The 72,089-nt window shown below is 37.1% G+C and overlaps 1 protein-coding gene across 4 annotated transcripts; it reads right to left on the bottom strand.

Annotated features, from left to right (window-relative positions):
* Positions 1 to 5,781: 5,781 nt before the first annotated feature.
* On the bottom strand, positions 5,782 to 58,205 carry WDR11 (WD repeat domain 11). 4 transcript variants are annotated; one of them, XM_030030639.1, is made up of 29 exons: positions 57,970 to 58,205; positions 55,933 to 56,044; positions 46,966 to 47,119; positions 43,158 to 43,331; positions 41,826 to 42,009; positions 39,701 to 39,866; positions 38,882 to 38,996; positions 37,730 to 37,925; positions 35,719 to 35,822; positions 34,365 to 34,544; positions 32,417 to 32,501; positions 27,027 to 27,133; positions 24,780 to 24,855; positions 23,193 to 23,301; positions 22,742 to 22,866; positions 22,235 to 22,382; positions 21,275 to 21,381; positions 20,717 to 20,831; positions 18,802 to 18,973; positions 17,112 to 17,220; positions 16,222 to 16,284; positions 14,918 to 14,983; positions 14,010 to 14,181; positions 13,646 to 13,741; positions 12,143 to 12,308; positions 11,119 to 11,216; positions 9,955 to 10,100; positions 9,023 to 9,102; positions 5,782 to 7,996 (listed from the first exon to the last, which is right to left on the bottom strand). In XM_030030639.1, exons 1-29 carry the CDS (start codon positions 58,188 to 58,190, stop codon positions 7,839 to 7,841), a joined length of 3,804 nt encoding a protein of 1,267 aa, XP_029886499.1. In that variant the 5' UTR covers positions 58,191 to 58,205; the 3' UTR covers positions 5,782 to 7,838. The 4 variants fall into 4 exon arrangements, with proteins under 4 accessions (XP_029886499.1, XP_029886504.1, XP_029886503.1 ...); XM_030030644.2 differs by lacking the exon at positions 57,970 to 58,205 and adding an exon at positions 57,105 to 57,295 and having other exon boundaries at positions 34,365 to 34,541; positions 35,719 to 35,819; XM_030030643.2 differs by lacking the exon at positions 57,970 to 58,205 and adding an exon at positions 57,105 to 57,295 and having other exon boundaries at positions 34,365 to 34,541.
* Positions 58,206 to 72,089: the final 13,884 nt, after the last annotated feature.

The raw sequence follows: 72,089 nt of genomic DNA on the forward strand, positions 1-72,089 counted from the left end.
AAAAAGAGAACACGGATACTTGACAATCACTGTTCTCTGGCACATTAAAAAAAATAATCTGTCTCACTAGCAGAATAGCCTGAGCATTTGGAAATGTGCTGAAAGGAGTTAATATTTTATTTATATTTAAGTATTATGCCTCCAAACTTGCATGTGTTGTACGCAGTGAAAATACGTTTGAAAACTTGTTCTGACTCCCAGATAACACAGTGACCACATTTCACAGATTCTCCAAGAGAACCAATCTACCCGCCAGAGAGACATCTCACACCTTCTGTACAGACCGCAATTTGAGATGCCACACCAGAATGAAGAAGAGAACCTGAAAGTCTTCAGAGCCCAGCGTACTGGAACAACCTTGAAGACAGTAACTGAAAAACATACTCAGAAAAGACAGGTACGTAGAAATGCAGTAACCTTTGCCTTTATATCAGCGAGCCTCTAGATCCTGCAATCGTCAGTGACGGCAGAGCATCGCTGTGAAACGGCTAGCAGTTTCACCGAGAGGGGATTATGAATATTAGGTATTACACTACCAAGGAACTGTGATCTGTGAAGACATACGCTGTGCACATTTTTCCGAGTCAAGATCTGTGACTGCTTGTTACAGGTTACTGTAAAATTTCATTCACAAACAATGGTGGAAGAAATATTTTCAAAGGGTCAAAAATAAACTATTATTCATGAGCCTATGACTGGATTAAAAAAAAACGGGCCTCACAGCAATGAAAGATTGACTCGCTAGGGTCATAACTATGGAACAAGTGTTTGAAAAAAATGACCACTTGCCAAAAAAAAGCACAAAGACAACCTTCTTTTTGCAACTGACATTTGCTGCCTATAGCTTTTTATTAGTTACAGCACGTGAAATAGGAGCCAGGCAAGTCTAATATAACTCTATTATCTCCTGCTACACTAGGGTGAAAAGTAATGACAAAACACAGCTTTTTTTTTTTTTTTTTTTTTAAAGCACCTGTTGGCATCTAGTTTGAACAATATATAATACTCTCACTCAATAACCCTCTGGAGAGCACTCACTGAAATGGAGTTTGTCAGTGGGAACCGCACTGAACTACAGTCAGTATTTGCTAAATGAAATAGTGGTGACAATGACATGGGAAAAAAAGTATTTTCAACTTACGGATCTGATTCCCAGAAAGGAAACCATTCGGTTGGGCCAATAAAGTCACTCTGAAGAAGCATTTAAATGTCCTTGCCTTTACCACCTGCTGAGTTTGGAGTCTAACAGACCACCCTTGTTTTACCTGTAGCATCGGGTGCCCTGCTCATGAGCTGTCCCATAACGCGGGTGATTACGGTCCCCTCCTATCACCCACCGCTCCTCCTGCTGCTGCTGCAATAACAGGTCAGGAGGAGAAAAGAGGAAGGTGGAAGGGGAAACTTCCCCTACGAAAGGGGACCAACAATTTCAATGAATATCATGGAAATAAACCTAGTATCACGTAAGCGCTTATGGAAGATTTTCAAGCCTGAAATCAAATTTAAACTTCCCTTCCTCCAGCAGGCATAGGGGGGCACCACTTACCCTCTGTAATTGCATTTCGAACATGGTTGTTGGTTCCCTTCCCTGCGTATACGAGTTCTTCCTTTCCTTCCACAGTTGTTATGTCCAAGCTAGAAAGCCATTTAAATCTTAAACCAAACAAACAAGTTAACAGCAAGTCAAACGCAAAGAAATTCTAGAATTTTAAAAAATTTTTAAAAATCTAGGCGCTTTAATTCAGGTATATATATTTGCATATTTTCTATTATTATTCTGCCAGAGCAGATGGAATCAGACGGATGAGGTACCAGCCATAAACCCTCCTAAGGTCTACCTATGACCTACACCAAGATGTTAACGTTACCCTTTTCAGTCTTTCACAGTTTAGTCGTCTGGTCATTCCATACGCAACGCATTACAACTTGATTTGTTCGGATGGACTGAGGAGACAGCAAAATAAGAGAGAGCTCTGAAAAGGTCAGTGTTCTCTATGACAGGAGGTTGGAAGCCTTCTGGTAGTTGATTCTTTAGAACAGACTGCATCCCTGCAACTTCAATTTCTCTTCATTGTCTGTTACTGTTAAAATTTGCAGGAAGTAAATTAGGGTCTTCCATTTAAGTTGTCAGCATGTACTTTCATAGGATCTCTTAATTCACTACACATAATAAATACTTGTCAGAAGTCTGGCATTTTTAAAAAGGTAGACCTTGTATTTTTCTCTTTTGATCAAAGGAGAAAAATACAATAGGGAAGGACAGTACTTTGCACGTGGACAGCAAAGTTTAATTGTATGTACTGCCAATATCTGCCCATCCTTTAGGGAAGCCAGGTTTTGGATCTGCAAAGTTTGTACACGGGTTCCACAGAAAATAACTTCAGTGTGTCCAAATCCACCAGTCTGCTTCAAAAAAAAAATTCAATTTCAGATTTTATCAAGGTCCTCCTTCTCCCTTTGAATCAACAGGTGTGGACAAAATACATTTTGCCTGTGGGGTAACTTACTATTTCTATGAGATTCCACCTACACAAAGCAACATACGATATACCAGCAACTCGTGCAAGTAGGTAGCAAGTTGGAAAAGAATCTGAATTATCTTGGGAAATGAACATATACCGACTTTGCTATTGAATTTTTTAGCACTACAGCCTTTGAAGAGGTAAGAACACAGTTCTGCTGAATCTCTTTATGAATAATCCTGTACTAAAGCTGACACCTTTAAGCAAAATGTTTATGCCTTGAGTATCTGCAAACACATCGTCAGCATCCATCCCGATTTTGTTTTGCCATTCTCCCATTCCTACATTTTAACAGAAGCCTTTTAAACACTCTTTCTGCCCGACACTAAGAAAAAGGACTTTCAAAGACTTTTCCTCTCTAGTTCAATTTAAGAATTGGCAAGTTCTGCTCCCTTCCCAATTTCTGTTAGTTTTTCTCATTCTTCTTGGAAATTTATGCTGAGCTTTGATATCTTTCCGCACCTGCCTTACTGAACAGGGAGGCAGAGATTGTTCTTCCCACAGGATTGTCTCCGTGCAGTAAATTGCTGATATTCTCTCACTTATAAATACAGCTCAACCTGTGAAAAATTGTGCAGGATAAGGCCTTCGCACAGCCAATTCGAGCCTATTCGATTTTCCATTCTCTGATTTTTCTGACTTAATACAGAAAGTTTAGGTGCCAGTTTTCACTAGTCCTCATACAGTGGAATCGTGAAACAGTAAGACATGCCACGTTAAGCAAACTAAGTTACATGCCAGCACTTCCTAATCTTAGCTCTTTCCTTCTTAATTCTGCTTAACATTGCTGCCTTCCAGCAGAACCAGATGAGACACTTAGAAACTATCACAGCTGTGGCTTCTATCTTCAGTGTTTAAGTAGAAACTGAACAACTTACTATCAAGAAGTCCCAATTCAAAAATACTAATGGGTCAGCATCAGCCTCATTAAAGAATTCTATGCCACTACTTAGATCTATGGATACAAAATTTTTACCCTCAACTCATTAATGAAGTCTCTTACCAGGTTCACATTAATATCAAAGCTGTGCTGAATTCTGCCGAGAAAGTAATAAATAAAATAATTATTAAAAAAAAAAAAAAAAGCCCTTACTCTTTTCCAAGCTGTTGTTATTCTACTGCTCGCCATCAATTAAATTTTTAATTGAGCTTTTAGAATACAATTTTGGGCAGCTAGCGATCACCCCAATGAAACCCATTTCTCATTAAAGAATCTGTGATTGTCCTTGTTTTCTGTCTCTAGGGTCAACTGCTGCAAAACATCATCCCTTAGATTATTTACTCGGACACTGAACACATCAACATTCTGGACCAGGTTTCCTTGATGTATAATATATGCCTCTATCTGGCTGCAAAGCCTCTGAACTGGCAGACTGTTTGCATTTTAATGAAAGTAAATTATAAATAATTTGCAATACAGTACTAATCATTTTTACATTGCAATAAAATAATTCATTTTGTCATTTTCCATAGATTATTCCCCCTGAATCAAATATCTGTGTGAGAGTGTGTGTGTGTGTATATACACACACACACATACACAAACACAATATATAACTAAATTTTTGGAGAAGTACTTCAGAAGCTGATCCAAGTTAGGCAATTTTAGACACTGTTAATCAATATGATTCATTTGCAGAGACTGGTTTTATTGTGAGGCACACCATGCTCCAATTAAAACTCTAATTAGGGCTTGCTTATACTGAAACTAAGCTGCTAGACTATTTTCTAGATTTTTTATTTACAGCTAGAACAAGTAAATCCATTACCATAAAACTGAAATAATTTGGACTTTAAGAATCACATCAGGAACTGAAAAAAATAACCCTGTTTTTAAAATGAAGTACTATCACAAGAGTCCCATGATAATATTTACCATAAGCTTCTCTCAAGGTTGGAAAACCACTAGTTGAACGTGAGCACACAGATCTAGAAAGAAAATGTCTGCAGGACTGAATGAGCTTCACACAGATGTACAAATTTCAGAATGTTTCACTGTAATGAAGACAACTTATGCATCCTTGTAGACTCAAATAATTTGCATGTGTTTGTGTTGGTCATACAAGACCAAAATGACTCGTATAATATTACGACAGGGTAATCATCCTAGTGATGCTATAAAATGTTCTCCATCTAGACAACCCAAACATCAAAAAAACCTCCTTATTTATGGACAAAGGCCCTGGCCTTTTGCAAATGAATCTCAAAATAGCTACCAAATAATCTGCTCTGATAATCAAACATCATGCTTAATTAATGTAAGACCCATGTTGAAAGACAAATGAATAAAGAATCTTTAATACATTGGCTTGCAAACTCAATTCCTCTACAATTTCTTCATTGCCAGGAATGGTCAAACACAGGTTCCAGAATTATGGCTGCGTTACAGACTTCACTGCTGACAAAAACTTCAAAATGCAAAACCTGGAAAATACAGACTATAAACTTCAGCTGCTACTTGAACTATTCACAGTGGTTTGAGGAAGGAATTCTCAAAGGGATCTAAAGGAGTTAAAATCATATTTATTGGAAACTTTTAAAAATTCACTCCATTCAGTTTCTTTATATGTTCCAAACTCTCAGGCTTGTCCTTCAAACATACAACTGAGAAGCTTCACACATTTCATACTGTACAAGCCAATTATACATCAGACAGTTATCTGTATTTTTTTAAACAACTTCTAAGCCAAAGTGACAAAAGAATCCTAAGAGGCAAGAGGAAAGTTATGTGAACTAGGAAGGAGAAAAACAAGACTGCACTGACGCGGATCTCAGCATTGCTGAATGCATTTCCAATTTTTGAGAAGTTGATTACCTACATTGATGTAAGCGTACCTGCCTCCTAGACAAAACCAAGATGTGCAATCTCGCTGGCATCAGCTGAGAAGCAAGGAAAAGTCTTGTATTACTGCCTGCAGGGTAGCATGAAGACAGAAAGGAAGCTTTTTTTCTTTCATCACTTATTTCTGTGCTTTTAAAAAAAAAATCAGAAAGTGCAGACAATGTCCTGCTCTAATTTAACCTGTACAAATTTTATGGTTGCTAGTAAAGCTTGAGACTTAATACTACTCAAACCCAACGTTTCATTAGTACTAATATGGAAAAGGTGACTAATATGTACAAAGGATAATCACTTCCTCTACTAATACCAGCCCTGAGCGTTGTGCCAGCCCAGAAGGCAAAATGACAACAATTACACAATCAGCATTCAATCCCAGTGCGACAGATGACGTTTTTGTATTAAATAAGGACACAGAAATTTTAAAAGTTTGTTTTTATTATTGTAGTGTCACTGCATTATTATCTAAATAAACTTTTCAATCACTTTTACACTCTATTTTCATCATAAAGGTTTCACTTGGGAATGCCACACAGTATTCTGCAACTTTCACACTTAAAAAGTTTATAGAAACACACAGTATTAAAAGGCCTTTGCAATGTGTTTCTTTTAAAAACATTAGATTTATAAATCCAAGTGTATATTAAAGCAGATTTTTTTCCAGAGACCCATTGACAAACAATTCTAAGAACAAGTTTGCATGTGCTGACATTAACTCTATAGTAACCTTGTGCATGAGTACTGCTACTAAACACAAGAGTAGGAATTGAGGAATGTTGTAGTAGTCAGTGTGACCCAGAATTTAGGCCATTGTTAACGACAAGTTAATTTTGCTCAACTCTGCTGCTCACCAATTAATACTTACGGCAAATTTCATTGTATACTTGTCTTCCCAAGCTAAAGTAACTATATAAGCACTCTTCATAATACATTGAACAGAAAGTATTTTGTGGTGTATGTACAATGTGGCGAGAAGAATTAAGATACACTGCAGTTAAAACACTTTTTCTATTTAGGACGATGAAACTCACATTTTCAGTTTGTATAAAAAACATCATTATTGAAAAGCCTAACCTTTCAAATTCTATCAGAAATGGTATTTTAGATTTGAACCAAAAGTTTTATGGAGTTAGAGATGTCCCGAAGCTGGTGCTCCTCTAGGAAGGAGTGCAGAATACGTATCCACAAATACTCGAACATAAGGAGAATGTAGACAAGCCACAAATTAGATTCAAATGAGAGACCTTTTACATGATATGACTGTTTTCACTACTGCGTACTAAACTTCAGTAGCTCCAAAAACTTTGTAAAAAGAATATTTTTTTTTTTTTTTTTTTTAGCCAAGACTGATCTTCACATGCCACAGTCATCAATTTGCAATGGCAATTTAACATCAGCATCCACTCCTTGGCTGTAAAATTGCTCAGTCAATCAGTAATAAATAGAAAAGATATATCTGACATAAGAAACAATAATGAAAACAAGTACTTAAATACTGAAATACTGGCACAAAAATGAGAAAAGATGTGACTGGTGGCATCCTTAAGTATCTAGACCATAAGATGTGTTAGCATAAAAAGTATCTAATTAAAAAGCCAGCATTTTGGCTTTGCACAATGTTGGGGGGTTTTTTACCTATTGTTAATCACACATTCAAATAACAAACAAGACAATAACTGTGGAGATAGCGTTAGCAGTCTCCTGAATATTCTTCCAGGAGCCTACCTTGCTGCTTTTGAGGTAGGATCTTCTCTCATCCTTTGATCCCATGAACCAGTCAACACAAGGCAGAATTTAGTCCCTAAGGTGTGCAGGGAGTGCACGCTTAAGAATAACATGGAATATAACAATACCTTAATTGAAAAAAAGGACGTTTCATGGATTTTTTGGAATGTTAGGAGACTTTCGTAAGTAAACCTGTTAAAGATTCCATTCCAGACAGTTATGAAAATGACAATACAGTGAACTGATTTAAAATAACAGTAATTTTAAACAGAGAAATTGGATTGAGAAAACACAATGTTCCAGGAAAGAACTGTGTGTTTTGTGATCTCTATTTATTCTTTAAATATATTTATATTTTTATAGTACAGATTGAATCGTTTATACATATAAATACAACAGTAGTGAAGAACTATAAAGATTTCATTTTTAAAAGTAAATGGAGTAGACTTTTACACAGGTATAGAACTCTTTCAGCACATTTTTAAATTTGATTTCTTCTGTAGTTGAAAAAGTTGGAAACATTCTTGTGTAATATTGTCATAGGCTTCTTTCCCCCTCTCATGAAAGTGAAGACAATTTTAACATAAAAATAAACATAAACCAGTTCTTAATCTTGCCTCCACACACATTTAACAATATTTGCTCAAATCACACATACCAGCTATTACAGCGATTCAAAACAAAAACGTATTTTCACACAGTGGAATCTCAGTCTGATAGACAACCTAAATCTCCTCATAATCATAAAATTCTTACTCTTGTATCACTTCCTCTTTAGGCTGTTTGAGCTCAGTCAGTAACTCTTTACCAGTTTCTCCTGCTTTTGAGGCAAAAAGAATAGCTCCCTGTTTAAAGCCCAGGAGCTTCAAGCTTCTGGCATAATCTGCGTATACAGCATGGATCAACTTATGTAAAGGAAGCATTAAGGAAAACACAAATTAATAGCAAAATGAAAAAAACTTGGAATCTTTTTTTTTTCTTCTTCTCACTCCTTAGCTCTCCCAAGCTGAAAATGCTGAATGTTGCTGCCAATTGTGCTAATTCAATATTTTTCAGCACAAATAAAGACAAAAAAGGTGCTTTAAATTCTACTATTGAATGCATACTAGCATTTATTAGGTAATATGCAGAGTGCTATAAACTAGAACAGATACATTTCAGACATGCATAAGTACCTACCATAACACCATGTCATAACTTGCAAAAGAACTTAAGAAATTGTAAGGTCATACTACAAGATTTGTTCATTAATTAGATCTGGAGTTACCTACATGACTTATTAGTGGCTTCATCAAGCTGACATCAGTGATGACTCCATAAAACACAATCAGGTATTCTTTACATATGCATTTGTATTATATGCAATAAATAATAAATTAGAGTAACTGTTCAGAGTTTCCAGAACATGAGGATAGATGTGCAGACTGTATTGCGCAATCAGCTCACCTGATCTTGACCTTTCATTTTCTTTGTTTTCACTGTCTCAGAACTGACTCCTTCATAAAAGACTTCAATCACTAAAACAGTACGTTGGTGTATAGAGAGGTTCAATGAAGGGATTTTTTTTCCTGAGATACAGTGTTTAAAAGATAACTGAACCACTGATTTCACTATACAGGCTGCAGTAATAATTTGCAAGTTCTGCAAAGAACATTTTATCATCCGTTCTTTTCTCTGCTATGATTATTTTTTTCACTTTTACTTTGTATTCCAGTGCCACAGGCCTCAGAGAGCACCAGGAGGAGGTAGTGTTATGGATTTATGCAAATGACTCGTTTTCACTTGTTTCCTCACACTACCTTCAAACTACACAACCTGGAAAATAAAAATAGGAACTTCTATTCCCGTGCAGGCTAGCTCATCTAACATTGGCTCACACGTACTCACTGTGTATGAGTACACAGATGCGAAAAACAGGATTTCAGAAAAAGGATATTTGTATCGTCGTTAACTTCAAATGCCCCATAATTCAGACAAGCTTCGACAAATAAAGCCGCTCGATCAAAGTACCTCATACTGTTAAATGGGAAAAAAAAAAAAAAAAGAGAGTAAGTTGTTAGGACACAAAACGGAAGAGTATTCCAAGACATCGCATCAAAACACTTGCACACAGGCTTTCTAAAACTTTGCACCTAGGTCTGGAGCGGCAAATCTCTTCTGCACTGAGGGCTGAACAAGGCTTCCGATCATCACCAAGGTCAAACAGTATCACCATTTAGCTGTCACTACGGCACATACCCACACTCCCACAACACACGCTGCTCTCAGTTTCCAGTGCTGCTCTACCTTGCTCTCTGCGCCTTCACGCTTCCCAGTCCTTGAGCGTTCACTACATCACAAGAGTGCTGAGTGCTTTCGTCACGGCAGTGAATGCTGCTACCCTGGTCCCGGGCAGCAAGTAGCGACAGGTCATACTGTTCCCACGTCCTGCCTCGTGCTCCCCTCGCACCCGTCAGTCTGGCGCTGCCCTCTCCCCAAGCTTCTTGCACCCCCTCTTCCTCCTTGCACGCAAGTAACTAACATTCGATGCAAAATTTTTGAAAGATCAAGGCTCAACTTACTCAGAAATAATCATAGCTACTATAAATTGTTCCTGCTTGGTCAATGGGTGCTAGCAATCTTAAAGTCTGCAGTAAACTAAATGCCAGGATATTTACTGAAATTGCAACAAAAAGATCAGTTCAAGCAGACAGAAATGATGTACTACTGAGGCTAAAGTTAATTAAAGAAAAACACGCCAAAATAGAAACAAATGTCAGAAATCAAACTGCAGACCCCCTCCTCCCTCTCCCTTGACTTCTGAATCACAAATGCTTAAATAACAATCTTGGACAAGACAAAATACAGATTGTGGTGTTTCATCTTTACCTATGCAACATCTCTGCAACTTTTGTAAAGCATCCAAGTGACAAGAGGACAAGAATGGCTTTGGACTTCTGGTTGACTTGTGGAGAGCAAAGGTGGTCTACCCAACGCTTTAACACATCAGCACACTCCTCTGAGTTCAAACGAACCTTTAAGAGATGGGAAAGCCAGTTATAAATTCTCAGCTGCTAACTAAAGAGAGCATTCTGCTCCTGCTTCATTTTTTTTTTTTTTTCAGTGAAACACTTTGGGCAGAAGTAAAAGGATCTGAATTTACAAGTTTTTTTTATAAAAAGTACACTTATCCCTTGGATTAATACAATATAAAGGAAAATTAGAAATATATAGGTATAAAAATACTCCACTCAGTATGGAGTGGAGTATGGACTCATATGGCCACTTCATATTTACATGATTAACATTATTTTTACCACAAGGCTTTTCTAAAACCTCAAGTATCAAGTTAGAAATCTTTATCCTTTACTGAAGAGTTAATGAGAAAACATCTTTATTTTTCTTAAGAGTGGGATTCACTCATTTAGAAAATCTGAGTATGACTTTTTCCATACTTTCTGCAGGAAACATAACAGAAATTTTACTCAGAGACACTGAAAGATCATCCATACTGCTTCCTGTCCATTATAGTTTGGAGAATTAATGCTGTGTCTAAGTACTTTTACTGTAATGACATCTGCATACCAAAACAGAAGTTGATGCAAATTTACGTGGTTGGTGCTAACTTTAAAATCAGTACACATGCTACACGGAACTCAGCACAAAGTCACTGCCTAATTACTTATCCACTTCCAGGAGTCATTTTTTTGTAGTTGTTTATGAACTCTGTACTGCTGCAGCTATATGCAACTTCACAAATCACCGCTCAAAAATTAGCAAACTGAGTATTCCAACAATTTTTAAGCTCAAATCCTGTCATTTGGATGATGAAGGCAGACCCCCGTAGTCAAAAGGCTGAAGAAGAATCTGTCAACACTGATTGAATGGACTGGCTTGTTATAGCTGAACACGTGGAAAGAACTGGTGATGATATTTCAAATTGATGTTTCAGTTTTTTAACTTTGGAGAACTTTAGCACCCATATCAGCCTTCAAACCTACATAATAAGTAGGTCATTTATGTTAGCAAACTGAAAATCGAGAAATTACATACCTTTGCAAGCCATGCTGCACGATTCCATTCACCATAAGTTTGCAAGTAGCGACAAGCATCAGCAGCCTTATCGATCAGACACAGTAACTGTACACCTTCTGGAAAATAAAAAGCACACTATATAATAAGTTAAGGGAAAAAAGAGTTGCTATGTAAGTGTGAGCAGATCATTCATCCCCAGAAAAAGGACCTTTCTTATATCCTTCTTGGCATAGGAAGATGTTGAAAAACCCTAATTTCTACCACCTGGCTCTCCATATAGCCTGGTTGTCAGTTATCATATCTTTTTCCTGGGCTACAGAGCTTAGGACATCACAAAGCTCTCATTTATCTTTGTCCTAAATACAAATGACAAGGAGTTCACTGGACTTCTCATCATAAAGAGATAACGATCTTTGTCAGTCAAATAAACAGATTTCATAAATCATCTTTTATTTTAATGTAATGTTGCCCATAGTGTAAATATTAAGAGTGAAGTGTTAATTGTCCACAGAGTGGAAAGTATTTTTCCAGGCAAGTACAGACATTTGTACCTTCTCTGCATGTCTTTGAATATTTCAGTCAATCATCATGTTGTGAACATCTCTTGCATTAAGCAAAACTAACCTGCATATGGAAGCAAAGTTTACCCGTACATGTAAGTAAACACACTTTTTGAAGCACGTTCTGAACTGGAAACTAAGTCTGTATTTCAATTTCAGCAATAAGAAACTTTTTTAATTAATTCTTTAATTAGGAAGTGGAAAATAAGCAGCTTTATGTGCTCAACCTCTTTTAGTGCAAACAGTTGCTAAGAGAAGTATTCCAGAAATACATTTTTCCAATGAAAATTAATCAATACAGGTTGAACTTTATAACTTGAGTTACTGCTCATTTTTGTGGTAAGTACTCTAGATAGTGCATACTATAACATATGCAACATATGAGATGTTACAACTTTCTTCTCTCCCATCTCCATCAGCAGCCTTAATAAGATCAGAATTACTCATTTATAAGCAAACATAAAATTAAAGTCACATTTTACCTGCAAGCTTTCCATTGGCTATCATGTTGGTTGCTACCAGTTTAATGGTACTTTGAGATGGACCCGATGAGGTGACAGTTGTGACCAAGCAAGCTTTGAGTGAATCGCAGTAATAATGTGCATTCTCTGAACTTGTTTCTAACAGTAGTTGTACTGCTCTGTCAGTCTGGCAAGAGAAAAAAAAATACAACTTTGACCACAACATATTCACTTTTAAACAAGTCTTTCTATTTTTACCCTTTTAAAGACAGGGAACAAATAACAATAATTCTAAATATTAACTAAACATTATTATTCAAAATACATTCTATATATTATTATTATTATTATTCTAAATATTATATTGTTATTCTAAATATGTTAATAATTCTAAAACAGACTACAAAAATATCTACCAGCACAGTAATAATTAAGATCCTATTTCAATAAAGCATCCTTAGTAAGGATAGCATTTAAACACCTATCATGAATACAATATTTAATCACAGGCTAACATTTCTAGAAGACACCAAAGAAAAATTTAATTCAGAATATTTATTTCCTTTTTTACATAATTTTTTGCAGAGTTACAAAAGGAAGAGAAGCATTTAAAATAAGCAGAGAAGAAATAAAATTGTAAAGATGCAGAAACTGGCCAGGATCTCAAGGACTGATTCAATACTTGGTATTTTAAAACAAAGGTAGAATTCATGCATTTAAAATGTTTAGCTACAGCTGAGCACCTAACCAGTGGGGCTCATTACACTGGCTGCAGACACCTGTCTCCAAATCAAATGAATCACTGCAGGCATGTCATCTCTGCCTCTTATTAAAATGAGGTGCCTGACTTTTAGAGAGGTCAATTTGGTGAGGTCAGTCAACTGATGGCTTAGGTAATTACAGAAATAATGAAAAACCACATTAAATACAGATTAAAATACAGTGATTCAATAAACTGGCATTTTTTAACTTCCGTAAACTGGCATTTTAAACAGACTATCTACAGACTAAATATTTCTGGCATCTTCTACTGGTAACATTTGTTGACATGCTCAAATGTTCAGTGGCATAGAAATCATTTACGTTCGAGCTAGTAACACCAAAGCTATTTTTGGAAATAGATGCAGCACAACTGCATTAGTAGGGAACAGCTCATGATATATACTGTACAAATGCAACAATATTCTTATCAGGGTCTCAGTGAGCAGCTCTGTGTGAAAGTTTTTCTGGGAAACTCAAAATGTAATTTTTGCTTTTCTAGTCACAAGATGGAAAGGAAGATTTTTACAGGGTTCCCATGAAAATGAAATAGTCTTACGCAGGTAACACCAAACATTACCATATACCATTTCATTACACAGAGTCTGCAGTGTAATAACATATTAAGACAGCACAAGGTCTATGCACAAGGTGAATAAAAGTATGAAACACCACATATGAGTTAGACAAAACTTTACTTGAACAGCGTAAGTACACAAAATGGACAGGGAAGAAGAATAAAAAATTCAAATATTACCCACAAACCTGGCCCAAAAGAAGAAGTTGATCAGCACATTTCCTGGTATGATCATACGTTGATCTCTTCACTTCCTGGAGATTTACCCTTTCAAGTTGGAATTTCTGCACAAAGAAGGAAAGACATTTTAAATGTAAGACTACCATAAGAAATAAAAACAAGCATTTAAAAGATATGGAAGTATTTTGAGAGTTTTTGGAACACCCCCTATTTTTAAATAATAGGGAGTGATTTAATTCAGAGTGGTATATTACTAATAAAAGTGAAATATGTATAGTGAAAAGCTGTAAGATAATACGATGGTTACAATGCTGAGTGTTTATTGTGCTGATGACATTCTTATTAAATATATTTTTGGACTCCTTGAAATACCTGGAAGTAGTAATTTTCACACAGTATGTCATAGCATATATCCAAGGGATTAACCAACTGCTCTTGAAGGATAGCTGCGTCTGTTGGTTTTGCAGGCTTTTCCTGGGATAAGCTGTGCAAATAGTGGGCAGCAATTGTCCAGAAATGCAGCTCAGATTCATCCCCATACAGTCTGAGAAGATACAAATCAGGATGTGAAATATGTTCGTATTTTTTCAAATGCCACATAGAAATATTATATATTTAAAATCTCTTTTACGAAGACCGTGCATTCTTGTTGGCACCACAAGTACTTTGCATTATCAATGGGACAAACTACAAGAGAAGATTAAGGAATGACATTCAGCAAGCTAGATAAGTAAGATGACTGTTAAAATAGTAATTAAATTCAGTGAATGTTCAGCATATAAATATGTGGAAATTGATATTTTATTATTATTTTACACTTAATCACCAATACCCTCTTTCAACTACAAGAAAGTTACTAAGTTTGAAAAACACCTCTGAATATAGACAGACTAAAATTAGCTACAGTTTAGGCAGAACAACAACACAGAACAAATACATTTGAAATAAAAAACCAGGCCTTTCCCTGTTTGTATATAATTTATTGTGTGTTGTGAAGTTCTGAATTACATTTTTGGACATTGTACAACTAAATGTAATGTAGTTAGCAGAACTGCATTTATGAAAATACCACCAAGACTGAAGGAAGTTCTCTGCATCCACCAAGCAAATAAAACTGTTTCAGTAAGGTAACATGTCCAGTCTCAGTCCTGAAAACACTAATCCATGGGTAACAAAGTAGTTTAGGAATTGCACTGAGTTAAAGGAGAATTAGTTGAATACTTAATAGGATCAAGATTTTATTAGGAAATATTTGATATAGTTATCTGAATCTCTACTACCTGGCAACTAGGAGACATCTTTGCAAGAAAGTAAAATCCGGATCAAGAAAAAGTTTCTTTATGTCACTGCAAAAAGAGAAGACCATAAATAATTTGTAAAATGCTGTGAAAGCTTTTTTGGTTGGTTGGTTTTGAACACAAATAGGATATTTCACCTACAAATTGAAAAAAAATCAAACCCCAAAATACACAATTTTTTTTCTGAAATGAAAAAATGCATCTATCAAAACAATTACCACAGGAAGTATACACAGTTCGAAACATAATTGATCTCAAGAAGCAAGTCACCCTACCAGTTTAAATACAAACACTGAGTCCATCAGGAACACCTTATTCTTGTAATAAAGGGAACAACCACAAGGGTGTATACAAAGCTATAAATTAGTCTGCAGTGATTCTACAAATTACAAGATTAATTTAATTACAAATAATTTTGCGACTATGTAGTGCCATAGCATAAGAGATCCACATGCATGAATTTAGGTTTTCTACAGATGTTTTAACTGGATAAAAAATAGCTAAGTTATCTTTTCCATCCTACTAAACGAAAGGACAAAAGGAAAATGGAAAAACTTCTGTTTACTAGCTTCAAATATAATTTTCATAGATTAAATGGAATGTCAAAATCTGTTTTCTGTGTAAGCAGAGCAATGTGCGTGAACATTACTCTGAAAGTATATCTTCAATAAAAGGGTTTTAGAATTGTTCATCTTGTCTTCCTCAAAGCTTAAAGATCTTAACAAACCTTGGAGCATTTAAGTAGCAGTGTCCAATTCAGTCTGGACCAACATCAAAGAAGCATACATCACTGAGAAGTGTTGCCCAAAATATTACGAATGCTCACCGGTCAATTACAAATTATATACTAACCCTAATCAGTATCTTTAAATCTCTAGTTGTCAGCCACTACTATGATAAGTCCATGTTAAGAATTCAATGCTGACTTCCATCACACTTTACATACTCAGAACAGTACATTTTGACTGTTGAGTCAATATTTACCAAACTACTTTGAGATAATTTGCTTATTTAAAAAAAAAATAATTTGAGATTGTATTATGGTTTTTAATTAGAAAAAATAGAAATAAAAATTTAAAATCTTCAATAAAATGAATAAAGCACCACCCTCAGTAATTACATAAAAGTTAACTGTGTTTAAAATAAAAGTTGTCATTACTCAAGCTTATCTTTAGACAAGCAAAAAGCATTCTTTCTTCATTAAGTTGTGAATTGCCACAAATTTCAGATTTTTTGCCTTCTCTGAATTCACTAACTTACTCAAATATTAATAGGAAAAGTCTTACTTGGACAATGAATTCAACTGCTCTTGAAGAAGGTTTTTAATATTTTCATTCTCCGGATAATCACTGGATTACAAAAAAAAAAAAAAAAAAAAAAAAAAGAAGAAAAGGTTTCCTGTATTACCAAAATGACAGAATTATCTAAAATGAAAGAGTATTACTGATACTAGAACAACATAAGAACACAAGAACATATATGGAAACATATCTAACAATCTTTAATATTCTTATGGCAAGCCATTCATGCAAGATTCTTCGTCTAGTTACTAGTTCCAAAACAGTAACGAAAGATTGTTTTTGTTTTCTCTCAACCTCAGAGTCGGTGCCACCAATCTTTCTTTTCCCACTTTTCTTTTATTCATTAACTTTGAAATTAATGAAAATGACAATGCCTAGCCCATTATTACGTGACCACCAACAGCACACGAACACAATAAAGGATAGAGAAAGGTGATCCTACTATGATGTGAAGCATGGTGCACTAAAAGTAAAGACAGGCCTATTAGACTATCAGTTAGACTATCACTTTCAAGTATACTTTAGGAACCAACTCTGACTATAATTACATTAACTTCTTGAACAAAGAGAACACACAGTTGTTCTCTGAAGTAATATAACCTGTAAATGACATTAAAATATTGCCAGTACCTTAAAGACAGCAGTTTTCAATAGCCAAGTGCTACTGAAAGTCAAAAGAAATAAAACACTTGACCTTAAAGACTTTTCTATTTATTACTTTTAGTAATAAATTGTGAAGCTATTATCTTTTTGACTGTCCCAAAGAGTGAGGAAACTTATATGTCTAACAGTTATTTGCACAGAAAGACTAACAAAAAAATGTAGGATTTTAAAAAAGAGTAATATTTTATATAGAGATATGTATTTCTTCTTACATGTTCATAATATCTAAAGAATATTTCTCGTTCCATGGCTGATGCAACAAGAATGCTTTCAAAGCTAATGAAGCCCTTGGAACAAGCAGATAGGGACACCATGCAGGCTCTGAAACAAAAGAAAAACATTCACTGTTGAGTGGCTAATGTGCAATAACACCGTGTTCAGTAACCATAAAATGTACCACCTTGTTTGCAAGCACCAGAAGAAAATCATAAATCACAGTCTTTTCATATACACAGCATTTTACTAGACGCAAAAGCTTATCTTTACATTCAAGCAAAAACATTTCATAGAAGGTACAGGGTTGTCAACCATGCTCAAGTGGGAATTTCAGGACACTCCATATTGAATTTAGCCACAGATTTCTGGAATACATTATACTGGCATTAAGTAGAGCTGTATATGATGATTATTGCTACTACGAGGACACGCTGGAAAGTAAGTACAGCTATACCAAAATGTACCATAATGCATGTTTTAGTTTTACTTTGCAATCGTAGTTTCTACAGTGTAATACAAGGATTAATACCCATCATCCAAAAAGGATGTTGTGAAGTTTAATACATGCCTATATTAGCGAAGAAATTAGATGGAAATTATAGTACTAACTGCTGTCATACAAATTTAGAAGTCAGTAAGTGTATTCAGGACAAGGTTTGGATGATATGCAGTAAAAGCTACCCAGTGACTTAGAAGTGAAGCAAGTACCAACCAGCTACATTATTAAATATTCAGCAATTCCCTGTACTTCATATGCACTGAATGATGTAGGAATCTTGTAAATGTGATTTTGTAATTAAAAGATTATCACAGTGTAGAGGCAGAAGGACAGCTAAATCACAGACAACCTTAACCCTGGCATATCCTAATTTCAGCGTGCTTGGTTTTAGAACATTAATTTTTATAGCTTAATATTACACAACATTCATTTGATAGTAAAAATAGCTGATAGTGACAAAGTATGTGTTTCCTCAATTCCCACACCACAGCTCCCCACATCACAATTTGTTTATTACACGTCTTAGTCAGAATCTACATGTTTTAAGGAAATTGTATGAGTAAAGGCAGGATTGACCAAAAAGACCAAAACAAGAGGAGTCATTTGGAACACCAGTAATAAAAAAATTAGAAAAATATAGCTTAGTTAACTATTTAAATAGTTAAATATTTAAATTCCCTTCTTAAACATATGGCAAAAAAAGTCAAACAGCACTGATATTGCTATTTTAGAGTTCAGTGGGAAAATCTACTCTGAAAAGCAATGAATCAGTCTATAAACTGTCTCTGATATCTGGAAATATTAGAAAAGTCATTTTCACACATTAACAAATGTTTCAAAATCATGTAACGAATATCAGTGATGTAGGTACTGATACCTAATTGATGTACAGATGCTTTTTAGGTCAACTTGCTAGACATCTGTACAAAAAGCTCTTATGTTGTTAATTTATATTTCAATTAAGATATTAAAAAGTATAGTTTATTTAGGAGATTAAACTTGTACAAAAAGCCCATGCATATGACCTAAGCCTAAAAAATTTATCTGCATCTATGAAAACCAGTATAGGGACACCTAACCCTCTGCATGTGACAATTCTCTGTTCTAACAGAAGTGCTCAACATTTTTATGGTCCACTTTCAAAATGAAGTATCTAGCAGTTAATAGCAAAAAAGAAATCAACATACCTATTAAGTCCTGTTCATCCATTCTAAAACATGACGGTTTCATGGACAAGTCTAAAACTCTAATGCACCCATCATCTGATGCCAAGACCACTTTGTCTGAAGTGCACCAGTCCACATCCAGGATTCGGAAATTGACGTTTCTTCCACTTCTTAAACTGCTCACCATTTGTACCTTGAAAAGTTGAGTTATTTTTCATTTTTAGTAGGCTCTCCATCACACAGTGTAAGACTCTGTCACACGCCCACAAGGCACACCACAAAATTTGCAATAAAAGGTGTAGTTAGTCATAAATCATTTTAACGATGGTCTCTTCTGGAGAGTAGGGAATTTAGAAACCTTGGAGTAGGGCACATGGTTGCCCTGAAACAATACTTTTTCCCAATTGAGAGCTGAGAAAAGATCCTTTTGAGCACAGCTGTACAGCTGCCTTTTTTGTTATCTTTTCTGACATAAAACTTCCATGGTAAACTGGTGGAAATTTGCACTCCTTCTTTAATTCCAGTCCCTGATCTAGCATATACATCAAGACAGAAGTGAGGTTCTCATTAATTAACTCATCCTCTTCATAAACCTTAATATACCTTCTTGATAAATACTGACCTTGTCTAGAAATACATTTAGACATACTATTAACATAACATGAGACTAGGATGATTTATTGTCCACAAACAAAACAGAGATAAACAAAAAGTTCTAAACTGCACTTCTAACCACAGGTCAGTAGTTAGACCTTTTGTAACCCTTCTGTAGCACCACAGAACATTACAATTGTTAATATAAGGAAATATTAACAGAGCCTCCACTGCAATCAACGTTCTTTTCACTTGTTCTAGAGCAAAGCATGGAGTTAGAGAGATGTAAGGGACAACAGCTCTAGAGCATGATTACTCTTAGCAGTGAGAGAATTAGAGAAAAATGTGAAAATATCAGATAACTGGTTGTAGGCAGAGCTGAAATTCTAAAGAGAGGATTATAGGGACAGATAATAAGACTGAGACTATAAAATATTTCTACAGATATTCTGGGAGATTTTCAGCTGAAAATGTGAATTTATTTTAAATGCTTTCCTGTAGGAAACTCCCTTGTCCCAGAAAAAGAGTGGGAACAGCTACAGGAGGAATACCCTATGGCATCAAAACTATTCAAACGTACTTCAAGGAGAGACTCATGGGATAATATTCTGCTCTGCCAACATAATTCACAGTTGTTGGTCATATCTGCTGTCCAACTCTTATCATCAACAGAGAGTTTCACATTGCTCAAATTAAGTGTCTGAGTTCGGAGCTGGTGCTCATTACAAAGCGAACAGAAAAAAATTAACCCTCATACCCTGAATTTACTCCAGGGAGCTAAGTTAAAACAGTACAATTATCTTTCCTTCCCCATGGTACTATAATCCCCTGAAAGACCTATGAAGCAAACCCCAGAAGATTTGTGAACTTTACTACAGAATTGCTGAGTAAGATGAGAAGCTATACAATGTTAATTAACAAGTGTCTAGCTTTCTGGTATTTCCTAACAAATTAAATCCATGCACTGAAGAATACATACTCTTGACTACGCACAGAAGTTAAGAAACCTGTAGTAAAAATATTCTCTAGTCCACAGATTAAATTCTAAGATTGACAACTCCCCCTTAAATTTTCAATGTCTGCTTCAAAAACATTACAAGAGAATGACAGAGTATCTCAGAGACATTGTCAGCTCTATGACTGAAAGGTACTTTTCACTGACGACAGCTTAAAAATGCTTTATAGGAACTAAACATCTTCTGAGAAAAGCCATACAGCTTTATCATACAACTGTCAGCAAGAAATCATGACTAAGTAAAACTTAATCCCTGACTCGTTCTGATTTTCAGAAGTAACATGTATATTTTGCAAAGAAGTGCGTAACAAGAAAACAGACACTTACCTCTTTTGAATCCCAAATTTCTGCTCCATCGTTGTACATTGCAAGAAGTTTTTGATTTCCTTTCCCTGGGGCAAAACGTATCTTTTTCACCCAGCTTCGGTGTGTAGGAATCCCCCTAAGAAAAGAAAAGCACAAGATTAGTATCAATCATCCTATACCTAATATAGTGGGTAGTTAAATCCTTTCCATGAATGCTGCAGAACCTGATATTGTACAGATTGAGGAGAACAATCTATCTATGTATACATACACACACAAATGGCTACCCAAATTATGAAAACTAAAAAGATTAAATGATTGAAATGAATACTACAATACCTAACACATTATCAGAAGCCACTGCAGATTTAACGTAAGAAACAAGTTTAAAAACTTTGATAAAAAGTTACTCCATCTGAAAACACAAAAGATGAATGTCGAGAATTTTAACACAGTAGGCATTTTTCCCCTCAAACACCACAGATGACCTCCTACAGTGAAGAACAAAAATGAGGGGGGAAAAAAACCCATTCTAACACCCATTATCTCATGTTTGTCAAACTTAATTTGCATTCATACCTGGATACTCTAGCTTTCAAATCCCAGAAGTTTAAGTTTCCATCAACATCTCCAAGAACCAGGATATCCCCTTTCCAGGCAATACATGTAATGCTACCCATACTTCCCTGGAAATATTTAAGCAGAAGAACAATATCTTGTGATTAATAGAGCCGAACATAGGAACAAATATTTCAACATTAGTATTTCATTTTTTTAAAATATCATATGACATGATAGACCAAATTCTGCTCAGTTAAAACAGACACAATTCTATTGAATACAAGCATTTATCAAGTCAGTCATATTCGCTTCAATATGCTTCAAAAGACGTTTCCTTGTAAGAAATTTCGGGTTTAAAGCAATGGAAATCATCCTCTGTCTCTTGTTGCAAGGAAGCACCAACATGACAGACCTCATTAATCACAATACTAGCATATACTAAAGCAGGAAACAAAAATAAAAGAATTCCTAATTGTAAGTTCAATTTATCAAAGCCTTCAAGAACAACTAAAAAAAGAAAGACTGTTCTTCAGAGTAACTGGGAAAAAAAACAAACTTAAAACTCACAGTGCTCTGGCCCACTCAAGCCCTCCTTATGACGCAAGAAAAAAAATCCATTAACAGAACATAGTCATGTTTCAATAACATCCTCTTTGTTATTCAAGACTTTTGTATATGCTTTATGAAAATTCTTGAAAATATGTCATGTAATTTATTCAGAAAGCAAGTCAGGGTCTCTGAAGATTTCTAACTTGTAAAAAAAAAATCATTTCTTTCAACAGCGTTTTCAATAGAAAAACTGTTATGATTGTGAAAACAGAATTGCTGCAGTTTTTGAAATTGGAATTTTTTTTTCATATTTCAAGCAACCGCATTAATGACTACTTGCCACTACAATGCATATCCCTGATATTTTTTCTGGCAATCATAGCTAAGAGAAAAATTAAAGCATCAATGATATAGAAAATTGGAACTCACATCAGGAGGAATTCTTGCACTGTCCTTTACTGAGTTTCCTTCTACTGTGAGATGATAAACCTGCCCATCAGCACCTGTAAACACAAAGTGCTCTCTGGCAGAAATGTTCTGGCTCAGCTCTGATTTACTTTCAGCTTCCTGTAACAAGCTTTAAAGAGAACACAATGAGACACAAGTATTTCTTTCTTGAAATTATAATTGCAAGGCAAATTCTCCCTAACTAATGCGCAGAGGCAGCTCAGAAATGCATATATCAGGGGCAAGTAAGTTTTACTTCAAGAACCAGGTAACTAATGGACTGCTACAGACACACCTGAGAGAAACAGGTACACTTTCATTCAGCAGTAAACCAAAGTTCCACATCTAAAAGCTAAAGGGAGGCCCATAACTTTGCTTTGCCCGGTATGTACTCAAGAATCAGTTCCGAAATATTCTGTTCTATAGAACAACAGCACATGGTGGAAAAACAACTGATGCAGAACAGCATTACGTTAGAATGAGAAATACCTGATCACAGAAGATTCTACGCTGCTAACTTCAGTATCTGATGCAACCGTCTGCCGTGCCATGGCCTCTCGGGCTGCTAGCTGCTTCTTCCTCAGGCTTTTTAAGTTATGAGAAGGTGACCACTCCTGTGAAAAATTGTCCAGGAAAAATGGAAAAGACAAATGTTTACTCCCTGAATTTACTGGGGATTCTTCTGTTAATTACAACTATTTCGATGAAGATTGCTTTCTATGACACCTCCCTCCATCACCCAAGGAGCAGACCAGATTCTTCCACCAGTACCTCCTTTTTTCTTGCCTCTATTTGATGACAAATGAAAACGGAAGGGTGAAAGCACTTACCTGTACGCTACCGATACAGTAACATTTTGCTGCAAAATTATTCATCGATTTTTATACTATCTCAACATATTACATTTAATAAACAGCAAGTAACAGATTTTATTCCTTACCAAAGCAGTTGCTGTAGGGAAGTTTTTAGACATTTCTCTGAGCAGAGTGCATGTTCTGACATCCCAGATCTCCAGTGGTTTGTCTTTAAATACTACAGCTAGATACTGCCTAAAACAAATAAGAATTTACTACAGCAAAAGTAATCACTCCATGTTAATTTGAGCATTTTACTTCACACTTGTTGTTCATATCAGCACTCTGGAAACCCTCAAAAACTAAAATGAAGCAGAGTAAATTAATCTGGCTCAAATCCCACTCTGAAGCTTGTGATTTCCTTGAGTTACTGAGGTGCAACAGAGTGTCTGAAAAAGAGTCCTCCTTCAAGGCTAAAAGAATTAGAAATTTCTGTCAGGTGGTACTGCTCAAGTAGTAAAGACAACAAGCAAAGTAATTCAGAGAAAGCAGCAGCACCTCTAATTTAGCCATATTCAGCCTGAGTCGATGACTGCACAAGATATCAGAAAGACATACCAAGACTGTAGGTTGAACAGATATTTTTTTTTCTACTCCAGACGCATGCCACTTCCCTAATCCAGTGATAAATGAACATAAAATCCTCTTACACTAAACCACTTGTCAGTCATGTCTTCAGACCTTTCATCTGTGGAGCTAGATGAGTAAAACACCTTCAATCCACAACTTTCCACATTTAACTTGAAAATACAGCTATATGTACTCTTCGCAACTGCATTAGTCTCTACTCAAATGAACTATCCTTTCTTGTTCTCACTTAACATTCTAGTCTCTTCATCTCAGCCAGAGCTGTTCTTAATTTTTAATGTATTAATAAGACCATTATATGGTTGAACTCTCCCAAATTCTCTGGAACACATACATACTTCTGAATATATTCATATGCAAGCTAGAGAACATTAATTTTTTTCATCCACTGTAAAGAAAAAAACGTTTAAAATTTAGAGACAATGCCTTATTAAATTCAACACTAATTTCATTTACACAGGAAAGTAAAGTAATCTCACAGAGTACTACTGTTATTATTTTGATACTATAAAGACCAGGGCCTCCTGTCCAAGCCTGATCTCAAAATAAGCAGGATTTGATGGTAAACAATTTGGTCATTTATCAGCTGACTTCTCAAACAACTATACCTCACATCTGGCTCTCCAGTAGACAATTATTATAAAGGTGTGAAACACATACTTAGAAAAATTAATAAATACATGAAAAATCATCCCACCTCTCATGCCATTCTAGTGTTAAGAAAGGCTTATGTTATAGAAAAGGGAACTAACTCATAACACAATCAAAGTTGACAAAAATTGTTCAGCACTTTTATTCTCCCTAATACTATCAAAATGTCCATTCAGTGAACACAATTCTTAAAATAACTAAAATATTAACAAATTATCTTCCAATGTGATTGGATCCTGAAGTGACAAAGTCAACCACAGAAACATTCACAGCTTTTGCACTTTGAACTAATATTGTAAAGTATTTTTCTCTTGATGCTGTCGCACATCTTTCTATACTCTCTGGAGTGTTTTTTCCTGGAATTTCTATTAAGGCATGAGGATCTTCATGCAGTACAGTAAGATTTATAAACTTCACAAGGCTAATCTACTTACTTCAAATGAGACACCTTTATCATTTCAATAGCTGGCTCATCATTGCCTCGCTCCCCACGAAATGCAATGCTCCTGCCTGGAACACAATAACGACATGGGGGAAAACAGAAATAGTTTATAAACTAAATATTAATATAGAAATAGTTTACAGACTAAACTTGAACATCTCCAAGTAATCTGCTGTATCTTACATTACTCTTGTCATTGCTGAAGTTTTATTGCATTTCAGAGGACTAAATATAATGTAAAACCTACTGTCTAACACAATATTTGACCCGCTTCCAGAGCACAACTACTGAAATCGATGCATCATCAACATGACATAAATAAAGAGAGAGTTCAAAGAGTTATTATTTTCCACTCAAAGCCAGTGAGATATACTCTCAATTCCCCAAGGAGAAAATTCACGAGTACATTTCAAGTTTTGTAAGAGAAATTATCTCTGCCATAAACTAAGTCTGAAAGTATTTCCACGGTGAAGTACTAACTCATTCTACATTTAGCAGAACCATTCTCCCTTTCTTTCCATCTAAAAGAAGAAACCCCAAGAACTCAAAATCTTATCCCCAACAAAACTTTCACCTGTACAAAGTGTTGCAGAATTAAAGGTGTTATACATATCACTAAAATAGTGATCTACAAACAGCAGGGTATCACAGCATCTCCTATGCAAGTTTCATTCTCCTTTGCTTTCAAGGAAAATTCAAGTTTCCAAACTTTAGCTACTTTTGTGGCTGCTCATAGCTAAATTACTTATCTTATGCCAATTATGTGAATAAATCTAGTTATCAACAATGCTAGTTAGAGCTCTCATGTCAGAGGCCAGGCTACAGGAAATCTTCCAGCTCTATTTTCTTCATTAGTGATGAAACACCTTAGGAATTTTCTTCCTTATTTTTGTTCAGAAATGTAAATGAGAATTTTGTCAAAGTGTTCATGAAGTAAATACAAATCAGCGCAGTTTTCCTAGGCCTAAAATAGAAAGTTGGGCTAATTAGTGATGGAAGAACCAACAATCAAACAGTTAAGTAGTTACGCCTTGTAAGCTTTAAAAGAGGAAATGTAACATTTTTTAAGCAAACTATATGCTAAGGTCTCAGGTATTCACGTTTACTTGAAACTTGGTTGCCTGCGGAAATACCGAACCTTTTATCACTTATATTTATAAATGTTTCAATACTGATTTACAAGCTGAGTGAAAAAACAAAATCACATTTTACATGAGATTAATTTTGCACAGTATGTATCTTTTTTGTTTTGACTTTAAACATATGAACAAAAGACATTATATGAAAAAAATTAAAATACTGACATGTTAAAAGAACAGTCTCTTTGTGCAGCACCCTAGAAATACAAAAATTGAGTCTTCTCCATAAGCTTAAAAAAAACAATTAAAGAAAAAATCACTTTATGCTACATAAAGCAATTCAGAATTAGCCATGTGTTACAAGATTCAGGCTCTTCAATTAGAAATTAAATGATTCAAGGTTTTCCCATTCAAAAATAATTTAAAATTATTGAAGTGCTTCCTATTTTGGGCTGTCTAATCTCCCAAATTATACCTCCTAGTATTGTGCAAATATTGACTTAAATCACAAATATATTTGTCATCCACTACAAGGCCAGGATAGTTGAAAACCCCACATAACCTGTTAATTTTGCTATCAACAATATATTTTAAAGTCATTTATTTTTTAACCCTTCCAATTCTTTATAGAAGTAGCAGATTTTATTACTAAAATACCCATTTTACATTCATACACACACTCAAATTCTGGCCACGCGCCTGGCCTACCTTGAAAAATTATCTGTTGCTGATACAAACCACATTAAATGGTTCAACACTATTTCAGGTGCACATGAAACAATGGGTGTAGCCTGTTACAAAACCCGTTTGGAAAATATGCATTTTGGGAACAAAATACACCACTAATACCCAAGCTGTGTGAATGCTTCTAAACCTCCTGCTGACTCATATTCATTCTTTTAATAACAAGTCCAAGCCACAGACATCTTTGCAAAGGTGTTGTTTCAAGTCTGTCTGTAGAACACCAGATGGAACACATTACGTGGCTTCACAAGGACAGAAGAGCAGAACCAGTTAAAATTCCTCTTTATTATTTTATTTTGTCATGACAACAGAAGGAAAAAAAAAAAAAAAAAGAAAAAAAAGTAGTAAGAACTTACGTTTGTCATTCCCCAGCAAATCTGTCAGCCTCTCGTACAGATTTCTCAGGAAATACTAACCTGTTGGTAGGTCCACCAGCTGCAGCTCATTCCTTACTAGCCCCAGATTGTTAGGTGTTGATGTGGCAAAGGAAATAAACCCAGTCAAGCTTATCCACTCAATTCCCCTGTCATCAGAAGAGAGTACACGGAGCATATTAGCCAAAATATCTGAATGGCTAGAAAACAGCCTGGACTGAAGCACAATGATTTTTTCTTATGCATATTCTTCAATTTGAAAACAACACAGAAGTAATTTTCTACACTTTATGGAAACACTTTATTTAAGCATAAAAAGAAGCTACACATTTACAACTATGATGTAAATATAAAGTTACCAAATTAAATTACAGAGTTACCAATTTATGTAATATATCATTTATATAATATATAAATTGTAACCAATTGTTACCAAATTAAATTAAAGTTTTCTTTTCAGACTACACTAGTTCTTGTTTGGTTAAAACTAATATTTCAGTTAGAAACACTGGTAACTTTTGCAAAAATCCCTCACAGATACTCAGCGCTAGAGTGGACTGAAAGCACTGCTCTCACTAAATCAGTGGTTTACCAGATGGGAAGAACTATCAAATAACTCAAATTTGCCAGCATACAGAAAGAGAAAAATATTCATATGGATAGCAGGGTGGGGAGACTTGATTCTTTCAGTCCAGAGAGAGCAGAAACAAAGATGATAAAAAAAAAGAGAGGCCCTGAACAGATTTCGAAGGCTATCACAAAAGAACTGAAAACCTAGTAATTTTTTTTGTTCTTTTAGGTCATGCCAAGGCAGCCGCAAACCATATTACCTCAAAGTGTTGCAAGGATGTAAAGTTACACTGTATACAACATATTTCCAGCACATATGGATTCTAAGCACATTCTTGAAATATACCACAGGCCTCAAAAGGATAGAAAGTGGCACTAGGTGGTACTGTTCCAAAACAAGATAGTCTTCCGTCTCCATATCTCACACACATTTTGTGCCAGCATAAATTGCTGAGTGCTTTACCTGTGAAACAGATCAAGGAACTAACCTAAAAGAAAATTGAGACTGTTCTAATACATACATATGGCCAAGTTCATTTTAACATGGATAAAAGGATTTAGGTTCTCCCCAAATCCTTCAAACACAGATTACTTAAGAACCATTTCCAGGATAACTAAGTCTTCCGTTACATCAATTGTAAAATCATGGTCTGTTTGGCAACAATGTGTGTGAAATATGAGGAAAATAAATAAGAGTATTTATGATTTACTGTCAGTAAATCCAACTCACATTGTATTAAGTAGAAGTTTCCTAAATGCAATGTAGATGAGTAAAAGCAAAAAGCACTCCCATAATATTTTCCACATGTAAGTTACAGCCATATTTCTCTTTATTTTTTTAGTTCAAGGTTTCAAAAAATGGGAAGCTTTATTCCTAAGTCCTCAAGTAAATTTAAAAATTTAGGACCCAGTTCTTTTCCCACCAGGACCTATGAAAGTTCAACCAATAATTTTGATCAAAATGAGAAGTATTCAATTATTAATTGAAACATTACAGGAATGATTGAATAGAAATCTACAATTGCAATAATGTGTGACATTGCAAGTCTCCGAAGGGTCATAAACACAGGGAGCTTTCAGAAATGGAAGAAATATGAATTCTGACACCTTTCTAATTTTTATCTATTATTCTACTATGTTTTTTGGAAAAAGCACAGAATACTCATAGTGCATTGTTATTGCCGGTAGTTATTCACCATTCTTGTTCAAAGACCTGAGGCTTCTTCTATACCTCTTTCAGCAGCTCAGATTTAACACGACAAGTCCTTTTTCTTTGCTGCTGCCTGGCCATCTGTCAACACCAATAAAAATCTACAGAAACCCAAGACACTTATAATCAAAAGGAAACCGTACCTTAGCTAACTACTTGCACCTGAAACAATAGTCATACATGTAAATTGCGAATCTGAAGACAGTGGTTCAAATTTTAGTGAAGGAAACAAGTAATGCCTTCCCTACTGAAACATCTCCACTTGCAAAACTTCCTAATAAAAGACATCTTTGTCTACTAGAAATAAGGGTTACATTCAGCTGTAAACTATTTCTCAGACTGGGTGCACTCTTTCAAATTATGAAATTCAGGAATTCTAGACATTTAACTTGTCTCAGTTACTTCAGGGGTAAGATTCAGCCATTTTGATTAATGTTTCCAATGCAAACAAATTACACAGTGTACTGAAGTGGATAAAAACACAAATTACTTTTCTAGTCAGGAATGGATTGTGGTGACTTTATGACAAGGCAGCTGCTACTCAAATTAATTATAAGAATTATAAGAAAAGGAGAAAGGTAAAACTGGAAATCAAACCATATCTTAAAGAATACTGTATTAAAATCTCAATCATATTATCAGAAAATACTCTCAGCGTCAATTTTTATTATTCAAAAAGAACTTTCCTTGTAATTCAAAACTATTTGCATGGCCTACATGTCCAAAAGTGAACAACAGCAATGGAACAAGTTTTTCATTTTTAAGAACAGGAAGGTTAAGAAAAAGAAATTACAATTAAGTACTGAACATGGTACATCTGAGATAACGGTACATCCTGTAATAGCAACTTCAGAATTCAATTCCGAATACACAGGATTTCATTGCAACTCTGCTTACGCTTGTCAGGCAATGCATATTTACTAATGCACAGAAATAAATCTAGCACACCAACCTGCTGACAGAAGTGGTAAGTATTTTTCATTCATCTCTCTCTACGTGAGGAAAGTTTTTTTAACGAGGTGATGAACGTTTGCAAAGCAGTTTCCCAAAGGGGAGTCTGCTTAACTTCGACTGCTAAAACTCAGAGGTAATGCATACACATTCTTGTTACAGTCAGTGAGATTTTAATTTAAAAAATTGAAGCTGTTGCAACCTGAACTTGCTGAGCTTCAGCAAAAAAGAATGAGAAGCACTGCTGTAGTCATAGTTATCTATCAGAATAAGCAAAAGTAGCAGTGAGAAGCATTGCAAATGCACCACTTTCACTGCACTAGAAGCTACATCGCAGGCATTTTATTTACGTGTCTCAAATATATTCTCCTCTGCACTGAAGATGTATTATCATCTCTGATCTTAGCACAATAGCTTAGATTGCTCCACTTAGAACAGGTATCAGACTTAAGTTATTTCATGGTTCTTCTAATTCCTCATAGTAACAACAATTATTTGCATTTCTCTCTATCCTGAAGGAAGAAAGACTGACTTGCTCACAGTTTCTTTCAGCCAGCATACATGCTAGAGTCCCCCTCTGTTTTTTCCCCTCACTTATGCTCCTAGCAGTAGCCTGATTAACTTATCCTCTTTGTGTGTTCTGAAGCGTTTCTGTTGTTTCTTGCCTCAGTCTCCTAGTAAAAAACAAATTAAACTCAAAGGTAAAGTATTTACTCACATAATTCTAAACAATAGCTAAGTAATAATCATTGACAAAATGAATATTCAAGGCTACTCATGAGTATGAACTATCCTAAATGAAGGACAGAACAATTCGCCCTACTCCTAATCACAATATAGAACTGCGAAGTTTAAAAATAATTAAAAAAAAATAATCAGCATGTGACTACATATGTAGCTTCTAAAAAAGAACACTTTAATCTCAAAAAAAATGTCAATTGCTAGCACCTAGACAACTCGGTGGCTGTTATTGTAGCACAGTTGTAAAGCACAGTTGCCATTCCAAAGACCTTAGTGTTATTACATTCTTTTCTTAAACTACAGGGCACTGAAAAATGCTGGCCTTGAGTTACAATTTCAGGGTATTCTCAATTACATACTAAAATAATGGTGTTCCCTGAAGGTGTATTTTCACTTAAAATTTAAATAGAGGCATTATCCATTCTATCTGCATTTTAGAGGTATAAGTAAGAATTCAATTCCCACTGAAAGAAAAAATGTCCATGAATGTTAATTAAAAAAAAAAAAATATCCATGTGCCTTATTCTACATTGCTTAAAGCATTCCCTTGAACTTGTAAAGATTATGTAGACAGTCACTCAGACCATTAAGAGTGGGACTGAGGCAATTAAAACAAATATTTAAAAGTTACCCAGATAACACCTTATGACTAAACAAAATTCACAATCGCTTGAATTTTTTTCTAAAAATACCATTTGTGCAAGGACAGCTGCTAGAAAGACAATGTATTCTTAAAGTTTTTCTAAAGTTGCAAAACGTTTGCAAAGTGAAAAGCCCAAACTAACCATACTTCCAATGAAGTCTAAACAAAAGACAAAGAAGGATTTTTTCAAAAGCATATTTCCTCCTGTCTCCCCATCTTAATTTTTATTATTTTTTTTAATCTGTGAACGTTAGCAGCGATTTTAATTTTGAATTCTGTAATCACCTTAATGAGAAAAAAGCAGTATCCTCTTGTGCTGCATAACAGAACATAAAATTAAAATAATTTTGTAAGTAGTTAATGGTATGAAACAAAAAAACTCAAATGGTTTAGAACAGAAAGGGAAATTCTATTCTTACAGCGCCTACTAATCACACCAGAAAAGTAAACATACTTACATGATTTTGGTGGTAGATTCAAAGCAAGTTTCCATAATGAAGTCTTAGAGCTATCTATTCTCAGAGACCTATACTTTTCTTATCTTTTTGTAGAACGAACAATAAAATGAAGACCCTACCCTGATGAATGCTTCATGCCACAACTCTAGTACAAATTTTTACTAATATTACTACTAAAAATAAATATTTTATTTTCCATGCTTAAATCTGTCTAGAAATATGTATCCAGCAAGCACCATCTTGAATATCTTTGGCATTAGTTACCCAAAAAGTTATGCCATTGTGTACACACAAACACACAGTACAATAGCCTTAAAACTTACCCTGTTCCTTACTTAGGATGGATAAATACCGAGTCCTGTATTCAGTCTTTAAAATCTTTTAACAATAAAATTATTTTTACTTCGGTTAAGACTAGAACTGTTTCAATAGCAACTTCAGCCCCAAGGGGGCAAAGTAAATAAACCTTTGCATACAAAACAGAATTATTTCAAGGACACAATCTGTGAGTCACAACAGTTATATAACCAAGACACTGTAATAAAGTTTCTTGTCCTAGAAAGACTTCTTTGTACTACAAAGCGCTAAAGAAACTGAAGTAGTAGACATGCATCCTAGATCAGCATGCGCAGATACAATATAAATATTTTGTTCAACGTAATTTTCACTCTAATTTTGTCAGTGTGTTACTGCTTATACATAGCAAAGATACTGTTAGGGCAGACTACTCAACAGGCAATTTTCCTGAGCATCATTAACAATTAAACAAGACACCCACACTGCTAGTACAACGTTAGTTAGATGTTCTAGTATTTGTCTCCCAGAAGGATTATAGTAGGAATTAAAATTAAAATCTTACTTGACTTCACAGGAATGGATGCTTAACTCCTTGTGTAAGAGTCCACTTGTAAGATGAAACACCAGGACAGAGCCATTACTTGTACCTATAAAGAGGGATTTAAAAAAATAAAATAAAATAAAATAAAATAAAATGAGAGACTCGTTTCATTCTTGTCTTCCATACTTTAGTGAAAATGCAGGATTTACAGCTATTTCTCTCTTTTGTCTTCTCTTTTTTTCTTTTTTTAACATCTGTAACTTGTATTTTACAATTTTAGAAAAGGTGTTTTGATTTCTAGTGCTTAAACCCCAAACATTAAAACCTCCAAGGTTCTCTGCAGCCAGTAAAATCCATTGGGTCAAGACGTTTTCCTGAACCTACTTCTAGAGCCTGTAGAAAAATCTGTTCCTTCTTGCATTTTCACAACATACCCAGTTGCAGAAGAAAGGAATGTTTCTTTTTGTTTTGGTTACTCAAGATGAGTAAATGCCTCAAGGAACAGTATTAACTGTTATGCACCAATAATCCCAGGGGAGAATCATGGGTAGATTTTTCCAAATCATTAAAGTGATTTGCTTTCTCATCCCTGAAATAATGACCTCTTTCAAATTACAAATCAGTACCTTAGTAAGCATTAGCTTCAATTAGATCAAATACCTTCTGAAACACTGAAAGTTACAATTTTCTATTAGACACTGGGAAGACTTACTTGTTCTTCTCTTTTTTCTTTATACTCCTATCAACGTTATTAAATACAACTATGGATACCTAAAGAGCCATTTAGGTACCTTAAGTCTAGAATGCTGCAGACCTTGCTGTAAATGCACTTTATACCTACCTATTAGTTTCCTAATCTTTATATTTCACCTGTTTTAACACCTACGGCTTATATAAAATCAAAAGTTACATTTTAGTAGCATCACATCGTGTAATGACAGCTTGCCTACATTTTAGAGTGCAACTATTAATGGTACTTTTAGCTCAGTAATAATAGAAATATTACAAGAACTGCACACATACATACACGCGTTAATATGGCGTTTTCATTACTGGAGTGAGATCATCTTTGTAAGCTCCTGCATAACATTCACTTCGCAATACCTCCCTGCCCTGCCTAAAAATTTAAGAAGGCAAAACTATAGCACAGGCAACCTTAAGAATAACAAGAATCTCCCAAGTCTGACTTGCAACACGCACAGTCTTGACTGGGCAGCCCAGAATCAAGTGATATCTTACATATATCAAGAGCACGTTTGAACAACCCAAATCTGGAGGTCTAATTTTACAACCTACTACAATCTTTAAATTACAGCATCTCTGTGCCTACTGTTCCAGTCCACCGACTGCAGAGAAAGACAGTAGCCTGTATGGATACACTGTGAAACCCCTGATGTGGTCTGAAAGAGCATGCCAGATAAATCAGATTTAAATAGGGAGAACTCAGAGTTAATAGATCAGGTGCTCACTGGCAACTATTCTAATATCTAGATCAGTTTAACTACATTTGTAGTAAGACAGAATAGATTCATTCAGGAAGAATAATGTGCTTTAAGTGTATTTTTAGGTACTTACATCAGAACAAAAATACCGTCTCTGTTAAGTTCATTTACTTATTCTAGGAACGCAGTGCTGCAGAAGTCTGTATTTACAGATGTTTAGAATGAAGTGAGAGCAGCACGTAAAATGCTGTGTGTATCAGCAGACCAATATCACAATAAATGAAAGGATAAATACAAACTTGCTAATATATTGCAATTTTTCAGGTAGCATTACTTAAACCCAAGGCACAAAAAAAGAATGTGAATGCTATCATGGATGCAAACTAATACAAGGGTCACTATCTGTGATTAGATACACAGGATCAAAAGACAGATTTTTTTTTTTTCCCTGTATAAGTAACTATATTTGTATTTAATATAGAATACATTATTTTCATAGCAACTAATAACCTATTCAAGGCACTTACCAACAGCAAGGATTGGCTCATACTGTTTAATGTTTCTTGTTGTAAGAGGTGGGCACATGCGGATAGCAAACGGAGGCAAAGGAAGTCCTGAAAGAAGTCCAGTCAGCAGAAATTTGAGGTGCACTTCTTGCAGAAAAGAACTCTTTAACTGTTCTTCTCCAGCATTTGTGCCTTGCCCTGCTTAAAAATTAAAGCTCTTGTTAGTAGTAAATTTTAATCAGAGATGTTATGGAAAATTATCAGATACAGGAGTTTATGAAATAAAAATTACAAATAACCTAACGTATAAAACAGCAATGCTTATTTAAAGACGCATTCCTTCCTGTTGAACTCTGCACCATGAAACTTTTTGGAAGATTGCACTTCTACTAATTTCCCCAATACTAAACCTTCTTTCCTAACACTAAGAAGGAAAAAAAAGCCAAAAAGTAAGGGAAAAAAAAAAAGCCAAAAAGTAAGTGTAACCACTTCAGTCTTCTTCCAGAATTCAAGGGTAGCTTTTATTTATTTTTTTTTCTCCTTTTGTTTTTTCAAAGTTAGTTACAAATATTTTAAAATTATTATATCAATTCAAAGACTTATGGAGGTTTAACTTCAAACAGTAAAAACTGAGTGCAATCTACTACTAGAAATACAACGTGAATTTGCTCAGATACAACAATAAAGATGGGCACAAAAGAGATGTAATTCCACTGCTGTATACCTTCTGCAGTCAGCTGTACCAGTCTGAGTGATGTAAGGCACAAAATAAAAACAGCTATGATGTCAATGTCTACAGGAAACGCAGATAAGAGAAAAATCATGCCCTAAATGCCATCATTAAACATATGAGATGAAGTGCAAAAGAACCTCCCACAGTGGTAAGCTGCCTGCACCAGCTAATACAGACAACTTTTACCAAAAGCAATTCCAAATCTGCACCTTTGTATCTCTGAGCAGCACTAGCCGCTTTTCCAATAAAAATTAGTTTTAAAATGTAAAGGTAACCATCTTTATGGAACATTTCTCAATATTGCACTGTTGGTAGCTATCTAGATTTCACAAAGATGGGATTCATCAGACAAATTGCCTTCATCCGTTTAAGATTATTTTCAAAAAATGAAGGAGTTTTGGCCAAATTCCATTTTAAATTACTTTTTTTTAACTTGGAAGAAATGAGCTTTGAACATTGGTCCTCAACATAAAATCCTCAAAAAGATTAATTTGATAATTTATTTAGCAAACAGGAATTCTTACTATTGAAATTGCACAGAAAATAATTCTAACTTATGTAGTTCTTAAGTAAGCCAAGATGTACAATGATTCAAAAATCCTAGAAATGAGTAGCAGTAATATTAGTGAAAGAAATACTTACCAATCATGTTGTCTAATGAGAGGTCTGGAAGTTTATTTTGGAATGCTCCTACAGGAATTCCACAGAATGAGACTGGGGAATACAAAGGTGATGCACTTGAACTGCTGTAAAAGAAATGAAAACAAGTTCCTAATACAAACTGGATTGCCTGCTGACTTAGGTCCTTGATTTTATTTTTTTCACCAGGTTGTTCTTTCAGTATTCCTACCACTTACTACTTGCAGCATATTTTGAGATTATTCCCACCATCAACTTCAATGATCAACTCTACCAGGAGATAATGCACACAAAAATGTACAAAATTCAAAATAACTTCCATCTTCCTTACAGACCTATTTGTAAGTAACAGAAAGAGACAGATGTATCCCTTGTTCTGAAGTAAGCACTGAACGGAGGCTTTTAAATATATTGTGTATTAATATGTAGAGCTATGTCAATGAATACAGCTAAGCAACAATCATAAATATTTCGACATTTAAGAACAGTCCCAAACTTTGAGAACAGTTCTTGTTAACCTATACAAACTTCTTATACAGGTTCCAGATGATGAAACCCATAACTGAAGCAATGCCATTTACCTAAACATATGAATCACGATTGCCTCCGCATATACAGCTACAGCAGAAATTTACAGTATTACCCATGTTTAGAGTCTTGTGAGATATCTATACATCAGTTTTTTGTGTTAATTTTTTCCCCAATGACTGTGACTGGGTTCCAGCACAATCTCCATCTAAAAGGGACTCAAACAGCCCTTGCAGCCTTGGCAATCATATCTTGCTGGTCTAAGGACAGGTCTATGTCATGAGCAAAGACCAAAGACTACTAACTGCACCTAGCTGTACACAAAAATGCAGTTTAAGGTACGTACAAAGCCTTTTTCTTTAAAATCTCACTTTAACAGACTTTGTCTTCAAATTTTCATTAAAGACCATCAAATCCAGCAGGATCAAGGGCTAATGGAGGAAGACTCTTTCAAAATCCATTAAAGACTCTGTGCCAGCTAGAAATATGCTTTACTTTTCAGTACAATCCAACCATATCCAGAATCCTCTAGGCTCAGTGGTTCTTTTTTATTACATTTTTCCTCGTTATATAATCATGACAAAGATGAATGTTTTAGAAGTGAGTCTAAGAATACAAGAAGTAAAACCCAGCAACATATGGATCCTAAACAGCTCTCTTGGATACGCATCACAAAGAATCCATCTAACAGTATTTTTGAGAATACCAGGAATAAAAACATTAAATCACTGATGAGCAACAAAAGGATCTATGTTGAAAATCTGGTACTACTGACATTTAAAAGTGTACTAAGAATTCTATTATTTTTTTTTACGGCACTAAGTTATTTATTTTTTTTCAATAGTACTTTCAAAGGTTTATTGCAGCAGCATGACCTTAATACATTGAATGTTCAAAGAACTATACCACTTCATAAAGTATTTTTAGAGACTGCTCAAATTCCAAAACTCTAAAGTCTTTGTATATAAAAATATTATTTATACCACCGTATTCCAGCCACCTGCTGTGTAGCCTCATATTCCTGTATGTCAAATTCATACAAATCTAGCAGAAAACCTTTCCCCTACTAAAAATTTAGTCCTTTCCAGACTCATTCTGAAATCCTTTCACGTGACTGAAAGTGAGGGATCCATTCCTGAGGAAAATTATATAGTCTGAAGAAAGCCAAATGAGAAGAAAATGTTTCCCCCAAATAATGGGAATATTCATTCTATCTTTTGCTTCCTTATTCCAACCACTTAGTATGGAATTATTTTTTAAAGAAAAAAGAGTAAATAAGTTCCTTTGCTTCCCCAAAGCAAGGGAACTAATCTATTTGGACAATATATTTTGTTCCTCTTCCTTTCATTCATACACATGTATAGCACATGTCACACTACCACACATACAAGGATATCACTGTTGCTTTTAGAATATAATTAAATACTACACACCACTTGTAAATATAACAAATGGAAGCTTTGATAAGAAAAATAAATCCCATTACCTGTTACGCACATTTCTGCCAGAAATACTGGATTTTAATTCCCAGATCATTACCCTGCCATCACTGACTATGAGAGCTGCAGAATTCTCATTCACTGGGCAACACACCATACTGAAGGGTCGAACCGTTTTTGTTACCCTGATTGCATCACACTGACTTCTTAAATCGTAAATCAACTCTTGAACTGGGTCTGGATCTGTAACATCAACGTCCCCCAGAGGGCAAACAATTAGAGTGGAAAACATATGATGTGATCAATCAACAGAGGTAAATTTGCAGCATGATTGAGCTCTTTGGTTGAAATCCACATGCTTCCTGTGCAACAATTAGGAAAAAAACAATCAAAAACTGTATACTGTTGATCTTGCTGTAGACAACACAGCTCTGAAAAGTTCTCCAAAATGGAACTTTGTCTTTAAGATATCTTATTCCACATGAATCTTGCAAAATCTAAAAAATGACTGGTTCATATCTGGGCAGAAAGTGCATCTGTTCTCCACAATACCAAACTCATTTAGTTCATTGGTAAACCTGGAAGTAAGTAATACAGCTCACTAGAAATTACCAAACTGCCAAAACCAAACCAAACAAACTCTAACCAAAAAAATCACTTATTTACATTTACAGAACTGTTTTCCCTTCTTTTTTCCAGTCTCCTCCATTATATTTAAAAGGCCATTCGTAGTAACATTTCATAAACAGGACAAAGGTTTAATAATTTAGATTTTAATCTAAATTTAAGTCCCTGGCTTCGTTCTAAACCCAATTCTTCCAATTGACCAAATGACTTCCAAAACCTTGTGTTTGCCTGAAAAATGTTTTTTCCTAAAGATAAAAAGAACGCACTAATCATCTTTTATCTAAAACATTCTTGTATATGTGACTGTTAAGCCACTTCATAATTAAGGTATTATTTAGTGATAAAGGGATTTTCAGGATATTAATATATCTTATTTTGCACTAAATATCAAAGAAGTCAAAAACAATTTGGGGAAAATGAAGCATAAATTTAAATTTAAAGTATAAGAGGAAAAAAACACTAGAAGGACTGTAATTCACCATCCTGTATGAGGTGTGACGGTTAATATTGGTGTTATAGTATTAATTAAAATGCCTCAAAGTTCATTTCTGGACATTTTTGACAAAACTTACCTGGCTCTTCATTTGGAGTTCCAGTTATACTGCAGTTAGATCTGCGAACTCTTAAAGTTATACAACCATTTTCATGTAGGCAAAATAACCCATCACGCTGAAAACAAGGAATTACCTAGGTAAAGAGATAGTACATTATATTGCATTATCAAAATTTTATCTTTTGCAAAGTACACTTGCAAATGAACATACAATTCCTGATGTATAAGCAAGTCACTAAAAATGTTACCATTAATGCAACAGTTCAATGAATTTCTTTAGCTATTGTACTTGTGACTAAGGAAGTCAATTAATTAGAGAAATTAATTGAAAGTTTTTGTTTGAACTGTTTGCTGGTTTGGGTTTTGTTGTTTGTTTTTTTTAAACGTTGATGTACTAATATATATTCCTTTATCACTTTTTAAAAAAAAAAAAAAAAAGTTTCTTTTTTGGTATCAGAATTTGTGATTCTAAGAGAATAAAGATGCATCAATAAGACCTCAGACTAGACTTAGCTGTCTAATTAAGCAAAGGCTAATGCTCAGAGAACTAGTATTAACTTGTGTATAAGCAGCTTAACCAGAGAACAAAACACGCTTTTTCCACAGCACTATTTCCACATTGGTAACTTTTGTAACACTGCAAAATGAAGTGGGTTTACTGCAGAGTTCAGAAAACTAAATTAAACCATGTTTGGTTCAGAGGACATTTTTCTGCCTGATGACCTAACTTCTTTTCATCCTCTAGAACTAATCAAAACACAACTATCAGTGGGTCACGAACTAACATATGATCTTAATAAACTATTACAATTATAGAAACTAATCAAATTTTCATTACCTGTAAGAAAGGCACACCTGTTCTTTCAATTGCAATCACACCCACTGTCTGATTCACTTCCAAGTCAAGAATCAAAATTTCTCTGGGATACAATAACAGCATGTAGTTTCTTTTGGAAGGCAAATATGACAACTGAAGACAGTCATTGAGCGTTACAGATTCAGCACTGTAAAACATCATATATAAACTTTAAACAAGTTGTGTCAACAAATACTTCAAAATAAAATTAACAGTATAAATTTCCCTGCAGCCACATTTTTTTCAAGTATTTCCTAGTTTGATAACTAGGCAACTGCAGATTTCCATTTAATTGCTACAGCGGTGCAAAGCATCACTGACGTTCAAGAGACACACACTCTGTTGACTTTTATCTAAATAAGATTATAGAGTAATTTTTAAAATAGCAAGTGATTCAAATGGAACAAGTGTAATTCTTGCACATCTCAAACACAAATCAATTCAATTATGAACAGTCCTAGCTGTCATGACTTGTACTGGTATTCATGGGAAATTACCCTTAAACATACTGCTTACTTCAGTTTTTATATTATTATGCATATTACTTTATTATGGAATGAACCGAACTAGCCTATCAAGAATACCAGTTTTCAAAACTCAGAGAAAGTAGCAAAGAACAGGAAAGTTCATCATTTTGTTGAACGTTAACAGAAGATTGGCTGCAAGGTAAAGAGGTTCATTAGGTACATGCAATCCAATGAACTGTACTTAAGTCACGTTGAAGAAAAACATCATCATACTGTGCTCAGTTTTGAAAGCCTCTGAACTCATTTAGTGTATCATCCCTTTTGTAGGGTTGTGTTTGTTTTTAATCTCCTCATTCTACCACACACTAAACCCCCCTTACATGCTTCTTGCACCTCATTCCTTGCTTCAGGAATATGAGTCCCCTTTTGTCTGCAATCACTCTACCGACAATCTCCTGCTCCTCTTTCCTCAAAGTTTTCCTAAACTCATATAAAACCACACATATCATTGCTGCTACAATTTTTCTTCCCTTTTTCCCGTTCTAGTCTTTTCAGGTGTTCTGGATGGAAAAGGAGTGAGAAAAGAGAAGACTATCATACCTTTGGTAATATTCATATACAACTTAAAATGCAAACAGGAGAATGTAGAAAAATAGTATCTGTTCATATGCTGTTATTGCAGAGCATACATAAGGCTGCAGCAGCATACTCTCTCAGTATTTGCAAATCAGGTGTTCTGTCCGATGCAGCACAAATCAGGCATCATAGAACACAAAATAAGATCATGCCCATTAACTTCATGTAAAAATCACAATTTCTTAAATGATTACCAGAGGAGGTATCAACAAGTCTTCTCTGCAATTTGCAATTTAAACACCGTATTAAAACAGAGTATAAATTTCATATCTGCACTAAATTTTGGTGTCAACTGCTAACTGATAATACAGTCTGATTAGTTTGTTCTCACATTCACTAGAGCTTTGAGAAATACTTTTATTACTCAAATAGAAAATGCAAAAGGAAAAAAAAAGAATTCTACCACACAAGAAAGTGGCCTAGAGAATTTCTAACAAAAAAAGTCTCAAAATGCAACAACTTTAGTTTTAAAGTCAGAAAATACACAAATAAAAATGTATAAATTCTAATTTTATTTATACACTATTAACTTAAAAAACACCTCCTACTGTAGTAGCATGTACAGAATGACAATTCTTCTCAAATATCAGTACTTACATAATTTTTATTCTCTTATTATATATCCCTTCTCATTCCACAATTGAAATGAATTACGTTAGCCCATTTTCATCTTTTTTTTTTTTTTTCCCCTAAGATGCTTCTGAGTTTACACCTGCATGAAAATCTGTTAGTGAAGGGAGAACATTATGTCATTAACTTATATAAAACATGCTGGGATGATATGGCTGTTTTTATGAACAGGCTGTTTTTATGAACAGAACTGGATGAATGACTCTCAATGTTATATTCTTAAACAATGTCCTCATATAGGCTATCCACCTATCTGCCTACCCCAATGAATTTTCTTTTTTTAAACTAATTACCTTACAGGCTTCAACCTAATTATATCTATAAAATATATAGATATACAAAACATTATCTGAGAAGAAATATTTGCAACCTACCTTGGTTTTTCATTACTGATTAAGATTTTTACTTTATCGAGGGCCTTTTTGGCCCCCGTAGCAGCAGCCAACTTGTGAGAAGGACTGGAATGGGGACTAGAGATGTAAACTTTCTTCCCTGAGCTGGCAGGAGCTTTGGAAGGAGAGAAGTCAGAGATGAAGACTATTCCTTCACTGGTGAGCACTGTACCAAGAAAAACAATTTTTATTATAGCAAAATACAATCTGCAATTTGATTGTGGCATTCCATTGTAATGAAATTTTGGTGGGAAGAAATGCTAATAACTTTAATAATACTGTATTAGGTAGAAAACTCATAATTCTAGACAACCAGTACCTTCTACTGAAAGAGCAGCAGATGGTCCATTACAATTAATTAATATCCACAAAACTCAATTTTTCAAAATTAAGTCGATACTAAAAAAATGCCATGGGGATTACTGGCAGAAACCTCTTGGTTGTTCAGAACAGTTATTCTGTCTCATCAACTATTTTTCTTAAAAGCTTCACAATGCAAATAGAGGGCAGGGTTGCTCACATTGGCTATATCACCATTTTTTGTTCTCATGCAGAGCATGGCTCAGAGAATCATTAACTCACATTATTTATGTTGCAGCATAAAGATTCAGCTAAGCTGTAAAGATGTAGCTAAGATTTTACTACCTGTTTATAGAAGGTTGAATGGTATGGCAGATAAAAAAAAATACAACTACAAAGCCTGGAAACTGCACTGTCTCATTACAGATCAGGAGTGATGAAGATAAATTAAAGAATGAAATGGTGACTCTCTTATTTCTCTTAGTTTCTTTCTGCTAAAACGTGAATAAATCTGCACTACATCCCCCTTGACATCTGAATTGCTTCTGAAACTGATGCTCACATTTTATTCCTTTAAAAAAAAAAAAATCCTTTCTGTTGAAAATAATGTTTATTCCTAGTCTACTCATCTTACTGGATTCTCCCTCAGCATCCATCCTTTTATAGCTTTTTATGTCAGTTTAACAGGGCTCTCTATACTTGGCTTCCTCCAGCGCCCTATCCCTATCTACACACTTTACACCTTCTTTTGTAAAGTCTCAGACATTTCTTTTCAGATGTCTAACTTCTCTACTCGTGCCTACTTTTCCCCTCCCCCCACACAATGGCATCTTATTTTAGAAGATTCCATATTGGCCAAAGACTCCTCGTCTTTTTTTTTTTTTTTTTTGAGACTTCTTGGCATTTATGATTCTCTCCAATCCATTACTTTTAATCTCAATATTAACATTTTAGTTTAACATTTTTCCTGGTCACACATATTCAGGTCACACTATTTTATACATACAAACTTACAAGCTAAGTGTGATGGATCGAAGGGGTCAAATGAAAAAGACAGGATATTTTCAGCATAACTTTTCTTCCAAAGTTTGGTGCCCGTGTCTGCATTCCACAGCACAATATAGTTAGGTGGGTGAACTGCAAGCAGTAAATCTCTAGAAGCATCTTGATTCCACAACCACTGCATATCTGTCAAAAGAAAGAAGGAACAGTGACATTTCAAAAAAAATTTTGTTCTATTTTAAAACTATTCTTCTATAATACCTCATCTTCAAAGAAATGAATAGTGACTTGTTAGTAACAAGATGCTTCTATTTCACAATTCTAAAAAATAAGTTCCTTTTATGGCCTGAATTTATGTTTTTAACAAGCAGCAATAAACTGGGTTACACACGTCTACACAGACGCGCACAACCCACATCCTATCTGAAGAACTCAGATCTTTTTCAGCCAGTGAATTCCTATCTGAAACAACATACCATACTGTACAGAACCACTGTAAAGTCAAAATGAAAAGAACCACACACCATCCCAATTAATATTTGGGGTGACATCATGAAAAATAATACCACCCCAAATTAATATTTGAGATGGTATCAGTATTGGACCTGGAAACAAATGTCTTCTCCACTTCAAATACTTTTTAAACAGTGACTCGCAAGTTCAAGAGTAAAATGAAACTGACTGTAACACACAATCAAGAATACAAATACAGTGCTTAAATGCTAGGGTCAGTCTGAAGAGGTATGGTTGCCAATCATCACAGCTGGGCATCATTTACCCATTCAAGATAAATGGACATAAAAGACTGTTTTCTGTCAATAAGAACAGAGAGACACCTCGGTTACTTGAAAGAAGCTGTATTAGAGCTACCTATATGCTCCATGGGTCTGTGTTTTAGACAATAGAAAGGGTCAGGCAGGCAATGGATGAAGTCCCCCCAATCCAGCTCCTACCACTCACTGCATGACCTCACTAAGTCACAGCTTCTCTACACCATATTCATACACATTAAGATGCTGAAAAAAACTTCCTTCCTCAGCCGTTCTTCTGTTTTATCAATACAGCTTTTTCAGAGCTAGTAAGTGCTTCTCACTGGGTTTCAGGGAAAAAAAAAAAAAAAAAAAAAAAAAAAAAAAAAAATCCAGCCATGTGTGTCCTAATCAGTTACACTGTAAGTTAACAAAAGGTTAACTCCTTCTCAGCTGAATGCAGAGTTTGGATCAAATAAAGAAGAGTGCCTTACACTGATGCACCACTTTTCTCCTCATTGAAACAGTGAGGCTCCAGCTGCTATCCTACAAAGCTCTTGCAGATAACACAGAGAACCAACAGATCACTCTGCTGCTTGATCTCTGTATTTGCACCATTTTTTACAGGCTTGTAAAAAGCCAGAGGCCTCAAACAGATGGAAAGGAAAAGAAGCTGCTTTTGTTGGAGGTTATTGCTGAATCAAATCAGGGACTGAGGGCAGAACAGAATTTTAATTCTATTGCTTATTAACTTTTTTTTCTCACCCAGCAGATTGGAAAGCCTTCATTGCAACTGAAAACCTGCAGAAATCTTCAAATGGCATGGTCAAAACTCCACCAAACATTCAGTGAATTGGTGTCATGAGTAAATATAATGCAACTTATAACAAACACACAAAAAGAAATCAAACTAGTAAAATTAACTGCAGTCAATAGAATACATTTTCAGTGTCCTACTATCAGACTTACAGACTTACAATACTTTACCTACTTTCACAGGACTTATAAAGAGAGAATAATAACAAAAGCCAAACAACTTGATTTCATAAGTGGGCTTTCAAATAATAGAATTGAAAATAAAAAAAACATGTATAACACAAGCATCATCACAAGCTTTTAAAATAGTCCAAATAACCTATAAATTATTCTTGGAAAGCCATTATGGTAGTTTCTTGGTGGGGGTGGGAAGTGTTCTAAATTTTACTTCAGAAATAATGTGTAGACATATCGCTAGCGTGGACAGCAGTAGCAATGAACAAAAATCCAGAACACGCAGCAGAGCATGTAGATGCTGCTGTACTTGCGGAGTTATCCCTCCCAGCTAATTCCGAAAGAACCAGTCTGATGCTGGAAGCAGTCCACTGGCAGCATCCGCTCAGGTACTGGAAGCAGACCAGCCACAGGAGCACAGCCACAAAGCTAACCAGATTCCACTGGCCTAGCCAGTCAGCTCTGTTAGGAGTGGTTCCAATAGACAAAAGAGTGCCTACCACAAGTAATTAGAAGCAAAAACCCAAGTTTTACAATAGTAGGAGAGTACTACTATCAACTACAAACTGCACCTATTAAAGCAATAGTAAAAACAATATTGAGTGTGTGATGCACCAAGCAATGAAGTCTAGATCTTTCGATTCCCTCTTCTGAGTTCTAACCACTACCTTAACTTTTTCATTGACAAAGTACAAGATGCTAACTAATGAAAGGGAGCATTTGATGGATGACACCTTACTAATAGATGAGCACAAGAAGAATCAAGGATAAAGACACTTAATTATTCCTTTCCAATATCTCTTAATTGTGTTATACCTGCCCAGTGGCTACATTTTCCATTCTCTCTCCTTCATCAGGCCAATTAAGATAGTACTGACCTCTATGCCAGGCTTCTAGACATTTCTCCCTCTAGCACAAGCCAACATAAATCTTCTATAGCTTACATCATCATAAATGCATAGCTCCTTTCTCTAGGCTTTTGTTTGTTTGTTTGGGGTTTTTTTGAGGGATTTTGGCTGGTTGGTTGGGTTTTGCTTTTGTTTTTTACTTCCCCCAGAGACTTGTGAAATTCCTGAATGAGATCATGATTTTTTTCTCTGGTAATGGGATAAAGAGTCTTCAAATATCCAGCTGCCCAGAACTGTTCGGGTAGAGTTTACTGGGTATTTTTAAGACCTTCCCAGCTGCACTGGGCTACCACCCACAGAACAGAATCAAAAGCAGCAAACACCACCGCTAACTTCCTCAAATAAAAGCCAGCACCAGTTATTTATACCATCTCAAAACTTCCTCTTTCTCTTGACTGTGTTAACTCTTACCATTTATGTCTACTTAATTACACTTGAAACCTAATTCACGTGTCATACTCTGTTTCAAGACTTCATACTACCAACTCTATGTGAAACCTACCTTATTTACAACTGTCTTCTACACTAAAATTTACACAGTATCTTGTTCTTTCTCCATTTCACTTTTCTCATCTTAATATTGCTATGCATAGAAAAGCCTCCCTGCTGCTGTGAATCGGACAACTGCACAGATTTTCAAAAAAACCTTCTCTTTAGTTATATTGCAAATGTATGTTATCTTGCTAGTATATTTGATCAGAATTAGCTATATAATGAACTACCTAAATAATTATCAAAGTATATGTACATAATCAAAACTCTTAACTTACAGCAATGTCATAACTGTTAAAGTACTACACCACTATGGATGGCATTAACATTCAGGTGCAATGCAAACTGCACTACATCCCCAATTCAAAAGCAGGAAGATGCACTTGACACTGTAAATATTATTATTTCAATCAATAACGTTAATAAAAATAGATTCTAACTTTTTTGTCAGAAGATCTTGGAAAATATTACCGTAATGAATTAAATCTCACAGCATCCCTCTGGGAGACAGTAAATCTTACATTTACACATAAAATGAGTAAACAAACATACAGAAGGCTAGTAATCCCAACAATAAAATTCAGTGGCAGAACTGAGCATAGTTTACAAAACCTATGTGATGGATTTGTACACAATGCTCCATAAAGTAACTTCCATGTAAACATCATGCACTATCATTACCTTGAATTGGTTTTGCATGTTCTTGTATTTCACAACGAGCTGTTCCTGTTGCCACATCCCATACAATTATTTTTCCAGTAACATCAGCAGAAGCTAAACGTAAAGAATATGGAGAGCCAATATTGTGATGGTAATTTTCTTTAGCCCATTTAACCTGAAGATACAGATGATAATTGGTCAAAGGCGGCAAACATATAACAAAGACACCATACTTCATATTTTCAGGTGGATAAACAAATAACAAAAAAGCATAGTAATAGTTAACGTTAATAGCATCTGTGTAGGCATACCTTTAAGCTACCATCCATTGTGCAAATTTAAGGTACATTGCAATTGTGCTGCATGACTGCATGGTTGATATTTTCAAATTACATAAATCAACAGTCCTTGTTCCTGAAGGTAACTACAACAATCCATAAATATATGCTATATATATATATATGTAAAAAGTTTACTCAAATATTTAGAAGAAACTAAATGGCAATGTTTAAGGTTCTGTGGGCATCCGCAAACCTATACCCACTGATTTCCAAACAAACAAAAGTTAAAAATTTACCACCCAACTTTTATATACATCCTAAAACATGTCATTTTCCTAATCTGTCAAATACAAGTATATTATGGTGTTGGAGAGGACGGAAGGTTAGTTTTTCATCTATGCGTTGCCTCTTGTTGAGCTATTACTGACATTTGCTATCTTTTTCATCCTTTTCAGCATGTTGCCACCACTGATTTCCACATACCACTTTCTGGTTTGGGATTTCAAGCTGCACAGGCTTGCAAGTTGGTGATACTCATGAAAACTACATGTCTTGAAATTTGAAACATTCTGTCTACAATTCTCCAGAAATTATAAAGAGATAACACTGACTCCCTCCTTATCTATTCAATATGGACTTGTTTTGCTATCTGCTTTAAAGGCAAACTTCTGCCCCTAAAAGAGACTGAAGATACTAACAGAATAGAGAAACCTTAACGCTAAGCTAGAGGGAATTTACCTGCTACAAAAATGATGTTGTAGCTAGCTAGCTGTGTTCTGTCACAGTACCTGACAGAGAAAGGGTGAGGCCAAACACAACACTTTTTGCAGATATTGAAAGCAAGACATTAAAAAAAAATAGAAATAGAATTATCATTAGCACCACTAACTTTGCAACATGAATTAGATTTATAACAGCATTCAGAGGACTGTAGCCACCTTTGTGCTACCCCTCTCAGAGGTGTGACCAGGATGCATCTCAAAAGCCTAGCTGAATAAATTAAACAAACATTAAATATGTACAGCAAGCAATCTTCAAAGAGCTCTAGCTATAAACCTAAAGTGTGTTTCTACCAGAATAACAAAGAATTCTTGGGAGACTCTCCTCTACCTTCAAATTTCAGTGTTGCAATTCCTGCTTCCCTGTTGTTCAAAAAAAAATTACCCATGAGGATACCTGCATGTAGCTATGTAGCTATTAAAAAAAAAGTAATTATAGAAAACTGCAAAGCTGTTTCTTCTTCAGTGAAATATGTATTACTTCGAAGCAAATTCCAAGTCTGGAAAGCATCATTTCCCAAGGGAGGACCTGTCACCAAGCTATGAACAACAAAAAGGAGACCTTTTACACAGTCAGTCTCAACCAGAGCTCATGTGGCTTTCTAAGACTGTAAGCCCTCTTTACGCACTGTAGTTGCAATGCTCCAGCAAAGTCCCCTCACATGACCTGATCCCTCTGCTAAAAGAAATTATTTTCTTACTGTACTGGTCCCTGCCTCTCTACCCTGACTTCAAAATATAGAAGCATTGGTCAGAAACAGGAAACAGAGGTGAAGTAGTTTTTAATTTTCACAGTCTATCTCACCTGATTAAAAGAACTTTATTATCACTGTTTATTAGCATATCAGAACAGGCACAAATGAAATTTCAATCCTCAATCAAAAAATTGCTCCTGTAATTACATTTTCTTTTGTAAAAATACTCTTTCAAGTACTCTTTGTAAAGGTACAAAAAAAAAAAAATCAGATATAATCCAGTCCTTACAAAGTTATCGGTATCCCACAAACACCATCTGGACATACGGACAACTAACATGGATCCATTTTCACTGAAACCATTACCTATTCCAGACACTGTTACGACAGCCAAGGGCCAGGAAGTATTTAAAGAAAAGTAGTTAAACAGACTGTAGAAGGATTATGAAACAACAGCTTTTCTCTTTGCTTTCTTATTGTAGATAGTGGTGTGTTTTGAAATTTTTCAAATCTGATGCATGGGTTTTGGGGAAGATCCCCTGTAGACTGAGTTTGCTGGTGTGAACCTCTACACAGCAGACTTCTTACAGATCCCCTCCAGCTTATCTACGCTCTTAGCATTTACAAACAAAAAAATAAGTCAGTTAGGAATTGAAGAAAATTTCTTACAAATGCACATAAAGGTATCTGCAATGATCATGGCCTCATAATGTAGTCGTGGTTTAACCCCAGCCAGCAACTAAGCACCAAGCAGCCACTCACTCACTCCCCCCACCCACTGGGATGGGGAAGAGAATCAGAGAAAAAAAAAAAGATAAAACTCGTAGGTTGAGATAAAGACAGTGTAACAGGACAGAAAGGAAGAAAATAATTATAATAACTATAATAATAAAATGACAGTAATAATAATAAAAGAATTGGAACATACACAGCAAGCGATGCACAATGCAATGCTCACCACTCACTGAACAATGCCCAGTTAGTTCCTGAGCAGCGATTCCCCCCAGGCCAACTACCCCCAGTTTATATACTGGGCATGACGTCACATGGTATGGAATAGCCCTTTGGCCAGTTTGGGTCAGCTGTCCTGGCTGTGTCCCCTCCCAACTTCTTGTGACCCTCCAGCCTTCCTGCTGGCTGGGCATCAGAAGCCGAAAAATCCTTGACTTAGTCTAAACACTACTTAGCAACAACTGAAAACATCAGGGTGTTATCAACATTATTCTCATACTAAATCCAAAACATAACACTATACCAGCTACTAGAAAGAAAATTAACGCTATCCCAGCTGAAACCAGGACAGTATCCACCCCTTATTCTATACCATTTACATCATGCTCAGGTTCCATCCTTTCCAATACATCCTAATTAATTACCATTACCTTTTCTGTCCTTTGATATAGGTAGATATATAGATAGATAGATATATACACAGAGATAGCATTCCTTTAGTTTATGTGCCACCACTATAAAATGTCCGTTGAGTTCATTTAGTCCACAACTTTGGGCTCCACCTGTCATACCAGTCTTTCTTCTGCTGTGTCGTCCCATACGATGATATCATCAACGTATTGCAGGTGTTCCGGAGCTTCACCCTTTTCCAGTGCAGTCTGGATTAGTCCATGGCAAATGGTGGGGCTGTGTTTCCATCCCTGGGCAGTCGATTCCAGGTGTACTGGTTGCCCCTCCAAGAAAAAGCAAACTGTGGCCAGCACTCTGCTGCCAGAGGGATTGAGAAAAATGTGTTAGCAATATTAATTGTGGCATACCACTTGGCTGCCTTTGACTCCAGTTCATACTGAAGTTCTAGTGTGTCTGGCACGGCAGCACTCAGCGGCGGTGTGACTTCATTCAGCCCACGATAGTCAACTGTTAGTCTCCACTCCCCATTAGACTTTTGCACTGGCCATATGGAACTATTAAACAGTGAGGGAGTTTTGCTCATGACTCCTTGGCTCTCCAGTCAATGAATCAACTTATGAATGGGAATCAGGGAGTCTCGGTTTGTGCAATATTGCCGCCGGTGCACTGTTGTGGTAGCAATTGGCACTTGTTCTTCAACCCTCAGCAACCCCACAATCGAAGTGTCCTGAGAGAGACCAGGCAGGGTAGGCAGCTGTTTAATTCCCTCCGTCTCCAAGGCAGCTATACCAAAAGCCCACCAATACCCCTTTGGGTCCCTAAAACACCCTCTCCTGAGACAGTCTATGCCAAGGATGCACAGAGCCTCTGGGCCAGTCACAGTGGGGTGTTTCTGCCACTCATTCCCAGTTAGGCTTACTTCAGCCTCCAATACAGTTAACTATTGGGATCCCCCTGTCACACCAGAAATACAGATGGGTTCTGCCCCTTTATAACTTGATAGCATTAGAGTACACTATGCATCGGTGTCTACTAGAGCTTTATACTCCTGTGTGTCTAACGTGCCCAGCCATCGAATCCACACAGTCCAATAAACCTGGTTGTCCCTTTCCTCCACCTGGCTGGACGCAGAGCCTCTCTAATCCTGGTCAGAGTATCCATTACCCACTTCTCGTAAAAATGACTTAGAAGTACCTTCGAGAGGATCAGAAATAAGATCAGCCCTTCTACTCTGTTTGGACACTGGAGTGGCATTTTTCCTGGAAGAAACCCCTTTTGTGGTTATTTTTTCCTCGCAACTCACATACCCATGCATCTAGGACCGAGGTAGGTTTTCCATCCCACTTCCTCACGTCATCTCTGTGGTCACACAAAACCACAGGGCACCTAGTGGTGTGTACTTTCTATATTCTCTCTCTTGGGCAGAGGAACGTTCACTCCTAACAGCTGAGATCCGTACAGGTGAGGAGTAGGACATATCCTCTCTGAATTGCTGGAAATCCCAGGACAGCTTCTCCACAGCTGAGATGTAGGCTCGTAGGGAGGAAAAGAGGTTTTCTTCATACTGCCGGAGTTGGCGAGCCATTTCATCCACCATTGGTGGCTCTTCATCTTTCCAGGTCAGTACTGCCAATGGGTTGGCATATGACTATGTTGCGCTCAGTACAAACTTCTGCCACATGCATCGTGTGCCTTGGACTTCGTCTGGACCTCTGGGCAATTGTGCGTTGTCCGGGTCATAATAAATCGTGTCTAGCACGGCTAATTCCCTCAGGTACTGGATACCTCCTTCCATGGTGGTCCACTTGCCTGGTTGACACGGAACATCTTCCTTGAAGGGGTACCTTTACTTCATGCTTGACAGGAGTCACCTCCAGAGGCTAGATGAGGGCTTGTGTCCCTTTTCCAATTGCCTTGTCAATGCCACCTTCCCTAGAAAGCGATCCCAGCTGCTTGGCTTCCCTACCCTCTAATTCCGGGCTACTAGCCCCATTGTGCCAGCATCAGAGCAGCCAGGTGATAATCTGCTCACCTGGATAATAGCTGAAATGTATTCACATATCCCACAACTCACTCAGGGATAGGGATCAGGTGATTACCTCTGGTTCTGCCTCTTCCTCCCTTTCTCGTGATGACCCTGGTTCATCTTCATCCCTCACTAAGTGAACTGATTTTTTTGTATATTTCTTCTTCTGTATGGGGGCAACTGATACTGGTACGGGTTGGTTCTCTGGTTCAGCTGTAGTGCCTGTCGCTGGGGCTGGAGTGGCCGCAGCGCCTGTCATTTTGTTGCCAGATCCAGAGACCTTCTCTTCCCCTTGAGGGCACTGAACAGCGTTGAACAAGGCTTGGTAGGCATGGGCCAGGCCCCGGCACATTGCAGTGATTTGTGTCTCCCTGGAATTGTCAGGGAGACAATACTTTTTTCCAAAGATCATACTTTTTTCCAAATGTTCCACTAGTTTTTCAGGATTCTGCACTTGTTCAAGGGTGAAGCTCCAAAACGCCGGAGGTGCCCAGCACCCTAGGCATTTGCCCATACTATCGCACACACCCTGCCTCGGGGAAGATCTCCGGGTGATATTCTTAAATAGTTGTTTAACCCTAAACAAGACCTGAACCACATTCAGGAGCATGCTAGTTCCTAGCAATAGGATCATGCCAGCTTCAACATCCCAAGGATACTCAAAATTTTCAAAATTCTCAGACACTATTGTAATTAGCCTAGAAGAGAAGGGGAAAGGGAAGAAAGGTGTTTCGCCCATAAATTGGTGCTCTGAGGAGAAAAGGAAAAGGGTGTAATTATTAATAGTTTCCCACAGATGGCTCCCAAAGTATACAGTAGACAACAATGCTGAGTACAAATACCGGATTAGTCCCACGACCAATAATTTTATCATACCATAACCCAGTGTTACACAGTACATCAAAGCAAAAACCTTAATCCACCTCCCACAGTTGATAAGCAGCAGCACAGGGACTATATATAGCAAGTGAGGTGATACATAACTCTAAAAACGAGTACCACAACTCTAAGAGCCAATAAATCAACATTGTGACCAGCCAGTGACTATTAAACTAACATAATGAATGCTTGTAACAAATTTGTTTTAACACAGTCTGGTCAGATCTGTTATCTCAACCCTTCATGCCCCACACTGGGTGCCAAAAAGGACTGTCATGCTTTAACCCCAGCCAGCAACTAAGTACCATGCAGCTGCTCACTCACTCCCCCCAACCCAGTGGGATGGGGGAGAGAATCAGAGAAAAAAAAAAAGTAGAACTCGTGGGTTGAGATAAAGACAGTGTAACAGGACAGAAAGGAAGAAAATAATAAAAATTATGATGATAATAATAATGAAATGACAATAATAATAAAAGGACTGGAATATACAAAACAAGTGATGCACAATGCAATTGCTCACCACTCACTGAACAATGCCCAGTTAGTTCCTGAGCAGCGATTCCCCCCAGGCCAACTACCCCCAGTTTATATACTGGGCATGACATCACATGGTATGGAATAGCCCTTTGGCCAGTTTGGTTCAGCTGTCCTGGCTGTGTCCCCTCCCAACTTCTTGTGACCCTCCAGCCTTCCTGCTGGCTGGGCATCAGAAGCCGAAAAATCCTTGACTTAGTCTAAACACTACTCAGCAACAACTGAAAACATCAGGGTGTTATCAACATTCTTCTCATACTGAACCCAAAACATAACACTATACCAGCTACTAGAAAGAAAATTAACTCTATACCAGCTGAAACCAGGACAAATGTCTACTTCTTAAAGCAGAACAGAACTTCTCTTCATTTTTCCTCCTCATAAATTTGTCATTTTCTTACAGTCTATTTCTGTTCATAAAGCACCAGATAGTGATTTTGAAAAAGTATCTTATAAATTACATAAAAACTATTTGGATTTCAGCATTTGGTTTCCTATTGAAATAATGTTACTTCTCAAAGCTAGCGAATGTAACTGAAGCACACTGAAATGCTATCACTAGATAGATCAAAAACTAATTTTGCTACAACTTATTATCTAAGTGGAAATTTTAAAGCAGAGTCATCATTATAGCTGCTACCTCTGTACCACTTACATTTTCTATTTGTTTTACACAATTATAGACATTGGAATTGATTTGTTCATTTTAAAGGGTTGCCTGAAGACAACTGAGGCTAAGGGTAAGCTTACCCAAACAAGTTGCCAAAAGGAAAGCAAAGGTATCGATTAACGGAGTGCCGCTTGCTCCGTGGTTGCTGTTGTGTACATACCTTTGCTCTGAGATAACAGAAATAACCTCTCCTTATTGAGAGTCAGGTAAATTGCCTCATATTTGTCCTCAGAGAGATATTCATATCAGCAGCACAAGCTCTAAGCTGACAGCAATGTTTGGGCAACTCTGACAATCCTCAAGATTCAGTGAAAGATTGGGGCAAGTATACAAACATGCTGGAAGAAATCAGTTTTCTGTCCTTTGTGACATTTTAGCATTATTTTTAAACATGTCACAGCACAAAAGTCTCAAAAAATGACATAAAGTATCAATTTTGAAACCTAGCCCTTCTACCTTCCTTTTTGCCAATCAGTTTCAAAATTCTCTCTAATCAAGCAAAACTAATTCCTAAACCTTACAACTATTTTTAAATGCTACAGTACCATTATCTATATGGCTCCTGGCCAATATCTTGTATGGATCTGTAACACTTTTGCCCTACCCAGTATTTTCACCCAGGATTTGAACAGTTTGTTTATTATCATAAAAAAGCACACCTAATTCGACTGTAGCACAGAAACACATTATACTATATAAAGATACATAAACACCACCACCTGTGTAACTACTAAATGTACTGAAATTTTAAAACAACTCACCAAAAAATTTAAGCTCTTCAGTATGCAGAAAGACATCATCAGAACATGATGTCACAGAAGTCAGTAAATTATCAAACTCAAAGACAAAATAATTGTGTTTAATTTTAAAATACCAAAGTGGCCATTTGTGATATAGTATTAGTGTATCTATATGAAGATGGCCTATTTAAAGGAAATTACACATGGGGAAAAAATAGCGTGCAATTTCCAGAAGGCACATTCAAACTTTTTCTTTTACTACAAAACCCACCAAAATCCCCCTATTTAAAAATCTGTTTTTCTTCATAAATTACTGACTGCCTTCTAATATAGCATTTGGGCTAGGGACTATCAAACATTACATCTGCCAGCCAAACATTCTGCTAAACCCTGACTGAATCAGTCATTCTCCACAGTGAAAGAAATGATGTATCAAAGAAATACATCCTGTTCCAGACTTGACCCAATGTCAAATGCTCCGCAATTTCAAGTCAAGAACCTTCAAAGGAAAGTACAGGTACCCTACACTTAAGCTTAAATTTTAGCCATTTTTTATCGCTAAAATAAATGTTTGGGTTTGTCTGCTGTTGTTCCTTTTCTATAGAAAGGAACAGAAGTAAAAACTTAAAAGTAACTTTCTAGTCGAATGGTATACTGGTTACACCCACAACGGGAAAGATCAGCAAGGGCATCAACAAAGAGATTCATCTGATATTTTGTAATGTTCATTTGAAATTCTGTCATGCTAAGAACTTTCTTAGAAACATTTCTGTCTGTGCTCTATAACACTACCAAACGCTTCTGTATATTCTATACATTCTACAAAGGTATACATCAACCTCAGCTCAAATTCCAGCACGTATGGTTTGATTTAGCTGTAAAAGAGGTCACGTAAAATATGGGTATTTTACAACAGAATTTATGTGAAAATCAAGTGCAATATAATGTCAAGTATTTACAGTGTTTTAGAAAAATAATATATGTACCAGAAGTAATGTACCTTAAAAACATGTACGTCTCACCTTGACAACACTAGCTTTGTGTCTTTCCAAAACCTGTAAAGTCTGAGCAGTATTGGCATCAACTATCAGCACAAGAGAATGACATCCATATGCAATCAAACCTTGCCAGCCCCTAGAAAAGTATATATCATCATCAAACAAGCAAAAAGAACAAAAAGCATTTCACATCAAGAATGAGGCTTTTTTTTGGTAAGTTGAATGCATGCTACTAAACACAAACATCAAGCAGTAAAAATTATTTAATAATATAAAACTCAAAAGCATTATAAAATGCCACTGCTGCACTGTCTGCTGAACCATTTGCTGATGGAACCCTAAGCCACTGCAAATCATCTCTTTGTGGCTATCTATAAAACTCCCCTTCTGTAAATTTAAGACTTCACATAGGAATTCATGAAGAGCGTTCCCAAATTTTTTATATAAGCACGCAGGTAAGCAATATATTTGCAATTGTATAATTAATTGCAGCTCTTTTTTTTTTTTTTTTTTTAAAGGCAAAAAAGGAGCATGTGAACAATTATTACAGTAATATCGAAAATCTGCTGAGGCTTGTCTGACTTCAGGAGAGGTTGATGCGGCCACTGATGACAATTATAAAGCTGTAGTGAACACCAAGCAAGTGGGAACAAAGGAGGAAAAACAGTTTCAAACTAAAAACTTCAGAGAACTGCAGTGTTCGCTGCTTTGCGAGCCGACAAACCTAAAAGCCACAGTTTTAAAAAAACAACTCGGTTCAGCTCATTTATGTTCTCTCCCTAAGATTCAGCAGTATTAGGGTAGTGCTTTATAGCACAGCCGGGTGAACTCATCGTTCAGAGCAATGAACACAAAAAAAACAACGCGGGTACTGGCTTTGTACATCAACTAAGGGAAACAGAAACCAGAAGAAGCTGCTCTGATCTCTGCAGTTCACTGCACCAGCAAGACCCCTGCCTAGAGAAGCCAATGCCATTGCCAGGAGGGACCGGCCCACGCTCAGCGACGGCCACGGCTTCGTTCTTGCTCGAGAGCCGGACAGCAGCACCTCCCTGCCAGCCTCTCCAGCGAGGCAACGGCAGACGACGAGACCCGGGGGCCGCCTCAGCCGCCCCTCAACCCTCCCCGAGCCCGGCAGACCGTCCACCACCACCACCACCACCACCACCGCCCGGCCCCGCGGCCCGGCCCCTCACCAGTCCGCCGCCCCCCTGTTCGGCGCGCTGAGGGCCCCCGTCAACGTCCGCGCCGGCAGCTTGATGTTCACCGTGAAGCGCTGCATGGCCAGCCTAGGGACAGCCGGGGCCGGCGGGGCGACGCGACCCGAGCGCACCGCCCGACCGCTGAACCGACCGAACCGCGGCCCTGCCCGGCGCCTCCGCGCAGGAAGCGCCGCTCTGCGGCCTGTGCCGCCGGTCCGTATCGCCGGGGTCCGCCGGGGCCCCGCGGCTCGGGAAAGGCAGTTCCGGGGTCGGCCACGCCCGCCGCCGCTCGGAGGAGCTGCGCTAGGCCGCGGCGGTCGCCCTGAGGCGGGCCGGGCTCCTCAGCGCGGCGGCTGCTCGCTTCCCGCCATTTCGGGAAGTCTGGTGTCCAGCCCGGCCCGCGGTGCCTCAGGGCAAACCCCGAACAGCCACCCGGGCCTGGGGCCGCGGGGTTTTCTGCCTCGGGGGCTTTAAATCACACAGCCTGGAAGGAAAAGGGGCAGCGGGGATGGCAGAGGCCCCCGTCTGCCTTGGCCAAAGAGCTCCGGGGAAACCGGTGCTTGTTGAGAGTCCGCGACTGGGGCGCCCGAAACACCTCACGGCGCCCGAAACACCTCACGGCGCCCGAAACACCTCACGGCGCCCAAAACACCTCACAGCGCCCAAAACACCTCAGGGCGCAAAGGGCTCCCTGTCAGATCCCCGGCTGCACGGGTGCTGCGGGACCCGCCGCTAGACCCAGAGAATTTCTTCCACCACGGTCATTTCTGCTCCAAAGCCGCCTCTTAAGTGGCGAAACGCAACGGGGACGACCGCCGCGTTGCTGCCGCGTCCCTCGATACCAGCGTAAAGCGCTTACGTCGCACCACGAGGCAGCAAGTTGTACCTAAGGCAAGCCACCCGCCAGCCTGGCCCCGAGCTGTCACTCGTGCTTGGCAAAGCCACCCGGGCTGACACATCCCTGCGTTTGCGCTGGGGCACGCCAGGCTGCAGAGCGTTGAAACATCCACAACTTTTTCCTGTGCCGCAGCATTGATAAGGCGGCCAGAATCGCGTAGCTCCAGGCACGTTACTTGACATACGTGCGCTGTTGGGGGGGTTGTTTATCTTAAAAATAGAGGTGGGTAGTAACTGTTTATTTTGTTATTTTTCGTAGCGAAAAAGATGCCACTAGATGGCCAAAGTTGGCAAGATTGTAATGCCAGCCACGTTTTTGTAATGCCGCAGTGTCACTTTGTCACAGAAGATGCAATAATGCTGTTCCTCCTTTTTTTTTTTTCCTTTTCTTTCTAATCACTATTGAATTTGTGCAAGTCGGAACTCAAGAAACGACCTGCAGCTGACATCTTTTCCAACTCTCTTCTAAAGAAATCTGCTCTTGAAGCACGGTACATTGCTCAATACTATTTTCAGGTCACTTTAATATTAGAACTTATTTCTCAAAACCTTCTCCTCCCAAAATCTCTCTCTTTACTCTTAACGCTGAAAAATCACTGTTTGGAGGAGTAGAGGGCTTTTTTGTTCCTTTTTCTTTGCTACCGTTTGAGGACAACATGATCTACGCCTCCAGAGATCAATTTTGTGTGAGCCTGAGCAGCCACTAGCTTCATTAATTTAAAATATTTTTTGCTAATTCTGTGGTTTTACTCTGTGTCCTTGGACAACCTGCTGCTGCTCATGTTTTTGGAGGGTTTTGGTTGTTTGCTTTGTTTGTTGGATTGGGGTTTTGTAAGAAGGGTGCTTTGGAACTTTTTTTGCACAACAGGAACAGAAGCTCTTCTTAACAGTTTTCCATCCATTTTCTTGATGTTGGAAAACCAATGGATAAATGAAAGGGTTAAAAGAAATAGATACTTTAAGGTAGTTGAAGATAAGGACAAAGGTACCAGAAGAAGGGAATCAACAGAGGAACTGAGGGCTGTGTCACCAAATTGGTTGAAAAATTAAGAATCTAAGAGTGGTTTTCAGGATGAGGTAGTGGGATGAACACCAGGGTGCATCAGCCAGACAAATACGTACTGAAGAGTCATCAGAGGGATGAAGAGAAGATGAGGAAGAGGCTTGTGAACAATGATAAGGATCATTGGAAACGCTGAAAGGAATAGGAATGTTGTGAGGTGTCAGAGGGAAGGAAGAGGTGTGTACTGGATGAACTACGTGTGATTCCTGGGGTCCATCCATAGCTGCTCACCGACACAGAGACTGATGCACAGCAAATGGATGTGAACTAAAACCAGAGATGCTTTTTTTTGAGGTGGTTAACAGCATGCCCTCTTTTACATCTTATTGTTAATTTAAATCATTGCCAAGCAAGAATGCAAAATACATCAAGGGACTTAGTCCTCACATTCATCTGTAAATACAGTGATACACTTTTGACTGCTATAAAAACAATAAATATCAAACTTAAAGCTGTTTAACTGCATAGTCGGTAATGCTGTTAAACCCACTAAAACCTCTGGGAGCAGCAAATGTCCAAGATACGATACCCAGTGGGAGAGACTTCATTCCAGGCAGCTCGATCTCAAATTGTCCTCACAAAGTACATATGGAGAATGAAGTTGTGGGTGATCATAAAAAACATTTTAATAAATTAATGATTAAATAAATAATGAGAACTATGATTTTACATAGCTTTTGGCTCATGATTCTAAGTAATTTTTCTATGAGTTTGAACAAGAAAAAGTGCGACCAAGGTAGAGACATGTGCACAGTCTCCCTCTTTCAGGTTTCTCTTTTATATAATAATTACTGCTGGAATAATCCTGTGAAAGCTTCTGGGACTTCTTTAATTTCCATGGCCTTAAGTTAGAGCTCCAGGAGCTCCTGGCATCCACCAGCGAACCACCACGGTCTGAGACTGCACGCTGCTGCATTCCATTATACAAAACCCAGTTTGAAATCAGGATATGTAACCAATTCATATATGCTATGGGGCAGGGTTATATTTGCCTTACAAATTATGTTGCTGTCACTTTAGTGTTATCATTTCTACTCCATGCATTTAAGGCTTCTTTAAGTTCTCTCCTAGTTGTGTCCCTCGTTGAATGGGGGCTGACAGTGAAAACTACGGACAGAACTGATGCCATTCTCTCTATCAGGACTCAGGCACAGAGCAGGAGACTTGCACAGCTGTCCTTTGCCTTGTACAGCCTCACAGCTGTGTGTATACCTTACACACCCACAGCCCCGTGCCATGTCCTCTGCCCCAGCATCAGGAACCTCCTCAAATGGCAGACAGCTCATCTGAAACAAGCTGCCCCTCTGCACCTGCAGCTTGAGATGACCCAGTGTAAAGGCAGATACAGTACAGCCGCGTCACTTCACGGACTCCGTGTTCAGGAAAGCCACGCAGGAAGGTAGTTTCCTTGAGAAGACATGTTCCCCATCACTTGGCCTGACATGACACTGTCTTTTCCCAAAAAGACAACCGAGACGTCTGCGTTCAGAATCAGCAGAGAATTAGGTCCTCTTTCAGTGAAGCACTCCCGTCCAACAAAGAAGTGTGAGCAGTCACAGCCTTATTCAGCAAAGCATGCTGTGCAATGAAACACTTCAGGTATTTCTAAAGCTGCACTAAAGAAAGGGGATGGAAGCATCTCAAGGCATCCCTGAATGCAGGTGGCATTCAATGTGACCTCCCTTGTTTTGAGTGTTAGTGTGGATAACTTTGTTATTTAACATCAAGCAAGTGGGGTTTTTTTTGCAAAGGGAATGTATCTGAAGTCAAGATTCATTTAATCACAGCCTAACTTTATAATCCTAATAGGGATCTTTCTATGTCATGTTGTATTTTCAGCAAAAGATTAAACAAAGGGTATTGATGGAAGAGATTCTACTTCTGGGACTTCAGAGTTCTGCTAAAATCAACATAAAAATAAAATCAATATATGAATTTCAGACTGAAATATTTGGCACCTAGAACCCTATCAGCTTTATGCAAAACCAAATGCTTTCAGCTCAAAAGCTCAAAAAATATCCAAAACCTCTCCTCCAAGTGAGCATCTGTAGTCTAATCCAGTTGCACTGAACTTGCTGGACATGTAAACTTTCAAAGGTAACGGAGCAAACTATGAAGAGAGCTCTAATGACTGCCTGCGGTCTCACTTTTGACTAAGTGTCATCAAAGGAAAAACTTCTCAAGTGGTCTGCTGGTTTTCTCTAAAAATATTTTCCTTAGCCTTAAGCATTTCTCTTTTTCTAAGGGTCCAAAAAGATGATTAAATGTAGAACAAATGGTTATTTTATTCACAAATTAAACTTAATTTCTATGGTGCCAGTTTTGTTCCATTGCTTTCTGATTTCATCCTGGCCCCAAGTATCAGTGACTGCTCTAACACAATCACTGAGAGGCTCTGGCCCTTATGTTTCCTTTTGTATCCTTCTGTTGAATACTTCTGCTGATGAGTATTCACCCACCCCCCTGAAATACATTGCTATAACTGAGTTCACAGCTGGGGTAGTTTTGCAGTCTGCCATTGTTAAAGAGAATTTTTGTTAAATTTACTGTTTGGGTTTCAGGTATGATTTCAGGAGTCATTTAGGGACAGCTGTGAAGAGAACAGTCCTCTGACCAGTGATGCTCCTCTTGTGTCTGGTAAGAGTGATGCTGGCAGCCTCTGTTAAGGCTTCTTTTAGTCCTTTTGGGGGAAGAAATCTCACCCCACTGGTGTCTGTTCTTAGTGTGCAGCTCAGTATGTGTCTGCGGAGACCTGGAACGAGACCGGGCATGTGGTCAACATGAGAAGAGCATGTTGAGCAGGGGACAGGATGAGCTTCCTAATGCTGTATTGCTGGTGGTTCTATGTGACTCACACTGCCTGTAGTTGCTGGAGGCCCTGTGCATAAGAGCAACAAAGTGTGTCCTCTATCTCTTTTAAACGTGGACATGTGTATTTTCCTCTTCTGTCTGGCTTTGGTAGACTTTTGTGAAGGGAAACTCAAAAACTATTTAGGAGTTGGAACTATACAGTGTAATGATGCTGGACCACAATATTGGGGTGGCTTAATCCTCTGAATGAGGGATGAAACAAATCGTAAAAGATTTAAATCTTTTGTAAAAAGAAGAGAGGATTCTTCTGTTACCCAGGCAATGTCTCTTCCAAGTATTGGTGCCATGAAATAATTAACTGGAATAGTCTTGAACAGGTAAATTACTGCTGCATCAACCTTGACTGTCATAATAGTTTGTTAAATACTTTGAAACACAGCATCAGAGAAGTCAGAAGTCATAAATAAAATGAGAGGGCTAATGAGTAGGACAGGGAGCTCAGTCGAGTTCTACCACAAACTTGCCAATCTCTGAATCGTGCCACCTTAACTAATGCTGACCGATGCAGTCCCATGCATTAAACACTACCCAGAGAGAATGAGTTTATCAGAAGCTACATCTCTGCCTCATTTCCCACCCAGTACAAGATAAGGAAGCACTTTTTTTTCCTTCTGCTTTTCTCTTTTCTGTTCAGTTTATGAAGTCTTGAGACAGGGTTTATCTGTTACTCTGCATTTGTACAGCATCTCCTGTGCTCAGAACTCATGGAAGTTCTGAGTTAAATTGCAACCTAGAGGCCCTACGTGAAAATAGTAAGGCAAAGGAATAACAGCGTACCCATCAATCCTGTAATATCCTGTACACTGACAATGTGAAAAATCTCCTGAGAAATTCATCAGATAAACAGACATAGATCTGAAATATGGGTGTAATCACTCACAGACAAAAAGAGGGAATGAGAGTACTAACCCCAGATATCCACTTCTAATGCCCATTTGATTGATTTGGACTCGAAAAATCAGGTTTTTTCCTAAGAAGGGAAATAATAATTTCCCCTAACATAACCCTGAGCTTTTTTAGTGGTGACTATTGCTAAAGTTCAGACACTGGCTCTTGTGCACGGATATCTGCTCTAGGTAAGCATGGGAGTTTTATGCCTGGCATGCCAGGCACTGTGCAATAGATATCCATGCCACTAAATGATCCAGTGAATGGCAAAAGGAGAGAAGCTCAGAGTATTTCAGAGCTTTGGAAATGTCCTAGCAACCTGAGAAAGCATTTGTTTACTATTTTATTAGGTATGTACATAAAGTAATATTTTTTTTTTTTTTTTAGCTAATAAGCAATTTGTCAGCATCAGTGCATTTTACTCTAAGATATAGGATAAGAGTAACAGTGATGTGAGGTTTGGATTTGAAATCTATGTGAAACAATGCAGTATACTCAAGACTGATAAATCAATCAGTGTTCCTGACAACCCAACGTTCCATGACATAAATGTTTAAGGAAGAAGAAATCTCTAGAGAAGACATGCTTCATGAAAAAATCATGGAAAATGAAATAAAGACTGATTTTAAGAGCCATCTGCAACTCCATAACTACCGCTAATGAAAATGTGAACATAGTAATTTATTGAATTTGATAAAGTGTATATTGAGAAATAAAAGTGTCCTTGTGTATTCAGCATATTAAATGGATGGAAAAAATTTTAATCCATGGTATTAAAGTTTTGGGTTGTGCATTTTTTTTAAAAACTAAATTCAGAAATTCAAATGTCCAGAAACCACGGTAACCATGTATATCCAGTAAAGTGTTATTAATTGTTCCATGTAATATATTCTACACACCAATATTTAGGTTGGATACAGCCCACAAATTATTCTTATGAGAGCACAAACCTTCAGTTATTCTTATTTCATGATGTATAACATTTTCATTAAATGGCTTTCACATTCTTCGGAAAATTATATGTTAGGACTTGTCTGATTCCAATGCCCAGTGAAGTTTGGCAGTTGATGTCAAAGTATGGCCCTGCTTCAAGGGCTTAGATGGAAGACATCCATGGAAAATCTCGATATGGAGCAAAATAACTGTGTATAATTCAATATGTGGCAGTGCAATCTGCATGTGGCAAGGAAACAAACAGCCTAGCATATCAACCACTTGGACCATGATGATTCCTTTACCAGTGTCTCTCCTTGACAAAATGGGATGTGAATTCTGTGGTCTGGCCTCGTTTATGACTAAGTGATCCTGTGGAGCTCTGAGCCTCTTATAAGCTCAAGGGAAGCTGAGGATCCTTGAAGCTTGGTAAGATAATACAATATAAAGAATCAAAAAAAAAGGCTAAGATGGCCTGTGAAAGATAAAGTCCCTGTTTAAACATAAATGGCATTAGCAAACAGACAGCAACATTAAAGTAAGATTTTGTTGACCGTGTTTGATGGACCTCCAGTCCTCATGGCAGGTACTTGGCTATCAGTTGATACTGTGGATGACCACTGCTTTTATGGGTTATGGATGTATTCCCACCAGTTCCTCTGAGAGGTACCAGCGGCTTTAGGTAGTACTTTCTGGTAAGGCATTACATATTCAGTCTCAGTAGCAGCTTTGTAATTGCTCATTTTCTTCTAATAAAATAACTTTTAAGAGTGTTACACAATGTTTTGCTATGGGATTGGCATTCTTTGGTGAACCGCTCTTTTTTGAAAAGCATCCTGGAAAATGCTCTGATCTTTTTGATATACTGACATATATTAGGTGGAGGACCAAAGCCTTGCAGGTAAACAGAAGGAAAAAGTAGACTTTCCAGGAAAATTCTGGAAATATGATGCACAAAGCTTGCTTTCCTTCTTACTCGGCACAGTGATGACCTGTGACTTCTCTCTAGCTGTGCCATGATTTCTTTTTCCTCTGGAGTAATTATAAATTAATCACAGGCAGGAAGAAAAGATGCAGGTTTTAGAACACAAGGTGTAAGTGCACCAGAGTTCCTGGTCAACTTGATTTGGGATTTGTCACTTTTCCAGTTTAAATAAAGCAAAGAATGATCACCTAGGAACCAGTCTGTAAGAATCAGAAAATCATGCAACAGTCTGGCAGAACAAAATTATGATCTATGCAACCTGTATATTGGCAGCAGGAAAAAATATCCAGATTTGTGACAGTAAGCGTAATTCTACACAACTGCTGGAATCCAAATATTAAATAAAAATGTTTAAAAAGTCACCTTCTGAAGATTGTTCACTGATGATGCTTTACAAGCTACTTTACAGGTTGTGGCTCCTGGGCGTGCAGGGGAAGGACACTGGTGAATCCTGGAGGAAGGAGTAGAGAACGGCCTTTGAGATTTGGTTAAAGGATGAAAGAAGACTCTGGAAAAGGCTCTGAAAGCAAACCAGCTTAGTGAACAGCCCAGAAATGTGGACCACTGGCTACGGGAAGCTGTGCAGTTTGGATAGCCTCCACCTCGTCAGAGGGGAACACTGTGGGACAGACTGGCCAGAGCAGGCAGAAGGCAGAAACATCACAGATATGAGAAGTGGAAAGAAGTGGAAGTCAATAGCAATTAGTTTAGATTAGAGTCTGGGAACCCTGGGAAAAAGAGAAATAACGTGGTCGGTGGAGTCAGGCAGGTCACAAGGGCTTTTTCTTCAATAGAGCTGACTCCTGCCATGGCTGTTTTTCACGCTTTAAACTGCTTTCTCACGTGGCAATAAGTTACTGAAAGAAATCAAGTGAATCTTAGGACTTTTTCTATGGTGGTGTGTTACTGTTCAGATTTCAGATTTTAAAGAGCTTATGTAAATGCTTCCTGTAAGTACAGTAATTATTTGATCTGACTTTGAAATAGTGCTGAAAAAGCAAGTTTTATGATCACTGATAAGGGTAATGTAGAGGCAAAAATCCTCACAAGACCCATCACATTTGACATATAAAGCGTCCTGTTCTTCTAAATGTCTGCATGGTAGGAAATGACTTGGCTGAAATACTGTATCTATTAATAGACAAATACCATGTATCCATATATAAGAAAATCATCCTCTGAAGAGTCCATTTAAAAAAAATACTGACATTATAGTAGAGATCAGAGCCCTGCCTCACCAGCTATGAATAAAATGTATTCCTTCACAGTCCTGTTTGAGCTGTATATGTTGGTTTATATTCTGTGGCATCAGCAGTATTCATCTATTTTTCCCCTTCAGTGAAAGTAGTGGAGAGAGAGTTGTGTCGTCGCTTTATTGGTGATTTTCTAAAATGTTCACATCCTCTTCTTTAAAGACGTTTTGTTAAATTGTAAAACTGTACTCCCAAAATGCAGCGGATGTCAGAGAAATAATTATAGCTGTTGGTTTAGTTCATTCTCATATATGCAAGATACAGTTTGACTGGCTTCAGCCATGTGATAAATTGACTTTAAGGCCCTCCATACCGTGGCGATATTCCCATACTTGATTTTATTTACTTTTCCATTTCTGACTTTTCTTTCTTCAGCACAGAAGAAAAACAAAGGCAGATTTAAAAAAAAAAAAACCACAACCAAAACCAAAACCACACACACACACAAAAAAAACCCAACCAAACAAAAAAACCCCAGGCCTTCAGGGGTTGGCATGAAATTCTTTTTAGGAGTTTTATCAGTTAGACATCTCATGCCTCAGAAGTATGATCTCTGTTCAAGTGGGAATTATGATGAAATGCAGGACTAAGAAATCTCTGAAATCTAGGACTTCTACAAGGATACACAGTGTTCTTCCACGCCTCATTAAGCTTGCCTGAAATGACCCAATCAGTATTGAAAAAGTTCAGAAAAGATAAACTACTTGAGGATTTTTTTTTTTTTTTTTTTTAACTTCACTCATTGTAGGGTCATAGAGCAGAGCTGTAAGAAATGTGTGTGGGAACTTAAATTTACAGGGCAATTTATACAGGAATGCACAAACGTGTAGTGATTTTTTCACGCAAGTAATATTTGAAAGCATCTGACAACTGCTTTTTCAAGACAAACTTATGTGGAAATAACCTTTAAAAGCAACACTGCATAAGGTAATTCAAGAAGTCAGATTTTTCCGGAGTGGAATGTGGCTGGAGAATTTAAAATCTATGGCATTAAGTGGAATTTTGTTACTCCTGAAAATGTACTTCTATCTCTTTCTTGCCAAACATTTTCAGATTATTGCCTTGAAACTCTGCCATGTAGGAGTTGCTGTATTCTTGTACTGCAAATACTGTCCCCAGATTTCAGTTTTCCATTGTTTCTTCTCTCCAAAGCAGGAGTCCCATGAGATCAGGAAGGAAGGAACATATTCAGTTTGAAGCCAGTTCTCTCAGGCCATATTTACAATAATATACTTGATGACTAGCATTCTTAATGGGACATAATTTGTGATAGTAAGAAACCTTTATTTCCAAATATTGTTATATGTAACCATTCCCTTTTTTTTTCCTATAAAGCAATAAAATAAATTTCACCCTGAGCCAAATCTCCAATTCTGACAGTGCTGAGTGATAACAAAAGTACTTCTTTCCATTAAAATTACAGCTGAACTTTTGTATTGATAATTTCTGTATCTACATCCTAGAGCAAGTGCTCTTTCTGCTGCATGCTTGGGCTGGCACAAAGCAGCATCCCACTCCTGATGTCCCTACCACTGGAGCCTGCCCATCCAGCTTCCAATTTGTTTTCCTAAATCATGAAAGTGCTGACAGTAGGTTGAATACAAAGCAAAACTGTTTATCTTCCGCTATGGAGTAATTCAACAAATACACATTTCACTTATGTCTGTTTTCATCTCACTTTGCAATGCATTTGTCTGCAAACTTTACCAGACCTGGCTAGTTTAGATAAAATATTTCTGTACTTCATTATGCTAAACCCCCCCAGATCCCTTATAATAGGATTTTCACAATATCTCCGATATGGGAAGCAAGAATATTCTTTCACTAGGGACATGACATATATTCATCTTCCCTTAAGGATGAATTAATTGAAAAAATTACTACTGCCAAAATTTGCATAGTTTAAGGACCATCTATTCCTTAATTCTTAATGGATATCATTTGATAAGTACCTGTATTGATGACCATGTGGCATCAGTATACTTAAGGCTTTCAGTATAGGAGAAATTACTTTTCTAAAACTGTTAGTGCTCTTGATGGATGTTGCAAAAATATTTCTTGAACTCGCTTTGGGAAAAAACACTGAGTTTCAAGGCTTATATGTCTCTACTAAAAGCACAGTATCTGATGTCACCAAAGTTCCCACCTTCAAAACTTTAATGCGCAGCAGATGTAAAAAACAGGTGGCTGCTTGTGGTAGCAATGGAGAGAATTACGTTTCTGCATGCTGCCTGTGATGCAATGCTTAACACGTGAAGCATTTCTCAGATACTTTTAAGAAGCAGAGCCTACCTCAATCCCTTTTCCCCTTTGACAATGTGTACAAAGCATGAAAGAAAGGAAGCTCAATGGATTTGAGAAGCACCAATCTTCCAAGCAGTCAAATGAAAGAGAAACCTGCTCACGTTTTATCACACATTATCAACAATCTAAGCAATATTTGATATATTAAAGTAAATGACATGCATATCAGAATGCTAGTGCCTCCTACAGACTGTGGGAAGGTGCTCAGTTCTCTCCAGTCCTGGGATGATGTTTGTTCACATGATGTCATTTGGGATTCAGGGAGTGCCCTAACTCTTCAAAGTCAAAGCCTGCATTTCTCTCTGAATGTACTCCTGGCCACACAAAAGGCATCAACCCTGTTTTAAGCAAAGATCAGTTGTATGATTTTTTTTACAAGGTAAAAAGATTATTGCAGTATCAGAATGAGGATATGATTCCCTAGTCTGGAGAAAGGTTCATGCTCACTCTTTGCTGAGGAAGCTATCATTCTGATTTCAATAGGGAGCTAGTTCCCTGTAGCCTAACATTTCCCTTCGATCATCATTTCATTACCAAAAAAGGCTGATGTTGTGGTCCATGGTTAGAACTTTGCACTTGGTGCTCAACGTGCCAAGCTCCACAACCCAAGCTCCTAAGAAGTTACTGAAGTATCAGACAAAAGACAGCAGGGAAATTCAAAAGTTGAAGGACTGCAAGAAGACAATGAAGCAATGCTGATCAACATGACTAAGAGCTCACCTGCTACCAAACCTGGGAAGACACTGTGGTAAACATAATTTTCACAGGTTAAGTCTTCAGCTACTCTTGAAAGGCTTCCTTCATTTTATTTCCTCTTCCCCTGCAAGCCCAAAGCACCTTTTCCCTGCTTATCAATTCCGTTCTATCTTCATCCTTGTACTTTCATGTTCCTTCTCTTTGTCTCTCTCTGCTACATTTTGCACATACTGGGGAATACATGTGTTCTTCATATAGTGAATTATTGTAGATGAGTTTTCCATGATAAAACAGTTCTCCAGCTCCCTATTCTCCACAGAATTTTAAATAAAATATCCCTGATTTGAAGACAGAATGATCAATCTGAATCACATCCCAGATGTGCAAGCTTCAGAGCAGAAAATATAAAAAAAAAAAATTAAATATTTAGCATGAGTTATACAATATTAAAACCAAAGGAGATCTGAAGTCAGAGTGGTGATATTTACAAAGCACTCTTGATTTTGTTTAACCTGTTAACAAATAATTTCTCACATAAAACCACAAGTTCCTATATCTAACTTCCTAACTTTTTGTAGAATGTATCCCTGAAATGTCGATGCGTACCGCTCAAAACTTCTGACTTGCATTTGGACAAGCACATTAAAATGCAATTAAAAGCACATTTTACATTTACTTTTCTTTCGCTTCATAAATATGAGTATTCTGACTTTTTTAAGGATTTCTAATGATAAACCTTTTTTGTTATATCAAATGTAATATGTGATAGCCCTTGCAGGGCCATTTTCAGCCTAGTGGGAGCCACAATCCTCCTGTCCCCTAAGCAATCAACCTCTCAATGCTTACTTACCCAGGAGTGGATGCTGAGGTTTCTGCTTCGGAGACCTCAGGTGCAAAGACCATTTGCTCCACTATCTCTTCAGTAGAACAAGAGTTGCTTGCTTTCTGCAAGAGGAAAGGCCACCGAGGTAGGTTGCCTTCCCTTTCCAGGAAAGGAGGAGGAACTGTCCAGAAAGAGAGAACTCGCTGCCACAAGTTAATCCTCCTCTTATTTGGCCTGAATATAAGAAGCTTTCACGCATGCTATACACACAACACTGTTGAGCACACAAAGTGTGCTATAGAAATTAGGCAGACATAGATCCATAAGATTTTGTATTTGTCAAAATTGTTTTAAGTGTGAAGTCTTAAATTCCAGAAGATTTTAAGTCCCCTGACTTTCCAGGGTGTAGAAATGCTGATTGGCATGTAAAAGTCAACAAATTGGATAGATGGAGATGATTTGCATGGCCAACAGTCATGATTTCTTGTGCAATTTTAAGGAAGAAAGCCAGTTTTGAAACATAATCTTGTAGTCCATAATATTTTGTCATCCTTTGTAAAGCAATTTAAACACAAGTAATCTCAAGGGCTTGATTTTTACATGGTATCAACAAGCATGTCTAATCCATTGTGCTACGATTTACTGAGGGATAATTGCTCATTTACAGAAAGAAAAAAAAACAACACAAAAAAACCTTAGCCATTTTTTCCCCTCTAAATGATATTACATTTCTTCAATTTTTGCTTTATTTTCCATGTTTTTAGAACTTGGAAGGACTAGTTATGTGACTCACAGGAAAATATTTTTGCAACAGATGGGACTAATTATGCTGGCACTGTGAATATTTACACTGCTCTAGCCCTCTCCATATCCTTATTTATGCATTAAATGTTGGACAGTAATTTAACAATTATTTTAGCAAGATTAGAAATTACACAAGGATGGTGGCAGGGAAGAATAAGAAGAGAACCAAACAGAAACCTGATTATTTCAGATATTACCATTGGGGTGGTATAATTAAGTGCATTCCTCATTTCATTACAAAGTTCAATGAAAAGTACAACTGCATTATTCTTAACAGTCAGCAACCTTTTTTTTCCCAATTTCCATGTTGATCTCCTCAGTCCTCAGAAGGGCTACTGGGCAAAATGAGTTCTTGCATCTTTGATTAGGTTGAAAACAATCTGATTTGCAATTTTTCAATATCTGTTCTATTCAGTTCAGTGAGTCACTTTCTGACACCTTAGTGTGCAACAAGATTTAGTAATAGGCAACACTGTCAGCTTGCAGATAGATCACAAAATACTAGTAAATATGGGGGGGGGGGGGGAAATGATGGGTTTGTTTGTAAGTAGCTCTGAAGCAGGAATAGGAAAACTGTGCTACCCGTACACTGTGTTTTTCAGTTACGTAAAGGAAGCCTTTACTGGTCAAAACTCAGTGGTACACTAGATACCAAGAAGTTTTCCTTCGGTTAATTGTGATTCCTCACATGATATGAAGTGGCAAGCACAGTGGCAATTAGCCCTGTTAAGTGTTTGCTGCTTGTGTCCGTCGGTGTTAGTGGCCTGGCAAAGGCAGGCACAGGAAGGGATCAACAACGGACATCTGCTTTAAAAAGAAAAGGTTTATCTCCTTATAATTGCAATAAGAATCCTTAGGTGTTGTAGTGCACTTAACATTCCTCACCACACACCTTCTGAAAGAAAGAAGTATCATGATGCTTATTTTGCTGCAGGAAAAACTGTCTCCCAGGAAGATGGAAGAGGGTCATCCAGGTCATCCAACAAACTGGTGGCACAGCTAGGAAAAATGTGAGTCTCTCATGTCCCGGTCTGATGCCCTACCCATGTTCCCTCAAATAAAAGGATTTGCAAACAGCAGGAGGCTGCGTAGCAAAACCTCCTCATTAACCGATGCATTGTGGATTTCATATCAGCTCTTCTTTGAAAATCACTGTTTAGCTGTAAGTAACCCAAGTGTTTCCCATAAAAGTACTTGTAGCACTGAAACCACTTGCAGCTACTGGGATACAAAACACATCTGTCAAAAGAAAATTCTCATTAATAAAGTATGAGAATTCTGGCACTTTTACAAAGCCTTAATGTGACACAAAACCCCTTCTCACTGCTTGTGATAATTTTGCCTTTGAAAAGAATGAAGTTTTCTAACGTGAGCTCACATCAGTGGATTTACTGCAAGGATGAATTTGACCCGTTCTTTTCTCTCTTAACAGCAATGAAGAAAGCAGGTGCAATGAGAAGAA

Source organism: Aquila chrysaetos, chromosome 11 (genome assembly GCF_900496995.4).
Source record: "Aquila chrysaetos chrysaetos chromosome 11, bAquChr1.4, whole genome shotgun sequence".
In the NCBI taxonomy this organism is placed as follows: Eukaryota; Metazoa; Chordata; class Aves; order Accipitriformes; family Accipitridae; genus Aquila; species Aquila chrysaetos.

What these genes read in the sequence shown, in the direction of transcription:
- WDR11 (XM_030030639.1), bottom strand. Translation starts at nt 58,190, where the DNA reads ATGTCAAGTAACGTGCCTGGAGCTACGCGATTCTGGCCGCCTTATCAA. An exon ending in GGCAGAAATGTGCGTAACAG is followed by an intron (nt 35,823 to 37,729) that starts GTAATGGGATTT and finishes TTTCTTTTACAG; the next exon opens with CAGTTCAAGTGCATCACCTT. An exon ending in TCCCTACAGCAACTGCTTTG is followed by an intron (nt 22,867 to 23,192) that starts GTAAGGAATAAA and finishes AATTTTTCACAG; the next exon opens with GAGTGGTCACCTTCTCATAA.